The sequence below is a fragment of the Schistocerca cancellata genome, chromosome 6, assembly GCF_023864275.1.
Source record: "Schistocerca cancellata isolate TAMUIC-IGC-003103 chromosome 6, iqSchCanc2.1, whole genome shotgun sequence".
NCBI classification, from domain to species: Eukaryota; Metazoa; Arthropoda; class Insecta; order Orthoptera; family Acrididae; genus Schistocerca; species Schistocerca cancellata.
This window is the reverse complement of record NC_064631.1, coordinates 402,006,169-402,067,116: the sequence shown is the minus strand read 5'-3', so window position 1 is coordinate 402,067,116 and position 60,948 is coordinate 402,006,169. Positions and strand designations below refer to the sequence as shown.

The 60,948-nt window shown below is 41.2% G+C and overlaps 1 protein-coding gene across 1 annotated transcript; it reads left to right on the top strand.

Moving 5' to 3' along the window:
• Window positions 1–1,433: 1,433 nt before the first annotated feature.
• Window positions 1,434–30,469, top strand: LOC126088350 (cytochrome P450 6k1-like). Its single transcript, XM_049906486.1, has 5 exons — window positions 1,434–1,607; window positions 11,341–12,241; window positions 21,425–21,661; window positions 26,162–26,413; window positions 30,068–30,469. The coding sequence occupies exons 1-5, from the start codon at window positions 1,434–1,436 to the stop codon at window positions 30,244–30,246; spliced, it is 1,743 nt and encodes a 580-aa protein (XP_049762443.1). The 3' UTR covers window positions 30,247–30,469.
• Window positions 30,470–60,948: the final 30,479 nt, after the last annotated feature.

The following is a 60,948-nucleotide window of genomic DNA, read 5'->3' as shown; positions in this document are numbered from 1 at the left end:
GCAGTATTATTCTGGTTGTATAGGTGTACGCAAGCACTGAGGAATAATGACTTAGCGATATTTGGTTGCGGTTTATTGCGTGACGTTGACGTGAGTGTCGCAATATAGTAAATTCCGGAAATCTCGTTGGATGCATTGAATCTGCAGTCTACATTAAAGTGAACGGTCGTCCTAGGCAATAGTTATTTATTGAGAAACAATGGGAAGGTTATTGAGAATTTGATAGCTTTTCATTTTGTTCCTAAACGACAAATCAAGAAGCATTTATTAGAGAACACGCTAATTCTCTCTAAAAGAGATCATCGAGTGCTGGGTTTTGAGTTTTAAGTATTAGTGGGTCGCAAAAGTCAATGACTGAAGTTGTTGAGTTTTGTTTGATTATTTAAAGTTCATATAGTTGAAAATTGACGGCAAAATTTAGGTTTTCCGTTTTGTCTTTTTTTTTAGTACATTTCCGCTTAGTGGGTTTGGAATAGAGCACCAACACTCATAAAGCAATACGCTGACTTGTACCTTTAAAAAATTAATTGCAGGAAATAAAAACATAACGATTTCAAACTGAAAAAACCAGTACCCAACTTGTCCTTTATCCACAAGCTATTACAAAAAAGGAGTCAAAGGTTTATTTCAAAGCAGACTATATTTTGAATATATCTTTTCGTAATAAAGTAAATATAAACGTCAATAAAGCAAAAGATTGAGTAGTGGTAAAAGCAAAGTTCAAATAAATTAAAGAGAAGGAATTGTGTTTTTCATGGATCCTGCATGGATGTGTGTGCTGTCCTTAGGTTAGTTAGGTTTAATTAGTTCTAAGTTCTAGGCGACTGATGACCTCAGAAGTTAAGTCGCATAGTGCTCAGAGCCATTTGAACCATTTGATCCATTTATTCTCAATTGGTATTCTCCATTTGACGCAATATCAGCTTATTTGATAATAATTGGCTGAATAAAATCACTCTTGTAGTGGAGAATTGTAATAGTAAAAAAAGAAAAAATAAGAAAAAGAACTGTTTTCAAAAGTTAATTTCCGGCTTTGACAAAGATTTTTTATTCGTTTCCTCTAGATGCCAGGCGAATGTCTGAATGCCCTCCTTCCAACAATTACCTCTTCTTCTAACGAAGTCCTACGAAAGCCCACTCGGGTCTTATGAGTAAGTCACAGTCTCGCTTTGCGATGGATACTAAGGAAAATCGAGCGAATTATGTGTGGCACCCAAGTTCTTTGTATTCTCGTGCTTCATCTACAAAGAGAAAAGGACAGGAGAAGATGGTGCTAGTAAACCATGTACCCTCCCAACAGCCCATACCGTAGCTTGAGGAGTTCAGATGTGGATGTGCGGGATCACAGGAGACATCCAAATGGACTTCGCAAAGCTGTTCAGTAACGTGTGTAACAGTGGCAAATCGGCGGCAGAGGTGTTTGCAGAGGAGTAATGCACACAACTGTGAGGCTTTTAAATGCTGCTGAGGACAGAGTATCTTCTATATCTCGTGCTTCGTCACGTGAGGCGAGTGACTTGCAAAACTTGATCCCTGAGCCGTATATAAAGAGCTGCGTGCAGAATCTACCTCACAGTGTTCCGCAACAGCAGCTGGGTCGGCAGAAGGTAAGTATTGGCCTACCCTGGCATCTCAGTTAGCGTCTTTTCTTCTGCGAGCCACCCGTTTGCACTCTCCCCAATTTACTTTCGCTTGTAATAAACACACGCATACATGTACTTCTATTACGATAACATCTAATTAGAATCGGCGCATGGCTTAAATTATATATTCGTATTGTCAGTTAGTGTGTAAGATTCGAAACTACAGTGTTCCATCATAAAAATACTGAAATTTCTCATAAAACGTCGTGTTTCATCAGATTCGGCAATGTTAATAGCATGTAAATATTTATCTTATCTGTTGGTGAGAATTGCCGCACTCATATTCACCGCTGAGATACTCCTAGTAATGGAAAGCCAATACACAGGAGGCAATTTAGTTCTGGTGGTATGGCGACATTTACGGCACGTATTCTGAAAGTTATTTTATTTTTATTAAAAATTTCGAAGTGTAGGTCCTGCTTAACACCATGTTTTTCTTCCACATAAAGAATGATTTTACGAATTGACAAGCTGCAAGAGTGATAGAAACTGTCATGTAATGTATTCCTGTGTTCACTGTACGGCTACCTAGTGGGTATAACATTTTACTCAAACTGGACACAAGACAATAGTTGCAGCTGGATGGAACTCCGAACCTATTGCCCGCTCTCTGCGTTTCCGTTTGTAGCTGATAGCCACCGTTGTACTTCAGAAACAACTCGAGAAATTTTGCGTTAGTGCTAGAACATTTCGTCATTGTGAAGATCGACAGTAAACTTTGCCCAGGGCTCATCTACTTGTTTTTCATCGGAGGGATGTATGCAAATTCGCTTACTGTGTAACCTCCCCTTAGAAAAATTTATGAATTACTGTGCTGATAAACCTCTTACGTTATTTGATTTTCAAACAGCTGAGCAGAACTGAACCTACTCAGACATTCCTCTCTTCACTTATTCTGTTCAACACTAAACTGACACACAATATCTTTAGCGCAATGCAATCTGACTTTCAATAATCCCTACAAAAGAATGGCCCTGACTGACAATAACCTATACCTTTCATGAATCACTTACCTCACAAAAATCTTTGTTACTCGAACTACTGCAATACTGCGAGTGCCAATACTGCCAGCTAAATAAAAGATTCTAACTACTTAAGACACTAACTACTGATAGGCACAGTTAGCAAATGAAAGATTTTGATAGAGAACAAACAATCTATTTCCTTTAATAATATTCAAAAGTCATCATATATATATATATATATATATATATATATATATATATATATATATATATATATATCAGTTCATGATACACAGTATTACAAATTTACTCTTTCTCATGGACACACGTCCAGATCGTCCGCTCTCAAAATTCTGCCATCTTTCTCCCCACATCCACCACTGCTGGCGGCTCACATCCAACTGCGCAATGCTACGCGCTGTTCACATTCTCAACTGCCCAGCACTACAATAGAAAAAATTCCAAGTAAGTCATTCCTATGCTGCCACAACCGCCACCATGTTACTGCTAGGAATATCGATTATTAATCGTGTGAGTGTGTTTGCAAATGAACGACGCCCGCGTGTTAGTCACTACGAGTTATTAATTCGCTTAATTTTTTCTGATTTATCTACTTACTTCAGTTTTTGCTGCACTAAAAATATCCGTCTACCACGTTCGATACGCAGTTGTTTACGTATTGTTCATCATCAGCTTTATAAATATGCGAAATAATTAGTGCTTATTCAGTTTTGAAAGTTGTATAACATATACGCTGGCAGAAAATTTATTCTGCAGGAATAAGCACCTAAATTGTTTTTCTTTTTACTGCTAATTCATCTATATCCAGCCGGGAATACTCTGCGATTATCAATACTCATATACACACCGTGAGCGCAATAAAGCAGTCGATTACACTTCTCTAGATACTTCTTGGATGGTTTGCGGTGCAGGTATTAAAACAACAGACGCAGTTCAAACTGGCCTAGTGCACGTTCTCAAGATTACGATCGTTATTTTTCATGTTACTTAATAAGTTGTAGTTAAATTCTCACGGCAAATGCTGTTGTTAATTGGTATCACGTGTCTGATTTGTAGAAACACACAACAAGCTAGTCAAAATTTGACTGAGGTGTCAGATGTGGTAACAGTGGGCTATAATTGCAATTCCTATAAATGTCGTATAAAATATCGCTACTGCTTTGCTCAGGATCGTAAACTGATGCTTGTATGTCTTCGAATTATATTTGTAGTAGAATAACTCCGTCACCACATAATCAATTAATTAAAAGGGGACATCATGAAACTGCAGTGCACTCTGCGTAAAGTCCATTGCCTAACTAGGGTAATATTTTTTAACAGCTACAGCTTTTCCTCTTATAGATTTATCTGTTTGTTTGTTGATAAATTCTACATTGCGAGTCACAGACTATATAAAGTTCAAGTTTTCATCCGTTTTATCACGTCAATCTGTTTAATTGCTTTGTTACAATTTTATTAGCACATTTTCACGTCAAATAGAGACAGCCAAATTGTCCCCCAAGTTAATATCCTCTGCAAAAACTCTCTCTCTCTCTCTCTCTCTCTCTCTCTCTCTCTCTCACACACACACACACACACACACACACACACATGCGGCAGTGAAGCAATATTCTCAGTGAAATAAATACGCAGTTGCGTATTTTGAGAGAATTTTCGGCTTATATTTACACACAAATGACTTGGAAAACTCATGTGATGCTGTCGTACTTTGCCGCGGCTCAAAAGACACTTGCAAAAGCTTGGCGCTTCCATCCCGCATATTTGTTCCCGTACGTGTCCAGGTTACCACAGCAGTACATACTCTGTTTGTCTTTGCGAGGAATGACACGATCATGAGCCACAGAACGCGTAACAAGCAGTTAGTACGAGCGTCACAAGCGTGTGATCGCTTCCATTAAACATCCGAATAGCAATCATGTGGGGCAGAACAGCGCTCACACTCTGTTTGTAAGAACATTTTTACTGGAATTAGAGGCAGCAGACTTTGATCAGATGTAAGGCTAGACACACAATTTTATATTCTTTTCGTGCCGCTAATTATCTTGTGGATTGTGTCCAGTTTTCTTACGAACATATATTTTGTGTTTTTACGGGGTTTCAGATCACTGTTTTGGCCCTTTTCTATAATTACAATTATAAATGTAGCGTTTAGGTCAAAATCATTGGGTCTTCGAACTTCAACTAGCTGAAAACAGAACCTTCAAGTATTACATATGTGTAGCCCCTTCTGTCTTCTCAAACACGATTTAACTGAAAGATTATTATGGAAAACCTGTACACCTATAAACTGTTATTAATCGTGACTCGTAAAAGGACAGGTGCAAAAGAATAATTGTTGCTTGGTTACTGCGTATTTTTCATCATTTTGGCGTCCTTTTTGCGAAAAAGACTTACAGAATATGTGTAGTAGATCTAATGAAGAGTGCCACGTTTCGTCATGTAAACGATTAGTAAACATGAAGTTGTTTAGCACATCCTCAACAATCTAATCTCCAGTGGCAGTCTCTACAAGAGACAACATACTACTCCTCATAACAGGGTGGTCCATTGATAGTGACTGGGCCAAATATCTCACGAAATAACCGTCAAACGAAAAAACTACAAAGAACGAAACTCGTCTAGCTTGAAGGGGGAAACCAGATGGCGCTATGGTTGGCCCGCTAGATGGCGCTGCCATAGATGGCGCTGTAATAGTCACAAACGTATAAGTACGTGGTATCACGGTAACATTCGGCCAGTGCGGACGGTATTTTCTTCGTGATACATTACAAATTGCGTAAAAGGTCGATATCGTGTTGATGTATGGCTATTGTGATCAAAATGCCCAACAAGCGTGTGCTATGTATACTGCTCGGTATCCTGGACATCATCCAAGTGTCCGAACCGTTCGCCGGATAGTTACGTTATTTAAGGAAACAGGAAGTGTTCAGCCACATGTGAAACTTCAACCATAACCTGCAACAACTGATGATACCCAAGTAGGTGTTTTAGCTGCTGTCGCGGCTAATCCGCATATCAGTAGTAGACAAACTGCGCGAGAATCGAGAATCTCAAAAACGTCGGTGTTGAGAATGCTACACCAACATCGATTGCTCCCGTACCATATTTCTATGCACCAGGAATTGCATGGCGACGACTTTGAACGTCGTGTACAGTTCTGCCACTGGGCACAAGAGAAATCACGGGACCATAGCAGATTTTTTGCACGCGTTCTATTTAGCGACGAAGCGTCATTCACCAACAGCGGTAACGTAAACCGGCATAATATGCGCTATTGGGCAACGGAAAACCCACGACGGCTGTGACAAGTGAAACATCAGCGACCTTGGTTAATGTATGTTGCGATATTATTGGAGGAAGGATAATTGGCCCCCATTTTATCGGTGGCAATGTAAATGGTGCAATGTATACTGATTTCTTACGTTATGTTCTACCGATGTTACTACAAGATGTTTCACTACATGACAGAATGGCGATGTACTTCCAACATGGTGGATGTTCGGCACATAGCTCGCGTGCGATCGAAGCGATATTGAATAGCATATTTCACGACAGGTGGATTGGTCGTCGAAGCACCATGGCCCGCACGTTCACCGGATCTGACGTCCACGGATTTCTTTCTGTGGGAAAAGTTGAAGGATATTTGCTATCGTGATCCACCGACAACGCCTGATAACATGCGTCAGCGCATTGTCATTGTATGTGCGAACATTACGGAAGGCGGACTACTCGCTGTTGAAAGGAATGCCGTTACACGTATTGCCAAATGCATTGAGGTTGACGGACATCATTTTCAGCATTTATTACATTAATGTGGTATTTACAGGTTATCACGCTGTAACAGCATGCGTTCTCAGAAATGATAAGTTCACAAAGGTACATGTATCACATTGGAACAACAGTAATAAAATGTTCAAAAGTACCTATGTTCTGTATTTTAATTTAAAAAACCTACCTGTTACCAACTGTTCGTCTAAAACTGTGAGCCATATGTTCGTGACTATTACAGCGCCATCTATCACAAAGCGAAAAATGTCGTCCAACTAAAACCTTCATATTTCTTTACGTACTACACGAATACGTAATAAAATATGGGGTTTCCTATTTTAAAAAAACACAGTTGATACCCGTTTGACCTATGGCAGCGCCATCTAGCGGTTCAACCATAGCGCCATCTGGTTCCCCCCTTCAAGCTAGACAAGTTCCGTTCTTCGTAGTTTTTTCGTTTGACACTTACTTCGTGAGATATTTGGCCCGGTCACGATCAATGGACCGCCCTGTATATCTCTCGCGTGATGGCTAAGACGAAAAAAGTCAGAACAATCAGAGCTGACACACAAGTTAACGACAGTCGATCTTTCTACTAACAAGAGGCAAGGAGTAAAATAACAGTGGTACTGGAGGCACCTTTCGCCACACACCGTAAGGTGTCTTGAGGAGCACAGATGTAGATGTAGACCTAGATGTAAACGTTCTCCACTGTCACGTGCTGTTTTGAATGGAGTTGGAGCAGCTCTCTTTGGCACTGACGTAGACGTTATCTCAGTCAACACTAAAAAGCGTACTCGAAGGTCTGAGAATATTTCAATTGCGATGTGAGGTGTAAACAGATAGTACGCCAGAAAAAGGAATGGCAGCAATAGCAATGGAATTAATGAGTAGATTAACGGATCAAGAGAAAAATAGTGCTACATTACTTTCTCACTGTAAACTTGAATACGTAATGTAAACGTAGTAACATTCGCAATAATAATTATAATAATAACAGTTTAATGGCCCTCAACAGAGCAATGTGCAATTTCCCTTTCAGCAGAAACAAAACGCAGGCATATATAAATACAGAGGTATAGGAAGTTAATGAAAAATTGTAATAGCAATCTATAACATATATGATAATACAGTTAACCATAACGCAAATAGAGTTTTTCTCTGGTGTTGTAACGCTGATGTTTGCGGCGTTTGTGAAGAAACTTGTAGCAAACAATGTATACGAAACTTGGAGTGATGTTAAGTCCCATAGTGCTCAGAGCCATTTGAGCCAAACTTGGAGTGTTTCCTGCAGGCAAAATTCTGAGAAGTTCTTACTTCGAAAAAGGTAATGGTACCAGGGGAACATATCCTACATTGCACTTCATAACTGAAAATGGAATGAAGAAATATAAAGGAACTTCTTAGTAACTGTCGAACTAGCAAAAGGCATCAGAGGATGTAATATCTGTTGAATTATAAGGAAAATTGTATGTAACGATAGATACATGAGAAAACGCTATGCTAAATAAATAAAAGATAATAGTGCAGGTAATAAATGAGGAATATCAACAAAGAGAAATTAAAAAATGGTTTAAATGGCTCTAAGCAAACCTAACTAACCTAAGGACATCACACACATCCATGCCCAAGGCTGGATTCGAACCTGCGACCGTAGTAGCAGTGCGTTTCCGGACTGAAGTGCTTAGAACAGCTCGGTCACAGCGGCCGGCAAAGACAAGTTAGTTGAAGAAATGGTTTAGGAACTAAAAGTAATATTTCAGCCCAGGAGTGCAAGTTAAAACATTGCCAATGCTAAAGTTCACTAATGACGTAAGCCTTGTGGTAAGAAAATGGATGATTCACAACGTTTTAATAGAATGGGTGGACTACATTGGATGGAATAACAGATCCAGGGGGAAACGCTGTGATAAATAGAGGATCGAAATGAATATTAAAAGAGGGATATCAACAAAGACAATTTAGTTGAAGAAGTAGTTGAGAAATTAGAAGCAATATTTCAGTTCGAAAATAACGCTGCATGGTAAAAAACTTCCAATGTGTATGTTCACAAGTTACATAAACCTTGTTGAAATAAAAAGGATAACTCAGTACGTTTTAACAGAATGGTCTGACTATATGGCACAGAATAGTGTAAAGGAGTTAAAAAAAAGTATCATAAGAAAAAAGTTCACTCGATGAAAACAATAATTAGTGAAAGAAAATCCGCAGAGTTGAAAGAAATATCCTGAATAGGAAACTTGTTGTGTAAAATGGCCGAGGCAAAGAAAATCTTTGAAACAGAGTGGTGCAAGTGTATGTGACTCTCTGCAAGAAGAAGAGAACAGTACTGGACTGGAACTCCGAAACTGCGTCGACAGAAGGACTAGTAACATTTATTTAATCTTACCACTTCTGTAACTTTCTGTCTTAGACATGTTAACGTGCGCCTTATTTGTGACTAATTTCGAACGAATAAGTTCATTTCCAGGCTATTTCTACTGTGGTTAAGGTTCTACTGTGATTAATCAAATAATTTCATAGGATTATATACACACACACATATATATATATATATAAATGTGTGTGTGTGTGTGTGTGTATGTGTGTGTGTGTGCTATATGAATGTAGGAAACTAAACTGTTCTATCACTCACTGAATGACAAGAAGCTATATACGAGGTGTAGCAGTATTATGCCCATCGATTGTCCAAGAAGAGATGCAGATCCACTGTATTATTCTCGGTTTTCATAGTCGCAATGGATTTTTAGGACAATGTGAGGGAATCCAACATGGATGTACCTACAGTGATTTTTTCGGCAAAGCTGCTATGTCTTACTTAAGTGGTTGTCTTTTATTTTGTTCAACTAAATCTTTAGATAATACTATCATTAATTCATGTTTCATCACTACGTATTTTTGCTACAGACTACAAATTCTACATGAAACTCTGCTTTCTGTCATCCATTAAATGGTAACAGCTTTTTCTATCCAGCCACTAGAAACAAATTTCGTTTACATAAATTACTATAGTTAGTCGTTGCTAAGAGCTATTTCCTTACTAATTTTCAGTCTTAGTTACGTTCACATTTGAGTTAATGGTGATTAGTTTCTAACACAGTTGTTCATTTACAAACGCTTACTAGAGAAATTCTCATGTGATTAATGAAATAATTTCATAGTATTGCATTTACACATTTCTATTAGTTTTCTTTTCACAAAAACGCCTGGTGCGAAAGAGGAGAGAAATTCGAGGGTATGAGTTCCAAACCTGTCTTTCATGATTGTTACAGAATATCTGTACCGTAATCAAAAATAATTTACAGCTCTAAAACAGATAGCAATTTGCGAGAGAGACACCCAACATTTGTTATTCGTTTTGTTAGTATTTTGTTTCTCATGTTGTGCTGTTGCATACAAAACTGAGCGTCACAAATAATACTGAAAGGCTCAGTTTAAAAAGATAATCATTCCGGAAGTTTACCAAGTAAACAATACACTAAAGTAGCCACAAGTGATATACATTTTTAATTACTAGCTAGGTGTACCTGGCTACGCTTTGCTATGGCTCAGTCTGCTTAAACGGAAAAGAACGGAAAGAGAAAGCACACGTTTCTAAACTTCATGAGAATTGGTTATATAGATCCTAATTCCCTTCTCTCCCATGTCTCTTTTCTTTCTCCATCTCCTCCACCTTCTCCAGCTCGCTGTCCATCATCTCCTCCCCCAAACTCTGTCAATTTTCTTTTCATCCTCCTTCTCTCTCCATCTCCTCCTGCCTCCTCTTTCTACCCCTCTCTCAGTAGATCACCTCCTCCTCTCTTCTCTATGAATCTTCTCCTCCCTCTTACTCTCCATCTGCTCTCACCCCTCTCTCTGTCCATCTCCTCCTTCCCATTTTCTATGTTCGTTTTCTACCACCCCTCTCTCCACATCCACTTTGCACCTCTCTCGAACCGTGTTTATTGTAACTGCAAATTCAGATTCTGTAGTAGCATTGTAATCATAAACCAGCAAACCATAAATAAAGCTTTTCTGTTTGCTAACAACATATCACTATTACATACAGTATATTAAAAGGCATTTTTTATTACAGTAACATGTAGAAATTTGAAGTATGTCGGAAAAGTACATTTTGAGATTTTTGGTAACAGTGTTTTCCCTTTACATATTACATGTATATTTTTTTGTATTATATGTGTCAGTAATACTCAGACTTTAAAGAATTAGTTATCTAAAAATCGCTTGTATTAGAATTCAACTTAGAGTTCCAATTTCAGAACTATCGACCAGCAACTACAGGAGATGATTCTGAACAAACCAACATCAATATCTTTATAACATTTTCCCTTTTATTACGTGTATACCAAATGACATTCCAGTAGTAATATAAAAACACTTGAATATTCAAATGCAACGTTATGTCAATATTGCAAGGCAAGTACTTTAGGACATTTAAGATTTTGCAGAAACGAACATCTACGTTTGTACTTATATAGAGAATGTAGATGTTTCTAATCGCAAATTTCGGAAAGTTTTTGACAAATTGCTTTGAAATTTAGAACAACCTTTGATTGGAATAATTCGTGTTTTTTATTTATCTATTTTATGTATTACCCTTAATACATAAGTGTACATAAATTTCATAATAGGGAAACACTGTCACAAAAAAATATCAGAAACACTTCTGTATTCAAATGCAACATTGTGTCAAGATGTCAAAGCTGTCGGTCAAGAACTTTCGGTGAGAGACGATTCTGAACAAACAAACGTTACATTTTTATTTATATAGGTAATACATAGTATTAAAGTCACTGAAATAGAGTTAAAAGTCATCTTTACTATTTTACTTAGTTGTGCCGCTCATTTGCTTGACTATACAGCATGTCATGTAAATAGTAATATGTTATGATGCATATAATCCAGTTATACTAATGTTCTAATCCTTGTTTTTGTTTCCACAGGAACCAAAAATGGCTATCTTCTTCGATTCTTGGGTGACTGAAATGTTGGCTCTACTGTCAACAATTTTCGCGATACTGTACGTCACATTTAAAATCAATTACACCTACTGGAAGAGGAGGGGTCTGCCATACTTGGAGCCGTCTTTCCCATTGGGAAATGGCTGGAACACAGCGCTAATGAGGAAATGTCCGGGTGAAGATATGAAAGACGTTTATTTTGAAGCAGAAGGCAAAGACGTCGTGGGTATTTACTCATTAAACAACCCTCTTCTCGTTGTGCGGGATCCAGAGCTGATCAAAACGATCATAGTGAAGGATTTCAACTACTTTCCCGACCGGGGCATCTATGTAGACGAGGAGACAGATCACCTGACGGCGAACCTCTTCTTCCTCGGAGGAACCAAGTGGCGCTCTCTGCGCCAAAAGCTGACGCCCACGTTCACGTCGGGAAAAATGCGGGCCATGTTCGGCATAGCGCGCGACTGTGCGCGGATTCTGACTGACGTCACACCTGCTGGTAGCGTTGTGGAAGTCCGCGAGCTGATTGCCCGCTACTCCACTGACGTCATCGCTTCCTGCGCCTTCGGCATCGACGTTGACAGCCAGCACAACCCCGAGGCGGAGTTCCGTCAGTGGGGACGGCGCATATTTAAGCCATCTATCCGTTCTTTCCTGACTCAGGGTCTGGGATTCTCTAATCCCAAACTGCGCAACCTGCTGCCAGTAGCCTTCACACCAAAGGACATCACAGAGTACTTTACACGCGTCGTTAATGACACAATCAAACATCGAGAGAAGACTGGCGTCATTAGGAAGGACTTCATGCAGTTGATGATTCAGTTGAAGAACAATGGATATGTTGATGACAGCTTCTCAATCACTGGGCAGAAGAGTGCTGAACGTAAGTCCATCTCTAAGTACCTTCTTCTTCTCTTCGTCTTCCCATCAAGGATCAGAACTTCGTGACATGTTCTGGTTATGTTGGATTTATTCTCGTTTTTTTTTTTTTGGGGGGGGGGGGGACTTCCCATGCCTCTTTTTCCAACTGGCCTATAGCTACTTTCACTCATATGATGTAGCTGATCTTCCCACTTTTTATGTAGCTGTATTTTTCCATTTAGGCTATATATTTGTAAAAATTCTCTGATCTGTTTATTACAAAATCATTGTCGTTTAGAACATCATTTTACAGATCTTTGAAATTTGATTTCCACTCTCTCTGTCTCTCTCATTATCCATGAACCACTACATTAAGCAGCATAGGACAGTCATTACATCATTTAATTTGAGATGGGTGTCCTTGATAGTTTTGTTTTCTTTCATGTTCTTCCTGTGGTTCTGCATATTTTTGGGAAATGATTTAATTTAATTTCTATGTGTCTGTCGTCGTCAAATGATACAAATGATATATTTTAGTCACAGTGGAAAAAGTCAGAGACTCGTTCAATTAGCTATTTATTTATTCTTTATTTTCGCTTTTAAGGGGTTCCTTAGAGTGTAAGACATCACCTGTGTTTTGTTTATGGAAATATACAGATCATACTCAGTTCAGCGCAGGTTCAACTTATGTAATCCATCTTCTCTTTTATCCATAAGGGACAGGTCGTCATCGGATAGCAGCTTACGAGTAGTAATCAGTTTGGTTTGTGATGAAACTTTACTTTGGCACAAACGATTGGCGCCACACAAATAATATGTATTAAACAGTGTATAACACTACTGGATACACTAAATTGATAATAAGAGGGTAATGCTACTGCTATGAAAGTAAATTGAACTGATAATGACTGTGAAATGGAAAGGTATTGGACTGTTTTCGTTTCACGGAAGCTTACTATAGAAAGGAAGCAGAAGCAAAACAAACAGGGTTCAAACCAAGGTTCTATTAGCTATGAAGTAAACTGAAATTCGGTTGCCATCTTAATTAGGCAAAGTTGTACTAAGTACTTGCACTGTTCATAAAAAACGCCAACTATTGGGATTGACTTTACTTGATACTGGAATTGTGTATTGCAAACAGGACATAAACACTAGCACAACTTAGCAAGCATTTTAACAGTGATTCGACATGAACTATGCCGAAGGAATATTAAACGTTTTTGGAACAATTTGGGTCTTAATAACACTTATTCTCTGTACATTAAGTCTATAAGTTAACAAACTTGCATGCAATTGATAATTAATGTTACTAACTTCGACATAGGGATCTTATTTCAGTTTATTTATTAAGAAAAAAATACTGTGATTGAAATCTTTTCCAGAAAATCATATCACCTATTCTTACTGTTATTTCATTTCTTAGGCAACGTTTACTTCTTTATACAAGCTAGAACAAGTGAAACATGAGGTCCCTCAATCTGCTATAGATCGAACAGTGCAGCCAGTTACTTATTCTATCACACAAATGTTATAAAAATCATAAATGCACTTCATTAGCACTACAAAACTAACTCAACAACTAGCATGGAAACCCAGGAACTATTCTGTCAGGGACTCAGACTAAAGCTGAGCACTTTCTTTAAGCCACAGTATGAAAAACACTTTTAACTGCAGTTACGTGAAAGTATAAATACTATTACAAACTCGTACAATAATTTTCATTCTGTTGGCCTCTCCAGTTTACTAGCCGTTAACTACTCTGAAGAATCAAAGTTTTATGCAAATAACTTTGAAACTGTACTAAGGCAACAATAAGAATTACATCCAAACAAAACTTTAGATCTTTCCTTTGTCATTATACTTCGGTAAAACTTCAACTATCCTTCCACAAAAAGCACGCAGAGTACTTCAGAAAAACAATCACCGAATGTCAAAGAAATTTACTACTCTGTAAGAATTATTCAACGTTTTTAAAGAAAGCAATTACTTTTCAGTTAAGTAGGATACTTGGAAATGTTGCAGCTCTTGGAAAACAGCCCCGCCTAGGTAAATGACTAAGGATAAAACATAGGTCTCAAGACAAAGTTTGAACAGAACAGCATTATCATTTGGGTAAGAAACTAAATTACTGGTCCTTACAATTTTACAGCCCTCAACTGATTATTTGAGACGAAGTTGATGGCTATGGCGATCTTTTGTGGCAACTAGAAAAGGCAGCAAAGTCGGTAAGGCTCCTGTAGTTCAGAGCTAACCAACGTATGCCGTGAAGAATAAGACAAAATTCTTCCATATTTGAGGCAATATTTTCGTTAATCCTGCTGCTCTTCTTACCTCATTCAGCACACAGGGTGTAAACAGTTTGCATGCTAGCAACGAACTGACTTGTGCCACAAAGGAGCGTTATAGTTCGACCGCCAAATCTACTTTTTCCGTTCCCACCAAGCCATTTTATTTGTATGGGGACCTCTCTCCACGTTTTACATGTTTGCAAACACACTTTCTGTAAGCAAGAATCAGTTCTACAACAATAGTTTTAACATTCCAGTACTTTTGCAGAACATTGCTTCTGAAATTACTTACATGTATTAACTATAGCGACTTAAATTGTTAACAAAACATTTTCATATATGTTACATGGAAGAAATGGCGACAGAGAGATTAAACGTACGCAGACAAAGAATTTATATGAGACAAATATACATGAAATCAATAATAGTGCTACAAGTATCAGAGAAGGGCTACAATCTAATCTTACTTCTTAATTTATAACTAATACCTGATGCTCTCTTCCTAACTGCAGAACTATCGTTGTGTTCAACTACAGGTTCTTTAGTCCTGATGTAAGATGTACAATATCCATGTCTTTGTAAAATTCCCCATTGTATATTCCTATCTACCTTGTCAAAAACCTTTTTAAAATATATGATTGAGATATATATTTCAGAAGGTTATATTCTCTACGCTTCTTCACTACTGTATTCGTTGTTTGTAAATTATCTGAGCAAATCTTTCTTTCCTCAACTCATACTGAATTTCAAATAACTTGGCCTCTGCTATAGGTTGCGAGCACTAAGTATCTTAGCGTATATTTTGTATCCTGTGTTCAAGATACTTATTCCTCCATAATTTTTTGTGCCAGATGTAACTCCTGTCTTGAAGACTGATACTAGATATGTTACCCTTCACTGCTCCAGTATCCTGTTTCCAACTGAGCACATATTTATCAATTGCAAAAATCGATATTTCAGTAGTATTTCTGGAATGGGATCAAGCCTTTTGGTTCCATAATCCACTCTTCTTCCATTAACTGATTATCATTGATCCATAGATTTTTATAGTTTTTCAATGAATCCTGAATTTCTATTACATCCATCTTCACAGTATCTGTCTCCATCTTATTCAGATTTCTCAACAACAGTTTATAAGAGAAGTCAATACACGCACATACATAATTTTCTGTTTATATGACAAACCTACTCCAGCATTCCTTATCACTTCTTTTGCTTTGTTTCGTTGTTATCTGTTTTTTTCTCTTGATTCTTCTGTGTCATTTTCTATTAAATTCATAAATGCGCTCTGTTTTTCTCTTAATGCCTCTATTATTTCTGTATTCCATATCGTTCAAAATGGTTCAAATTGCTCGGAGCACTATTGGACTTAACTTCCAAGGTCATCAGTCCCCTAGAACTTAGAACTACTTAAACCTAACTAACCTAAGGACATCACACACATCCATGCCCGAGGTAGGATTCGAATCTGCTACCGTAGCGGTCGCGCGGTTCCAGACTGTAGAGCCTAGAACCGCTCGGTCACCTCGGCCGGCATTCCATATCGTTTCACCTTTCTTATTTTTATGTATTCTACTTTTCCCCCTACATCCTTAGCTATTCTTATAATGCATTGTTTGATGATATTCCGTTCAATACATATGTCTTCTGCTCTTGGTATTTCTAACATATATTTAGTCAGTCGTCTTTGATAAGATCTCTTACACTAAAATTCTTTAGTAGTCCTATCTTAAACTTATGATTATCTTTCGAATATTTCTCCTGTGTACTACTTCTCAGATATGTCGCTTCCCCTGTAGATTAGTACGTCTTGTATCACTCCCTTTTTTTTCTATGACTAATACATAGTATATTAGTGATATCAGTCCTTTGGCAGTTCAAGTATTTTTATGTATTTCTTTTTCTGAAAAAAATTGTTGATGATTTTTATGTTGTTATAGCTACTGAAATCTCTAAATCTTATATGATTTTTTTAATGTGTGCTTATCCATATTTTTCTACCATGTTTTCCAGTTCCATATTCCCCACACTTACATTTAAATCTCCTGCCAGAATTATATAATCTGCTTTATTTGTTTGGTCTATTTCTGCCTGCAGTGTGTGATAGAACTTCTCTGTGTCTTCTACCCTTCCTTCGCATGGTGAGATATTCTCTTTCAGTGTTATTATAGAGTAATAATTACTATCTCATTTACATATCTCTAGGATGTGAGGCTCATTTTCCACTTCTTGTCTTTTGACGTTTCAATTCCAGCACGTGTTCTGTTTTACTGTTCTATCCCATTATTTGTCAGTGTGTACTCAAGCCACATCTTGGTGCCCTTTAATTTTTTTCTTAGTTTCACTAACCATTGCCATATTTATGTTTCTTTGTTTTTACTTTCTTTACAACACAAGCTACTTCACGTTGAGGCTTCTTACATTCCATGCATCAGTCTTCAACGTATCTGTACTGCCAAACAGTTGCCTTTTTCCTTGGCTTGATTGTTTCCAACGGATCCATCACACTTCTTTCTACGAAACTTACGAGCGTTTCAATGCTTCATATGGATGAGGCACCAGCCCATCGTACAACCCCCAGCCTGAAGGACAAGATGTTTTTATTTTAGGGTCTCATCCCTTAGGCAGATTGCCTTCACGTGGCGTTTAACGTCTGTCTACCCACGCAGTAAGCCTTCTGATTCAGACTTTAGGTGCAACTGTTAGCCACAATTTGACTCCTCCATTACTGCATTAGATCCTTATCCGATACTGACAGATATCTTATATTTCGCAGTTTCAGCTTAAAAAATTATGGATTATGATACTGTACTGTCATTCTGCATTCATTCATATCAGAGGCAACAAAGATCTCATTTAATGAAATGGAATTTAATGTTGTTGATTACAAATACATCATTACATACAGCACTTTTCTACTAAATATGTAATAATTAGCGCTTCTACTTTAGAGGTTGTCAAACGGATTAGTCACGTATCACGCTCTGAGAAGTGGTGAAAGTTATGGAGAATAACTCTATCTAAAATCTAATTGAACAACAGTAATTGATACTTTAAGAATGATATTAACACCATTAAATCTCATAATGTCAGATCCATCATCCCTATAGGTTTCAGTAGGAATATGTAGTTGGACAAAAGAAATCCCCTTTGATAACCTCCTCACAGGATCTTTCCTCACTAACAGCCACACTTCATTTCAGTGATGCGTAAATGGCATCTTATTTCCCCAGGGGTGTGTGTCTGTATAAATATTTATCACCTCACCATAAATTGTGTGTCTTGCTCTGATTCCTTCCCATACTGTGGGGAGCTTCTGATGTGTGACCCAGGATACTGGAACATGGTAATACTATGATGTGGTCTCTTGCGCTGAATTAACAGTAATGGGTATTTGTGCCATTACTAGCACTCAACCAGCTCTGTCAAGGTTAAAAGCCGACATAGGTATGATACCTTGGAGATTTAAGTAGGTAGTTTGCGTTTACTTCGGGTAGGTAGTTTATGTCTTTTGCATTACGCTATGATATTCCCAAGAGGTAATCCAAACAGTGCGCATGGTAGTGCATCAAGATCAGAAGTCGTGAAGTCATGCTATGGCTCATATAGCAATCATTTCCATTCCTTTCTGTGGCCCAAGCTGTGGATCAAGCCCAGATAGTTCACGACAGTTCAGCGGCCTTGGCATCAAATCCTTAAGAATAATTATGTTAGTGAACATGACAGTTATGCTAGTATGGAACATGCACTTTTGGGTTTTTGTTAATAATGCCGATGAGAATGGAAGCAGTGAACCCAGCGTGTTGAGTGTATAGTATAATCACCCAATCTTGAATTGACACTCGACATGTTTACTAGCTTGAATATCAAGAGCTCAGATGGAAACCCAGTTCTAAGCAAAGAAGGGAAAGCAGAAAGGTGGAAGGAGTATATAGAGGCTCTATACAAGGGCGATGTACTTGAGGACAATATTATGGAAATGGAAGAGGATGTAGATGAAGAAGAAATGGGTGATATGATACTGCGTGAAGAGTTTGACAGAGCACTGAAAGACCTGAGTCGAAACAAGGCCCCGGGAATAGACAACATTCCATTAGAACTACTGACGACCTTGGGAGAGCCAGTCCTGACAAAACTCTACCATCTGGTGAGCAAGATGTAGGAGACAGGCGAAATAACCTCAGACTTGAGAAGAATATAATAATTCCAATCACAAAGAAAGCAGGTGTTGACAGATGTGAAAATTACCGATCTATCAGTTTAATAAGCCACAGATCCAAATACTAACGCGAATTCTTTACAGACGAATGGAAAAACTGGTAGAAGCCGACCTCAGGGAAGATCAGTTTGGATTCCGTAGAAATGTTGGAACACGTGAGGCAATACTGACCTTACGACTTATCTTACAAAATAGATTAAGGAAAGGCAAACCTACGTTTCTAGCATTTGTAGACTTAGAGAAAGCTTTCGACGATGTTGACTGGAATACTCTCTTTCAAATTCTAAAGATGGCAGGGGTAAAATACAGGGAGCAAAAGGCTATTTACAATTTGTACAGAAACCAGATGGCAGTTATAAGAGTTGAGGGGCATGAAAGGGAAGCAGTGGTTAGGAAGGGAGTGAGACAGGGTTGTAGCCTGTCCCCAATGTTATTCAATCTGTATATTGAGCAAGCAGTAAAGGAAACAAAAGAAAAATTCGGAGTAGGTATTAAAGTCCATGGAGAAGAAATAAAAACGATGAGGTTCGCCGATGACATTGTAATTCTGTCAGAGACAGCAAAGGACTTGGAAGAGCAGTTGAACGGAATGGACACTGTCTTGAAAGGAGCGTATAAGATGAACATCAACAAAAGCAAAACGAGGATAATGGAATGTAGTCGAATTAAGTTGGGTGATGCTGAAGGAGTGAGATTAGGAAATGAGACACTTAAAGTGGTAAAGGAGTTTTGCTATTTGGGGAGCAAAATAACTGATGATGGTCGAAGTAGAGAGGATATAAAATGTAGAATGGCAATGGCAAGGAAAGCGTTTCTGAAGAAGAGAAATTTGTTAACATCGAGTATAGATTTAAGTGTCAGGAAGTCGTTTATGAAAGTATTTGTATGGAGTGTAGCCATGTATGGAAGTGAAATATGGACGATAAATAGTTTGGACAAGAAGAGAATAGAAGCTTTTGAAATGTGGTGCTACAGAAGAACGCTGAAGATTAGATGGGTAGATCACATAACTAATGAGGAGGTATTGAATAGAATTGGGGAGGAGTTTGTGGCACAATTTGACAAGAAGAAGGGACCGGTTAGCAGGACATGTTCTGAGGCATCAAGGGATCACCAATTTAGCACTGGAGGGCAGCGTCGAGGGTAAAAATCGTAGAGGGAGACCAAGAGATGAATACACTAAGGAGATTCAGAAGGATGTAGTTTGCAGTAAGCACTGGGAGATGAAGAGGCTTGCACAGGATAGAGTAGCATGGAGAGATGCATCAAACCAGTCTCAGGACTGTTTACTAGGTACTCTTACCCACCTTTCAGCTCACCTATCCAAATGTTCACGTTCTTTTGAGAACACATCTTAAAGCCGTCGTATTTTGTCACATGAACAGCATGCAATCCTTTCTAAGATATGCTCGTTGTCGATTGGCGAAGTGATCGTATAGCCAGCTGATTCCGTTTGGTATTATTCGCATGTTTGGTGCAAGTCTTTCTATTTGACGCCCCTTCATCGACTTGCGCTTCGATGAAGATGAGATGAAATTATTAATATAAGTGATTAAAGCCTGGTGAATGGGAGGTCCTTACTACTGGACCTCCGCAATTTAAACATTTCTTTAACGTACTGTACTACTCCCACACGTTGTCTTCTGCAAGGGAAACGTTCTTCAGTAGCATGCGTAATTTATCGTCCAAAAAACCGGTGGCAAACAGCACTTGTTAATTACTCTCTTAATATGCGTGGTCTCATGAACCCAGTCACTTACGCTACACACCCAAACACTGGTGCTTAGTCGAACCACATCATTTGATTTCACGATCAGTCGAGTATTTAAACCTGACCACATGTAGTTATTATGTTAATTTATTAATTAATTGTATGTCAAACTCACCATATCTGTAAATACAGTTCTGTCTACTAAATGCACGTCTTCAGTAGTCGGTCATTGTCAGACTCTGGCCGTTAAACTGACATTAGCATCACAGTGATGATGATGTTTGGCTAGTGAGGCAGTCAACGGCGCAGTCGTCAGCGCCCGTACAACGTCCCAATTTATTCACAGTCCAATTTAGCCTCTGTCACGAATGTTGAGGATGATGACGAAGACAAGACAAATACCCAGTTCCCAGGCAAAGAAAATCCCCAACCCGGCCGGGAATCGAACCCATGACCCCGTGATCCAGAGGTAGCAACGCTAGCCACTAGGCCACGTGCTGCGGACTAGCATCATATTGGGAGAAGTACAAAGGCAATGAGCTTTTGAAATAAGAAATGAACATCTTTCTTGAATCAATTAAAAAGTCCCATATCTTAACGTAAGTACATTTGTTTCCGGACATACGTTTACACTGCTTTGTTTTAGTTTACACCTGTACTGCCTCCTAAGCTTATGGGACCAACTGCTTCAAACATCCTGTATAAATTGTTATGTATCATGTTTAAGATTGCGGACTATTTTCTCCATATTACGAATTCAGCAGTATAAAGGATTAGAGGTATGGTTTCTGCTATTACTGTTGCTGTTACAGTTCGTTATAATATAAGAACATTTTGAAAGCACGCCTTTCCTTTACTTACTCTCACAGGGTGAAAATTTTCAGAAACTAGTATCCTATGATTCAATGTAAGAAGATGGTTAGTATCTTTGATGTTAGTTGTGATTTGTTTTATGACACAAGTAACAGTCTGTTTACGAACTGACAGAGAAAAGTAAGACGCTGACGACCAAGGAGGTGGCAGCACAGGCGTGGGTGTTCTTCCTCGCTGGGTTCGAAACATCCTCCACCACCGTAAGCTTCTGCCTGTATGAGCTCGCCAGACAGCCCGATATCCAGAAGAAGGTGCAAGAAGAAATTGACGACGTACTGAAAAAGAACAACGGTGATGTGACGTACGACATTATAATGACCCAGATGCCATACTTGGAAAAGGTGGTGAATGGTACGTTGTGTGTTTTTCATTACCCTGATCATACATTATTATAATTAAAGTAGGATTCTGAACACATTAATGGCCATTAGCGGAGAAGAGCCTAATTATTGTAAGTGGTAGGACCAAAGTTACAATTATCACATCGAAAAAATTAAACTACGGAATTTTTTATTTGTTTTTGTATGCAGGTATATCTCTGCAGGTACACAATGGAATCCCACGTCGCAGTGTCGTAGGAATCCGCTGTTGGTCCCAAACCAGAGTGACGCAGCCCATCTCTGTTTGACAGTGGCTGCGTCATTTTCTTTCGGCTCCGCTAGTGGTCTTCTGCTGTAGGCTGGGGATTTCAGTGTGAACCTGTACTGAGACATGCAGACTCAAAGAAACAGGAAATTAATTACGTTATTTCAAATCTTTGGAATAATAGTTAAAACATTATGTCTACCCCTGTGAACATCAGTCCAAACAAACGACATAATTACACACTAGCTGCATACAATCCGTGTTCATGTATTATGACACAGTTCACTACTACAAAATGATCACTCACTGGCGTCCATACACAACAGTATTGCTCTGAATGTATATGCTCATATCTTTACAGTATAGGCCAATCACTGATGTACGAGGAGTGTTGAGTAAGTAATGCAACGAATTTTTTTTTTTTTTTTTTTTTTTTTTTTTTTTTTTTGCAGAACGCAGTTTGGTTTCATTTAGTATTCCGATATACTTTATTATTGCTCTCTCTTTTGGCTACTAATCCCATTTTTCAACATAATCCCCGTTTAATGCGATGGCCTTACACCGCCATACTGCGAGGACCTGTATGCCCGCGTGGTACTACTCTTACTGGCTGACATCGGAACCAAAGTCTTGCTGCGTCAAAAACCTCCCAGTCTTCCATGTAGTACTTCCTTCGAAGAGCAACCTCCATTGGGCCAGACAAATAGAAATCAGAAGATGCGAGATGCTGACTGTAGGGCGGATGACAGAAAACAGTCCAGTAAAGTTTTGTGAGCTCCTCTCGGATGCGTAGCCTTGAGTGAGGCCTTGCGTTGGCATGTTTGCCATGGAGAAGGAGAAGTTCGTTTGCATTTTTGTGGCGAAGAAAACGCTGACGCCGTCTCTTTAGATTCCTGAAAAAAAAAACTTAACTCCGTCCGAACAGGCCTTGAAAGGCCCAATGGTACCCACCAGCCGCTGAGTCATCCTCAGCCCACAGGCGTCACTGGATGCGGCTATGGAGGGGCACGTGGTCAGCACACCGCTGTCCCAGCCCTATGTCAGTTTACGAGACCAGAGCCGCTACTTCTCAATCAAGTAGCTCCTCAGTTTGCCTCACAACGGCTGACTGCACCCGTCTTGCCAACAGCGCTCGGCAGACCGAATGGTCACCCATCCAAGTGCTAGCCAAGCCTGACAGCACTTAACTTCGGTAATCTGACGGGTACCAGTGCTACTACTGCAGCAAGGCCGATGGCTTCAATTTCCTGAGGGTAGCACAATACACTTCAGAGGTGAACACTTACGATGAGGGAGGATATCAGACAGAATAGTCTCTTCATAGTCGCGGAAGACTTTCGCTATGATTTTACTGGCTGAGGCTGTGGCTTTGTCTTTTTCTTCACATGAGAGGTGATTTGGCCCCACTCTATGGATTTCCGTTTTGTTTTCGGTTCGAAGTGATGAACCCATGTGTCACTGCCTGTGACGATGTTCGACCAAGTATTGCCAAGGTCAGCCACGTAACTCTCAAGCCATCCCGCAGATGGTCCTTTGTGGCCCTTTATGGCCCTCTGTTAGGCGGCGAGGTACACTGCAGGCACACACCTGTGAGTACCCCAGCTGCTGAACAGGTGTGTCAGCACTACCAACAGACACACCCAGTTGTGCTGCGAGTTTTTGATTGGGATCCGTCGATCACCTCGAACAAGAGTGTCCACACGTTCCAACATTGCAGGAGTCACGGCTGGATGCGGCCGGCAGGCACGCCGGACATGGGACAGGTTTGCGCGACGTTGTTACGACGATGGCAGACGCCTCACCCAGCGACACCCTTGCTTTTGTGCCAGGTGTCCGTAGACATTCCACAAGCGCCTATGCAAAATTTGCAGTGCTCTGGTTTTCATTCAAAGGATACTCAATGACAGCTCTCTGCTTGCAACATACCTCCATTACAGAAGCCATTTTGAAGGCTATGCAGAAAACCACCCCTTATCCGAAATTCATGAAACTATTCCACGACATCAAACAACAAATACCGAATTTTTTGAACCGAAATTGGCCGATAAAATATATATGTTGCATGACTTACTGAACGCCAGTTGTTGATCGCTGGAAGCAAAAATCACTCATTTTTCAAGTGAAATAAGACCATTACATTAAATGAAAGCATGAACAGAATGAACAGTCCACGAACCGTTAATTTTGCCACCATCCTGTCCCGACCTTAGAAGTTGCCTATGTGTCCAAGAAGACTCCCGCTTTATCGCTACCTACCATTACCCGATTTTGTTATTTGTCATTTAGCTAGGAGAGAATGCTGTACCATAAGGATAGTGTACTAAGAAATATACGATGTTTCTTGGTCGATGTTTCAATCTAATGACAAATTTTAGAATCACTAAAGAAAGCCATTAATAGTATAGTGCACTTTCTACTTGTTTCGTTCTTGTGAGACTTGAGGATGTGTTCTGTGCAGCGTTTGGAGCATTTTTAGTTCCAGACATTCAAGTGCTCCATAATATATTAATGCTAATTGACAGATTTTGTTAATTTTGCAGTTATACAATTTCATGATGAGCAAACTTCTGTGTAAGTGGATTATTAAACCATATTCCGTTCGCCGTGCACCGTCTAGTACCTCAAATAACGGGAAAATATCTTCTACAACGGAACATGTGATCTTTGCGAATGAACTGAGTTTCTGTAATGTCTAACAAACTTCACCCGTCTTTGAAATGGAAATCAGTGCTCGTTTTCAAATTCGAAACGTATCTAACAATCAACTGGTTTCCGATAATGCTTCCTCTTAGTCTGATTTCACTTAACGATTATTAGTGTACTAGAGTAACAAAGGAACACATATTCTGTTAAATGAAATACTGACAAAATTTTCCCATTTGGAACATTCCATATTTCAATAATAGAGTTTTTGTACGTAGTACATGACCAAGTCGTATCTTGGAACTTTTTTTCGCGTATGGTGAAACCTTATTTTTCCGAAGAAATTATTGTAGTTTCAGAAAAAGATTCACCACATTAAAAGCGAATCCCATCACTTTAAAACAGAATAATTAAATACACTGAACTTCTGTTACACCTTTGGCTAGAGGCGGAAGACTGAAAAGCGTTCTAAAAATGCACGGCACTTCTCCTACTCAGGGAGAGACAGTATTTACTGCCGTTATTATATATTCGTTATTCAGAAATGTACGCTATTAACTGTTTCCTACAAAGCACCCTCTGCACTTTTGTTATCAGCCACAGAGTGCAACACAGAACCTTAAACAGTTTTTTTTAGGATTTATTTATGGTTTTGGGCATCAGCCATACAGCAAGTCTCAGACCACAAAAAGAAACAATTACGGAAAATTTTGGACATTAGATACTCATATTTGTTACAATTCGTAGAAGATTTATGATACATTTGTATTTGAAGTTGTTGTCAACGGTCAAAGAGCAATCAATATTTACATTATATGACTGGAGTAGTCAAGTTTATATTAGTGTTTTGACCAACAATTTAAGCTGTATAATTGCAAGGGTGATACAAGGAGAATAAAAAAGGTTTTGAAAAGTTGTGGCTCCACTCCCAAGTTTAAGTGTTTCCACTTGAATATACGCTGACTGCTGTTAATGAATATCCTAAATTGCAGGAACCCTTACCTTCCATTCCCTCAATCTAATAGCATTAAGTCACCTAGAAGAATTAAACTTCAACCACCTTCACATACTTTATTAATTTTTTCTATAAGGTATTCTCTCTTTTTACTCCTATTGAACGTGCGACGTGCACATGAAAACCTGCACAATGAAGTTCAGTGCTGGCTTACTTTCACTTCTCCAAAGAATAATTCGGATAATGTGTCGCTAATACTATCCTCTCCTAATACCCATCTTGCTACTCTTAACATTGAAAATACCGGTTACACCAGAGTGCTGGTCATATACGACTATGACATGGTACGTAACTAATATACGAATTTTTATGTGTGACGGTGGTTATGACTAAACTGGTAGTGATGAAACAGCACATATTGATGCATTTCCTAAAATTCTAACTGGTTTCCAGTTACTTAAAAAATAGTTAATTCACCTAACGGTTTGCGAATTAATGACTGACAGATATTTTCTTTCTCTATTGTGACTAATACGCTCGTACCTTTTCCTTGACTTCTTTTCAGACAACAACTGAACTACAATCTCTAAGGGAGGCAAAACTCCACATCGAGGGCAACTGTGGAGTATTTATTAAAACACCTCCATTGTACTTTTTTTTATTTTCAGAAACCCTTCGTATGTATCCGCCCGCTCCAGTTTTGAATCGCGAGGTGGTGCAGGATTACAAGCTGCCTGGATACGACTGTGTCTTGGAGAAAGGAACTAAGGTGTTAATTCCAGTCCTGGGTCTCCATCATGATAGGAAATATTTTCGAAACCCCGAGAAATTCGATCCGGAGCACTTCTCTGAGGAGCAGAAGGCATCCAGGCATCCCTACTGCTACCTACCCTTTGGTGAAGGGCCACGCCTCTGCATTGGTGAGTCATTCCGTCTTTCATCTTTACTGTTTATTGTGCTTAGTATTCTGTTCTTCAGTCGGTAAAAATAGACTCGACATAGCATCGCACTATTGTCCTTCTCTCAGTCCGTCTGTTAAGACCCCTTTTCCTTAGGAACAGGTAGAGAAATCAAGCTCATGTTAATGTCAATAATTACAGGCTACAGTCCTGTAGTGGTGCAAAAAATTTCTAAGTCAATGGCATCAAAAGATGTTGCCATTTTATGTCACGTATTTAGATACTAGTAAACTCACTCGCTAAAACTAATAAGAGTAGATGAACTATCCATTTACGTAGCTAAGTTTGTACTGAACCCGCAAAGCTCAAGTCCCATTCGCACTTGCTCCGCTTTTTTACGTAACTCATGTGAAAATATCTTCACATCTAGTTCAGACGATTCAAAAGTGTCACAATAACTTCAATTACGAACATATGTGAGAGTTCGAAGGATAGCGACCTTGAATGCAGTTTCTAACCAACTCGCATCTGGTGCCAGTTACTATTATGCTAACAGATCGAGAAAAGTAAGTACCTTAGGAAAATATGTTTAGTTAATGTGAAAAACTAGAATCATAAATGATGCTGAATGTTCGATCATTACTGCTGCTGTTGTTGTGGTCGTGAGTCCACGGACTCGATCGATGCAGCTCTCTTCTTAGCTTATCATGTTCAAGTCTCTTCCTCTCTTGATAACTATTGCTACGCGCATCCATCATTTGAACCACAGCCTCCCTTTACAATTTTTACCCCGCCCTCCTCCACCCCCACCCCCCATACACACACACACTTCCATTACCAAACTGACGACGATTTGATGATTTGATACCGCAGAGCTGTGTATCAAACGATTCCTTGTGTTAGGCAGGCCGTACCACAAATCCCTATTTTCACCAGTTTGGTTCAGTAAGTACTCATTTGTTATTCGATCTACCAGTCTAATCTTCAGCATTCTATACTCCCTTCTCGCACGGAATGTTTATTATCCGTACGAGACTAAACTCCAACCAAATATCTTCAGGAAAGCATTTATGGGATTTAGATCTACATCTACATCTACGTCTACATTTATACTCCGCAAGCCACGCAACGGAGGGCACTTTAAGTGCCACTGTCATTACCTCCCTTTCCTGTTCCAGTCGCGTATGGTTCGCGGGAAGAACGACTGTCTGAAAGCCTCCGTGCGCGCTCGAATCTCTCTAATTTTACATTCGTGATCTCCTCGGGAGGTATAAGTAGGGGGAAGCAATATATTCGATACCTCATCCAGAAACGCACCCTCTCGGAACCTGGCGAGCAAGCTACACCGCGATGCAGAGCGCCTCTCTTGCAGAGTCTGCCACTTGAGTTTGCTAAACATCTCCGTAACGCTATCACGGTTACCAAATAACCCTGTGACGAAACGCGCCGCTCTTCTTTGGATCTTCTCTATCTCCTCCGTCAACTGGTACGGATCCCACACTGATGAGCAATACTCAAGTATAGGTCGAACGAGTGTTTTGTAAGCCACCTCCTTTGTTGATGGACTACATTTTCTAAGGACTCTCCCAATGAATCTCAACCTGGCACCCGCCTTACCAACAATTAATTTTATATGATCATTCCACTTCAAATCGTTCCGCATGCATACTCCCAGATATTTTACAGAAGTAACTGCTACCAGTGTTTGTTCCGCTATCATATAATCATACAATAAAGGATCCTTCTTTCTATGTATTAGCAATACATTACATTTGTCTATGTTAAGGGTCAGTTGCCATCCCTGTACCAAGTGCCTATCTGCTGCATATCTTCCTGCATTTCGCTACAATTGTCTAATGCTGCAACTTCTCTGTATACTACAGCATCATCCGCGAAAAGCCGCATGGAACTTCCGACACTATCTACGTATTCAATGTTAATAAATTTATTCCTTTCAGAAATGTTTTTGCGTAATATTTCCAGTAGTTATTTATTTTTCGGCCTAAATAGCAAAACTCAGCCTTCTATGTGTAGCGCCTCATTTCCTAATATAATTCCATCAGCATCGCGAGATTTAATTCTACTAGATAATCTTCCGGTTCCTGTACTTTGCTGCTTTCACAATTTTATACTCAATGAAAATATAAATCTGCTACTAGTTGTCTATCAAAAGCTCTCACAGTTAGTGCTATTTGGTGCACGAATCATTTCATCTAATTCACTTGTATTAACAAATAGCGAAGCGGCTGATTACGTAAATGATACTCACTGAAATAAAAAGGATGAAGTCGATAGTGATACAGTAGCTGAAATGGAATCACATGAATCGTGAACCTGTAAAGTAAGGAGTGTGTCTTGATAACTAAAACCTTGGTCAACTCAGTATATCCTGAAATATGGCTGCACATTTATTTCCGGAAAAGTGTAAGTCGTAGCATTGTTAATAGCATTTCTTCAGTTCACGGCACACTAGTTTTTATTTTTTGTTTGTTGAAAATTTATTTATTTCCTGACGTGTCTACGTTTGTATGTTTTGACCTTTAAACCTTCATATCAACATGAAACACGAAGCTCTTTCTGAAACTTGCATAACACTATATGGTCCAGACTCAGTCTGAGACCACATTGCAGCGTGTTGATGTGAAGATAATTATGTGACATGCTTGAATCTGGATATGTAAGGATATAAACGTGATTCTGTAAGCAAGAAGACTAAATATTTTCCTTGTTTCCTGTTTTCAACACTCCACAGTCTTCATCTCCACGTTGCCATTTAATTTCTCATGCTATGTTATTATTTTTTTAAGTTTATGTTGGGCTTGGGAGACTTCTGTATTTAAAAGTGTTCCTATCCGTAGTTTCTGATAACTTAATGTTTCACTGAGTGAACGGCGGAAATGCAGTAAGCGTTAAACATTTTACATTTCATCATTTTATAGGGATTGTCAGCGATTGTTGCCTGACAATAAGGTATATGTGTATCAAGTTGGCAGCAATCAGTCCTGAGTTTTAGGAAAAGATATGAAAGATACACACACGAACATATATTATGTATATATATATATATATATATATATATATATATATATATATATATATCCATTTTTATGCCGGCTGAATTGGCCAAGCGGTTCTAGGCGCTTGAGTCTGGAACCACGCGACTGCTACGGTCGCAGGTTCGAATCCTGCCTCGGGCATGGTTTGTGTGTGACGTTCTAAGCAGTTCTAAGTCCTAGGGGACTGATCACCTCAGATGTTAAGACCCATAATGCTCAGAGACATTTTGCCATTTTGCTACATTTTTATAATGTGTGTGTGGATTTAATAGTAGTTGTCTTATCTCCAGTTTTGGTAACTAGCTAGAGTCGTACTGTTTCACTGTCCCAAATCCAACGAATGTGATCAAGATATTTGTGAGGGAAAGAATAGCATCTCACAGTAGTTTTAGTATTGGAATAACGCTAGAAAGGAATGTGGTGATGTGCTGTGCAGTTTTACTATTGGATTTTTTCGTTTTTGTGCACTTAATTCCTCTCTGTGATTGGTATGAATCAACTCTATTTCTGTACAACGAATTATTCCGAAATTCATTGCAGTCTTACTTCAAGAGTGGAAAAAAAAGTAACACCTTCAGTCACACTACAACGAAGTGATGGTACTTTTCTTTTGTTGCAGGGATGCGTTTTGGACTGATGCAGGTGAAGTTGGCGCTGGTTCATCTACTGTCAAAATTTGACTTTCTGCCAGTTGGAGACAACCAGTCGAAACTACGTATGGCTCCAAACAACTTCGTGCTGACACCAGTCGGGGGAATCGAGTTGAGGGTAGAGCATCGACGAATTTCTGTGAGGTGAAAGCTAGGCTGAAACTGAAGCTGAAGCTAAGCTGAATAGCTTTGCTCACTTCCTTGAGAACCGGGCCCAACAAATAACTCTTTGTCGTGATGGAAAATTAATGTCATTTTATTCCTTACAGTGAGATATTATAATTCGTCAACTGACATTTTTGCTCTCCCAACAAGCGTAGTTTTTTTTCTGTGTTACGTAGAGTGTTCAATAAGACTTATATTACTGTAAAGTTGTACAGTTTTTTATTACTTTTTACCAAACCGTAAAGATGCATGTATTGCAATGTCTCCTACTTCCTTTTTGTTGTCTCTGGACGTTATTTAGAGGTGTCGAAATCTTATCCTCACTTTCATCCTAGTGTAGTCACTTCCATGCCATCTCTACACACTACTGTCTGAAACAGAACCATGTACATTAAGTCTCCAGAATGAGATTTTCACTCTGCAGCGGAGTGTGCGCACACTCCCCTGCAGAGTGAAAATCTCATTCTGGAAACATCCCCCAGGCTGTGGCTAAGCCATGTCTCCGCAGTATCCTTTCTTTCAGATCCTTTCTTTTAGGAGTGCTAGTTCTGCAAGGTTCGCAGGAGAGCTTCTGTAAAGTTTGGAAGGTAGGAGACGAGATACTGGCAGAAGTAAAGCTGTGAGTACCGGGTGTGAGTCGTGCTCCGGTGGCTCAGATGGTAGAGCACTTGCCCGCGAAAGGCAAAGGTCTCAAGTTCGAGTCTCGGTCGGGCACACAGTTTTAATCTGCCAGGAAGTTTTACATTAAGTCTGTTGCTAGTCTAGCGTTGTGAATATTTGTAGGATATGAGGACTGCAGCATTTACGTTTCAGACAAGTAAGCGAGGACTGACGTTGGTCAGAGACGTAATTTACAAGAATGATTGCAAAAAGTCTCCTTCTTTATATAAAAAAAATAATATGTATAATCCATTACAGCAAATTTTGTTTCCCATCCTTTTTTCATTTGCTTAGAATGATCAATAAAATGGCTATCTAATTCTGTTTTCGATTTAGACATTCCTCCAGTACTTACATTCCCTACCTTTTTCAGCTCGGTTTTTAAAGAGGACATTACAGATTCCACTATTAAATTTACATCGGATTTTACAGATTCAGCATTGGGGTTTACATCTGCAGTGTTATTATTTACACCTGTAATCTGAATCCACGGAGAATTGACAGAAGCTGGTTATTCCCCTCTCCAAGAAGTATTTTTTCTCAAAAATTAAGCGGAATGGCTCTTCCAGAATTCGAATACGTTTAGTCGTAAAATGACCTGAATCATCTATTGCCCACTCCTCTATGTCTTCCTAAATTTTAACCGTAGGATCAACTTCATACACAGTAGTCATTTCATTATTTGCCACATTCTTTACACTGTGAGCAATTGGCACCAGTTTCATCTGAATACACAGGCCAACAATGGAAATAATTTTGCAGAAAATACCTTATTCTTATGTTTTTTAGGGTGGGAAATCCAAAAATGATACTTAAAAACTGTATCACCCACCTTTTCTTCACATTTTACAGTTAAATTTATAAATTAAGCGATTTTTTAAAGAGTTTGACAGCTTTTGTATTGTTCAAATTAAAAAGGACGTGTAACGAATGTGGATGACGTTGTTAGCACTGCTGAAAAACATATGCTCGCAAAAAAGATCGGTTCTATTTTTGTGTTAACAGAAACGTCACTTTCCCATTTCCTGTACATGTGTTCAGTACAATGTCTAGTCGTGGTTGTAAAAACTCTGCTTACAGTTTTTGGTATAGTTGTGGTGAAATTGTGATTAAAAAACACCAAAGACACATTACAGACTTTGTGAAAACGGTTTATCTATCATACTTTGGATCTAAACTTGGTGATCAAGATAAATCTTGGGCACCACATAAGGTATGTTATGTGTGTGTTGAAGATCTGAGAAAGTTGTCCAAAAAGGAGAAAAAACTTTTAGATTTGCTGTTCCTATGATATTGAAGCAGCCAAGAAATCATTCTGATGATTGCTACTTTTCTAGTGTTGATATTACTGGTCATAATTTGCAAAACAAGAAGGTAATAAGCAATCCTAACGTTCCGTCCGCCATCTGACCAGTGGAGCATGGTGTAGATTTGCCGGTTCCTGAACAACCAGATGATTTAAATTCTACTCCAACAGAAGTATTTTCTGATGTACAGTGTGATTTAGATGAATCAGATGATGATGAATTCCATTGTAATACAGAAAGTCTAGAGCCCAAATTGTTTACTAAGTCCGAGCTTTAGGCTTTACTAAGATGGCTGCCAGTGATGTTGTTCAATCATGTGAAATGTGCAAAAAAGTTATTAAAACGACAGATATAGGGCTAGTTTGTGGATTATGGTGTAATAAATCCTTTCACAACGAGTGTGTAGGCGTTAATAACAGTGAAGCTCGTACAATAGCGTGTTCTAAAGACCGAATTAAGTTTCACTGTGTGTCCTGCGAAAAGAGGTTAAGTAGCGAAAATTTACATGAACCTGAAGTGCAGAAACACGAAAGTGATATTGAAGTGAACAGTGACGTAAAATTATTAGAATACTTCCAAAATACAATAAAGTTACTGGCAGAAGTAAAGCTGTGAGTACCGGGCGTGAGTCGTGCTTCGGTAGCTCAGTTGGTATAGCACTTGCCCGCGAAAGGCAAAGGTCCCGAGTTCGAGTCTCGGTCGGGCACACAGTTTTAATCTGCCAGGAAGTTTACAATAAAGCTAACAAATAAAATATCGGAAGATAACCTATCAACGAATAAAAAGCTGGATACAATTATCAGTGATGATTCTAAGATTGAAGAATTGCAGTCTCCAAAATATAACGTAAACACATGTGAAAAACCACTTGTAAACGGTGCTGACTCCATAGATAGTGGTTATAGCAAAGTAAGTGAATTCGTGCAGGAAAACATTGGAACTACAAATGGTAAACAAACGGATTTGGCGGCAGATAAACATAAACACCATATTGTGGTTAATGTGCCGTGCAACCCGACTCACACATCCAAAACAACTGTCGGTGATCGAGAAAACCGCGCTGATGAATGCTGTAATAAGGTAAGTAGTGACAGAAACTGTTCAAATTCCTTTCTACAACAAGGAAAACAGATCATTCCAGACAAAAACTCCAACCATAAATTGTAATCAAACTGATATCATGGAATCAGACGAGTGTATTGATGTTAACAATGTATCGGTCAACAAAACAGGATCTGGCGTTAATAAAGACGAAAATAGTCTCTACAACTCTGCAGATTCCTCAGAAAATAAACTCTCACCCAATACAGAGTGGCGTGTAGTATGTTCTAGGAAAACAAGTGTTCACCATAGGGAAAAGAAAACCCCAACAACTTCTGCAGAACAACGAACAAATAACACAGCGCTAAATACAGCTATACCATGCAAACTGCCACAGACAGTGACTATGAGATCAACTCCTCCAACCAATGCCATCTCAGTAGTTGGAAATTCAAGTATTAGTGACAGGAAAAATATAATAATAGGCACTGGTGATGACCAAGGAATGCTGTATGAGGAAAAGAGAGCATGGTTTCATTTAGGAAAGGTGAAAAGTTAAACGACAGCAGAAAACGTAATTAACTTTTTGAAGAAAATCCTACCAGGTTGTAGCAACTTTCACGTAGAAAAATTGGAATCTAAGGGTGTAAATAGTAGTTTTAAGATTGGCGTAGACTTTCATCTAAAAGACAAGCTAATGGACACCGTTGTATGGCCCAAAAATGTTGTAATTAAGCGTTTTTTGGCCCAGAGACCAACCATTATGCCAATAAAGTAGATTCATCATCATCATCATTTAAGACTGATTATTCCTTTCAGCGTTCAGTCTGGAGCATAGCCCCCTTATAAAATTCCTCCACGATCCCCTATTCAGTGCTAACATTGGTGCCTCTTCTGATGTTAAACCTATTATTTCAAAATCATTCTTAACCGGATCCAGGTACCTTCTCCTTGGTCTGCCCCGACTCCTCCTACCCTCTACTGCTGAACCCATGAGAGTTGGGTAACCTTGCTTCTCCCATGCGTGTAACATGACCCCACCATCTAAGCCTGTTCGCCCTGACTGCTACATCTATAGAGTTCATTCCCAGTTTTTCTTTGATTTCCTCATTGTGGACACCCTCCCATCTACTAGTACCTGCAATCATCCTAGCTACTTTCATATCCGTAACCTCAACCTTGTTGATAAGGTAACCTGAATCCCCCCAGCTTTCGCTCCCATACAACAAAGTTGGTCGAAAGATTGAATGGTGCACAGATAACTTAGGCTTGGTACTGACTTCCTTCTTGCAGAAGAGAGTAGATCGTAGCTGAGCGCTCACTGCATTAGCTTTGCTACACCGCGCTTCGAGTTCTTTCACTATGTTGCCATCCTGTGAGAATATGCATCCTAAGTACTTGAAACCGTCTACCTGTTCTAACTTTGTTTCTCCTATTTGGCACTCAATCCGTTTATATTTCTTTCCCACTGACATTACTTTCGTTTTGGAGATGCTAATCTTCATACCATAGTCCTTATATTTCTGATCTAGCTCTGAAATATTACTTTGCAAACTTTCAATCGAATCTGCCATCACAACTAAGTCATCCGCATATGCAAGACTGCTTATTTTGTGTTCACACATCTTAATCTCACCCAGCCAGTCTATTGTTTTCAACATATGATCCATAAATAATATGAACAACAGTGGAGACAGGTTGCAACCTTGTCTTGCCTGAAACTACTCTGAACCATGAACTCAATTTACCGTCAACTCTAACTGCTGCCTGACTGTCCATGTAAAGACCTTTAATTGCCTGCAAAAGTTTGCCTCCTATTCCATAATCTCGTAGAACAGACAATAACTTCCTCCTGGGAACCCCGTCATATGCCTTTTCTAGATCTATAAAGCATAGATACAATTCCCTGTTCCACTCATAACACTTCTCCATTATTTGCCGTAAGCTAAATATCTGGTCCTGACAACCTCTAAGAAGCCTAAACCTACACTGATGTTCATCCAATTGGTCGTCAACTAATGCCCGCACTTTCCTTTCAACAATACCTGATAAGATTTTACCCACAATGCTGATTAAAGAGATACCTCTATGGTTGTTACAATCTTTTCTGTTTCCATGTTTAAAGATTGGTGTGATTACTGCTTTTGTCCAGTCTGATGGAACCTGTCCCGACTCCCAGGCCATTTCAATTATCCTGTGTAGCCATATAAGACCTGACATTCCACTGTATTTGATGAGTTCCGACTTAATTTCATCCACCCCAGCTGCCTTTATTGCACTGCAATCTATTGACCATTTTCTCCACTTCCTCAAATGTGATCCTATTTCCATCATCTTTCCTATCCCATTCTACCTCGAAATATGAAACATTACTGATCGTATTTTCACCTATATTGAGCAACTCTTCAAAATATTCCCTCCATCTGCCCAAGGCATCCACAGGACTCACTAGCAGTTTTCCTGACCTGTCCAAAATACTTGTCATTTCCTTCTTACCTCCCTTTTGGAGACTGCTAATTACACTCCAGAATGGTTTTCCAGCAGCTTGACCCATAGTCTCCAACCTGTTTCCAAAGTCTTCCTAAGATTTCTTCTTGGATGCTGCAATTATCTGTTTGGCTTTGTTTCTTTCTTCAACATAACTTTCTCTGTCTACCTGAGTTCTAGTATGTAGCCATTTTTGATACGCCTTCTTTTTCCTTTTACAGGCTGCCTTGACTGTGTCATTCCACCAAGCTGTTTGCTTCATCCTACTTTTACACACTACTGTTCCAAGACATTCTTTAGCCACTTCTAGTACTTTGTCCCTGTACCTTGTCCATTCCTTTTCCAATGACTGTAATGGACTACATTCAACTAACTGGTACCTTTCTGAGATCGCTGTTATGTGCTTGTGCCTGATTTCCTTATCCTGAAGTTTCTCCACTCTTATCCTCCTACATATGGACCTGACCACCTGCACTTTCGGCCTCACAATCCCAATTTCGCTGCAGATTAAATAATGATCAGTGTCATCAAAGAATCTCCTGAATACAAGTGTGTCCCTCACAGCCTTCCTGAATTCCTGACCTGTTATTATATAGTCAATGACAGATCCGGTTCCCCTGCCTTCCCAAGTATACCGATGAATGTTCTCATGTTTAAAAAAGGAGTTTGTGATTACTAAGCCCATACTGGCACAGAAATCCAAGAGTTGTTTCCCGTTCCTGTTGGCCTCCATATCCTCTCCAAATTTACCCATAACCTTTTCATACCCTTCTGTTCGATTTCCAATCCTGGCGTTAAAATCACCCATGAGCAGAACACTGTCCTTGACCTTTACTCTAACAACTACATCACTGAGTGCCTCATAAAAGCTATCCATCTTATCTTGATCTGTCCCTTCACAATGCGAATATACTGACACAATCCTAATTTTCTTGCTAGACACTGTCAAATCTATCCACATCAGTCGTTCATTTACATACGTTATTGCAACTACGCTGGGTTCCATTTCTTTCCTGATGTAAAGCCCTACACCCCATTGTGCTATTCCTGCTTTGACTCCTGACAGGTAGACCTTGTATTCTCCCACTTCCTCTTCTTTCTCACCCCTTACCCGAATGTCACTAACAGCTAAAACGTCCAGCCCCATCTTACTTGCAGCCTCTGCCAGCTCTACCTTCTTCCCATTGATATTAATAGCTCCCCATCTCATTACCATTTGTTTGCCAAGTCGTATCTTAGGAGTCCCTGGTTTGTCAGTTAGAGGTGGGACTCCGTCACCTCCAAAGGTCCGAGGCATTTTGCTCTGATTGTTGCCAGCATCATATTTAAAGTACCAGGGAAGCAGGTTGCTAGCCTTACTTGCCCCAAGTCCCATTGGGTTTTACCCCTAACGGTTGAGGGACTAACCGGTGGATTTGGTAGTCTTTGCCGTATGAGCACAAAGGTGACCACGACTCAGAATATGTCCGAGATGCCCAGCCTTATTCCAAAATAACTGGTATCCCGACTGTAGGGACCACTTACTTGGCCACTCATACATTGCCCGTGGTTCATGAACTAGGACATGACTACAGGAACCCACACCATGAACCACGTACAAAAATAGATTATGAAGTTAAAAACAAGGATCAAGGATCACTGTACAAGAATGTTGCTAGTACTGAAAACAATACGCCTATAACCATTGCAAGTGTAAATGTGCAGTACATAAGAACCAAAATGGATCTCCTATCATTTTTATAGAAGAAATTAAACCAGATGTTTTATGTATTTGTGAACACTGGATAGCTGAAGCAGAAGGTGATTTCTATAAATCTGTTGAATACTTGTACATGGCCAGTGCTTGGTTTCGAAGAACTGCAACCCACGGTGGGGTCTCTGTGTATGCCAACAGAGGTCATAGCATCAAGGAAATTGATTTAAGCAGTTTTTGTGTGGACTTTGATCTTGAATTAGCTGCACTGTTATTAACAAATACTGATTTAGTTGTTGTTGCTGTATACCATTCATCAGATGGTAGCTTTGAGAACTTTATTGGACATATGGAGAACTGTTTGTGTTACCTAACACGCCTAAAGTCAAAAATCGCACTGTGTGGAGATTTCAACATACACATAGGTGATGGAGATGCCAGAGAGAGGGTCTTTATGAGATTAATTACCAGCTATGGGTTGTTTATTACAAATAAGCTCCCAACAAGGGGTGATGCATGCCTGGACACCATAATTACCAACCTCTACATCTGGGATTATAAACTCAGTGTAGTTGAACCTATAATAGCAGATCACTGTGCGCTAGTAATGGAAACCAGTATGAGGAGCAAACTGCAGATAAGCACATTCAAAAGAAGATTTGTTAAAGAAGAGAGACTAAATGATCTCAAAGCAGCTCTGTCTTGTGTAAACTGGCAGCAGAAAATTGCAGAGATAGTAGGCAGTGATTCTTTCTTACGCCTGTTCCAAAGCTTAAAAGTAATATTTGATGACATGTTTTCGGTAAGACCAGTGACGTCTGGAGCTGGTCATGAACGCCTGTGTCCGATATATCTGTGACATTCGACTTTTTGATCACATTTCACCAGCATATGCAAAATTGTCCTGGCTGCGTGCAGACAAACGCAGAGATTTCCATACTCTCTGTTTCATCTACTGCCTTATAAATGTACACTGTCCCTCATATCTCTCCTCGTCCTTAACGCTTATGTCTGAACGACATGACAGAAACACACGTTCCCATCATAATAAAATCCTCTCTGTTCCACTGCATCGCTCAGTCGCCTTCTCCAAGTCCTTTACAGTAGCGGGAACCCGACTCTGGAATAACCTCCCTCGGTATGTTAGAGAACTTAAAAACATGTCCAGCTTCAAAAAACAGTTAATGACGTATCTACTTAAGCAACAGTAATGCTTTCCTTTGTACACAAATGCACTGCATCTCATTACTTCCCTCTTTCCCCCTCCTTAAGTCTCCCTCCCCAAAAACTCGCTATACTAGTAAACATCTACCTTACACACCAAGATATTAATGTACATCTGCACAAATCTTCATTACTATTGCCAATTTTGCTCATGTTTATCATTATTATTTAACTTTTTTTTACTGTTACTATTATTAGTTTTATCATAATTTGTATGTATAGCACCTGTCGTAAAAATACTGCCAGTACTTACTTTATTAGGTCTTAGTCATTATTCTTTATTCATATTGTGACTAGAGTAATCTAATTTTCTTATTTAAAGTATTGTCATGATGTAACTCTGATGTGTGAAATGCTGCATGTGTGAAACACTGGTCCGATGTAAGAGAGGGCCTGATGGCCCTAATCTGATCAGGTTAAATAAATAAATAAATAAATAAATAAGAATCCTGTGGACAAATCACAAGGCAGGCAGAAAGTTATCAATGTGAAACAATGGTACACACCCATGCTCAATAAATTGAAGTGTATTGTAACAATGTGCAAGGACCTAATGAAATCAGCTTTAGATATTCCAGCTAAAGAATTACATCACCACAACTACCTAAAAGCCAAAATAGCTTATAGGAAGGCAGTAGGGGAAGCTAAAAAGAAATATAATGATACATACATTAAAGAGGCCCAAAATTCTTGTAAAGCTGCCTGGAATCTTGTAAATGAGAACAGAAATTTCTCACCAAGTGCAGTGCAATGGTTTCGCTCATACATGACGTCTCGTCAGCAACGCGTCCTGTCCGGGAATATAAAATCACAATGGTGGCAGGTAGTGTCAGGCATTCCCCAAGGCTCAGTACTAGGTCCCATACTCTTCTCTCTGTATGTCAATGATGTGTCATCGGTTCTGACTTATTGCAAATATCATATGTATGCTGATGACCTTCAGTTGTATCTAAGTGCGGAACCAAACAATCTGCAGAAAGCTATTGAAAACTTCAATACTGATCTCGAGGCATTATCAAAATGGGCACAGGACATAGGACTAAAACTAAACCCATCTAAAACCCAAGCGGTACTTGTTGGTCACTCTAAGCTCATTAGCCCAAAACATCGGGAATCCGTACCATCTCTTATAATAAATGGAACAAATATTAACTTCTCTCCCTCAGCAAAGAGTTTGGGAGTAATAATAGATGAAAATCTAAATTGGACAGAGCACGTAACTGCAGTGTGCAAAAAAGCATCAGCATCCCTTCATGTCCTACATAAATATAAAAAACTCTTCCCTTTCGATCTGAAAAAGAAATTAGTACAAACGCTTATATTCCCAATCATTGATTACAGCGATATTATCCTACAAGGCCTCTCTCAGGAAAACTCGCGACGTCTGGAACTGGTGATGAACGCCTGTGTCCGATATATCTGTGACATTCGACTTTTTGATCACATTTCACCAGCATATGCAAAATTGTCCTGGCTGCGTGCAGACAAACGCAGAGATTTCCATACTCTCTGTCTCATCTACTGCCTTATAAATGTACACTGTCCCTCATATCTCTCCTCGTCCTTAACGCTTATGTCTGAACAACATGACAGAAACACACGTTCCCATCATAATAAAATCCTCTCTGTTCCACTGCATCGCTCAGTCGCCTTCTCCAAGTCCTTTACAGTAGCGGGAACCCGACTCTGGAATAACCTCCCTCGGTATGTTAGAGAACTTAAAAACATGTCCAGCTTCAAAAAACAGTTAATGACGTATCTACTTAAGCAACAGTAATGCTTTCCTTTGTACACAAATGCACTTCATCTCATTACTTCCCTCTTTCCCCCTCCTTAAGTCTCCCTCCCCAAAAACTCGCTATACTAGTAAACATCTACCTTACACACCAAGATATTAATGTACATCTGCACAAATCTTCATTACTATTGCCAATTTTTCTCATGTTTATCATTATTATTTAATTTTTTTTACTGTTACTATTATTAGTTTTATCATAATTTGTATGTATAGCACCTGTCGTAAAAATACTGCCAGTACTTACTTTATTAGGTCTTAGTCATTATTCTTTATTCATATTGTGACTAGAGTAATCTAATTTTCTTATTTAAAGTATTGTCATGATGTAACTCTGATGTGTGAAATGCTGCATGTGTGAAACACTGGTCCGATGTAAGAGAGGGCCTGATGGCCCTAATCTGATCAGGTTAAATAAATAAATAAATAAGAAAGAAGACTACCTCCTGCTTAAATTCATGTATCCCTGATGAATCAAATGAATATTTTGTCAGAATAGTGGAAAAGACAGTGAGTGAAATTCCACACTCTGACCTAGATCCGACTGCAAATATAAGAAATGCAGACAGTTGCAGTATTCAAAACTGGAAGGAAGTAGACCATGAAGACATGATAAAATTGTGAACTCCTACAAACACTCAGAAAGTGTAGACATCTATGGCATGTCCTGCACACTACTAAAGAAAATTATTGCATAATTAGCTCAGCCACCAGCCATACTAATAAACAAATGTCTATCTTCTGGTGTCTTCCCAGACTTCCTTAAACTGGCGCACACAGTACCAATATATAAGAAGGGGGATCCATGTGAGGTATCCAGCTTCAGACCAATCTCAGTGGTACCAGTACTAGCCAAAGTTACTGAGTCTGTGATGCACTGCCAGGTACTGAATTACTTTGAGGAAAACAACTTATTCCAAAACACACAATACGAATTCCGCAAAGGGACATCAACAGTGACAGCCACACTGGACTTATTAAAACCGATTCGACAGAGTTTTGAAGAGAGAGAGAGTGTGGCACTGACACTCTGTGACCTCAGAAAAGCCTTTGACTGCATCTCATACACAAACCGAAAACAGGTAGTATCAGTGCACGGAGCAACTTCTCTTGAAGAAAAACTGGAACATGGATTGCCCCAAGGATCAGTCTTAGGACCTCTCCTATTCCTTATATATGTCAATGATACGAGTTGTAATAGTCAAATGTTGCAGTTTGCAGATGACACTACCCTTATTGCCAAAGGACATACAGCTGCAGAAGCTCTTGGTGCATCAAATTTGATGTTTGAAGAAATAAAAGAATGGTTCATCATAAATAAAATTAAGATCAATGAAGAAAAAACCCAACATTTGATATGCAGTCGAACCAACATTGAAGAGCAATAAAACACGGAGACTGTCAGACTACTGGGCTTCAAGATTGACAGAAAACTCTTCATGAATGATCACACTGCATATGTATGCACCAAACTTTCTCCTGTGATATACCTCCTGAGGAAGCTGAAGAGGGTAATAACTGACCAGTTTCTCACAATAGTCTACCATGCACTCTTCCACAGCCACATTAGCTATGGACTGTTGTTGTGGGGACACTAACCAGGCTGCAAAGATGTGTTGCTATTACAGAAAAAAGCCATCAAGATCATATCCTCTAGCAAAAGACTGAACCAGTGTAAGCCTATTTTCACCAGGCTAGGCATAATGACTGTTTTTAGCCAGTATGTGTTTTTCTACCTCATTTATATAAAAGAAAATCAAAGGAATTTTAGCATAAGACAAGAAATACATAATCATGACACCCGCTGTAAGAGGAACATTGAAGTGCCAAGGTGTCGCCTATCAGGTACACAAGACAGCTTTCCAACAGTCGCACTAAAAATGTACAATCAACTGCCTGCAGAAGTGAAATCCCTGCCACCTGAATTATTTCGGAAAAAAATTGGTCAGGACTTGAAACAACATCCACTATATTCCTTGGAAGAGTTTTTCAACAGTGGTTCTAGTGAATGGACAAAATAATAAATATTGTTATGTTTTATATATAATTTTGTCTAAATTTAATCTTCTTTTTATGTTCTCAGTTATCTGCACATTTAATTTTGTGTTTTACTTAAAGTACATATTTTGCCAAAACGAAACTTGTGTGATCTACATGGTTTTGTAAACATTTTGCTTTATGGTATTTTCATTTGCTGCTATGAAGTTTTACTTTCCTGTTTAGTTATATTTCATTTTGTCTATGTTTTATGTGTTTTTATGCACTGCATAAATATTTTCTTTTATTTGTAATATAAATTTTGTATATGGTGTTGTATAAATGTTAGTTGATAAACACTATATTTGTGTCGCAGACTGTCCAGCCATGGCTGGTAAACGACAGAGATATAGTAATAAAGTAATAAATTGGTTAGAGATCTGGGCCTAACGAAAGAAAAAGCTGAACTGCTTGGCTCTAGATTAAAAGAATAGAACTTATTGCAGTTGGAACCAGCATATACATGTATAGAAAGAGAGAGCAGCAATTTTCCAAGTTTTTCCAACAAGAAGGTGATTTAGTGTACTGCTCAGGCATTCATGGTCTGATGGATGAATTTGGTATTGAATACAAAACAGAAGACTAGAGGCTGTTTGTTGATTCATCCAAAACTAGTTTAAAGGCTGTTTTATTACACAATGGTAACATGTATGCATCTACGAGCGTAATCCCAAAACTAAGGTCTCCTATTTTTTTATACGTACATAGACCTGTTTATTTCTACAATGCTTTACATCAGTTTACAGATTGAACATTTAGTTATTTTTCGACATAATCACCATTTCTGTCGATGCATTTTTGTAGATACTGTGTCAATTTTTGTATGCCCATGTCATACCAGCTCTTTGCCATGCTGTTCAGAACGTTATAAACCTCTTCTTTCACCTCGTCGTCGGAGCTGAAATGCTTTTCGGCCAACTGTTCTTTTAAGGGGACCACACCCTGCCTATCTAACCCATGTTAATTTAGGCAAGTATTTGACCCATTTCTGAAAAAACTATTTGATGCAGGACCTTAATATTTTAACCGTATGTTAAATGATGCCAATAGAGTCAATTGTACTAAAATCTACTTTATCCATTTTATAGTTTTTAAGAAATACTTTTTTAAATTTATTAACAAAAATATTAAGGTTTTTCTGCAGAAAATATTTTTTTGTGAACTTCCTAATGGGGGAATATTAAGGAATTTAGTACCAGAGGTGGTTTTTTATGTTATACAGAGTCTCTTAAAAATTTCATTTATTTATCTATGATAGCTTCTGGTATAATGGGGCATATGTACTGAAAGTTTTAGTTTGTGGGAAATTGACTTTAAAGAAAAACCTTTTGAAATTTGTTACTTACAGTTAATTAAAACTGTCCTGCTGCATACGGTGGCCCTTCTTTGGCCTCTAGCAGGTCTTCCAGCATCTTTTTTACCTTCCTGGGTGTTTGTCTTGCTTTCTTGGCCATATCTGATGCAGACCTGTCTGCATCGGCTATCCTCATTTTATCGTAATGTTGCAGCCCAGTGATCATATTTTCACCAGGATTAATTCCCAGCTTTTTCAGTACCCAGCACTTTCCAATATTGCCACAATTGAATGTAATAACAGCATCATGAACTCCTAGTTTCATTGTATGAATGCCTACAAATACAGTTTAAGGAAGGCAGTTCCAAATTATGCTTTTGAAACATTCATTTAGGTTCTGTGTCTGCCCATGCAGACGTTCCCTTAGAAGGTCAGGATGAGCGAAGTCTCTGAAAATAGATTTAATTCCTGTAATAACAGCAGCAGGAAGAGAATGCTGGTGAGAATAAGAGTCTTCAGTTGCCTGAGCCCTATTGTATTTTACCACGAATTTTCTTCCGATGGACACAATCCATGACATGGACTTGTTTCCTCTAAATTGTCGTTTCCTGAAAATGCCTTTACGTTTAATCTCCAATAAACACAACAAAACACACGTAAACAAGTACTGCAGATGTAAGTATAACAACTACTCGCAATCGCACTTGAAAAAACTAACCGTGTGTTTGAAAGCGTGTTGTTCACAAGCAGCAGAAACAAAAGAATACCGACCGTTGTACGAGGGCTATCCACAAAGTACATTACGCTTTCGTTTGTGTCCGTTATGGGCGGGGCTAGCGCGGCCATCTTGGTGTCATGGCATTCCGCCGCTCAGTCGGCATCCTGCCGTACTGTACTCCGTTGAGTTACTGTGACAGTTTGAAATGTCAGCGTTAATTGAAAATGCCGCGAAGTGTGAAGTGCGTGCTGTAATAATGTTTCTGACTGCAAAAAACTGTACACCGATAGAAATCTATCGGCAGCTTTGTGAAGTGTATGGGGACAACATAATCACTGAAGGTGGAATGCGTCAATGGGTCATAAAATTTAAAAATGGCCGAACTAACGTTCACGACGAAGAGCAAAGTGGAAGACCCAGCATAGTGACTGCCGAACTTGTCGAAAAAGTCGATGCCGCGGTCCGTGAAAACCGTAATTTCACAATTACGGAACTCTCTATGAGTTTTCCACAAATTTCACGAAGTTTGTTGCACGAAATCATTACCGAAAAGCTTGGTTACCACAAGTTTTGTGCAAGATGGATACCAAAAATCTTGACAGAAATTCACAAAAATCAGCGAATGCCTGCAGCGTTAACGTTTTTGGACGCTTACGAGAAAGATGGCAACTCATTACTCGATCGCATCGTTACTGGTGACGAAACATGGGTTAAGCATGTGAACTGCGAGACAAAATAGCAGTCAATGCAGTGGGGGCACATAAATTCCCCCCAAAAACCCAAGAAATGCATGCAGACAATGTCGGCAAGGAAGGTGATGGCGACTGTCTTTTGGGACAGAAAAGGTGTGATTTTTTGTGGATCTCCTGGAAAGAGGCACTACAATAAACTCTCAAAGGTATTGCCAAACTCTGCACAACCTCAGAAGAGCAATACAAAACAAGCGCAGGGGAAAGTTGGGCTCAAAGATCTTGCTGATTCACGACAACGCCCGGGCCCACACGGCAAATGCCACTCGTGAAGTTCTCGAATCTTTTAAGTGGGAGTTGTTTCCTCATCCGCCGTACAGTCCCGACCTGGCAGAGAGCGACTTCCACTTATTCCCAGCAATGAAGAAGTGGTTGGCTATGCAGCGTTTTGATGACGACGCACAGCTTCAGGAAGAGGTGACCACGTGGTTGAAGGCGCAGGCGGCCGAATTTTACGACGAAGGAATTTCCAAGCTCGTCCATCGCTACGATAAGTGCCTTAATTTAAATGGCAACAATGTAGAAAAGTAGTATTTAAGTGTGGCTTTCATCTGTATATAATTAAAAAAATTTCCAATACTTTATTTATTTTTAATTCCAAAACGTAACGTACTTTGTGGATAGCCTTCGTATTTCAAGGATAGCCAACACACTCGGGAGTAAAGAAAAGTCCCTAACTTGCAATGTGGGGGATATAAACATCTAAAATATATGCAGAAAAGTGGGTGACAGAAAATTGGGCGTGGCACATAAACACACGTGGTAGGAAGATGCTCTTTAAATGCTAGAAAAAAAATTTTTCAGCAAAATCTTTTTCAGAGTACTTAAATAAAACCTTAATCTAACGAAATATGATGAAAACCGAAAATCGATTTTTTTCGACCTGAACCACGGTGTGGTCCCCTTAACCTAGGGAACAGGTCTCTGGGCGCCAAGTCAGGACTTTAGGGTGGGTGGGTGATTATGTTCCACTGAAACTGTTGCAGGAGAGCGACGGTTTGCCTAGCGATGTTTGGACCAGCGTTGTCATGGAGAATTTGTACGCCCTTGCTCAACATTCCTCTTCTCCGGTTCTGAATTACCCGGTTGAGTTTTAAGTCTCAGCGTTAATTGTGGTCTCAGTGATTCAGCTCCAACGACGAAGTGAAAGAAGAGGTTCACAACTTCCTGAACAGCATGGCGGCGAGTTGGTATGACATGGGCATACAAAATCTGCCACAGCATCTACAAAAATGCATCGACAGAAATTGTGATTATGTCGAAAAATAGCTAAATGTTCAAGCTGTAAACTGATGTAAACCACTGTAGAAATAAACAGGTCTATATACTTATAAAAAAATACTTTTGGGATTACCCTGGTATACCTATCGGATATTCTGTACATATGAAAGAAAGCTATGAAAACCTAGAACTAGTGCTAAATAAAATAGGTTATTCTGCTCATGGTTGGATGATATGTGGCAATCTAAAACTAAAACGCATTCTCCTTGGTCAGCAAGGTGGCTTTCCTAAATTTCCATGTTTCTTGTGTGAATAGCACAGTAGGGTTAGGGATCAACACTGGTGCAGAAGGAACTGGCGTATGAGGGAGTCTTTAAAACCTCGTGAGAAGAACATTCTACGGAAAAACCTTTTAGATCCAAAAGTCGTACTCCTACCACCTCTACATATAAAGTTAGGCCTAATCAAACAGTTTGTAAAGGATTTGACTAAAGATGGACCATGTTTTATGTATCTCTGGCAAAAGTTTCCACACCTCTCAGAAGCTAAACTAAAAGAAGGTGTCTTTGTCGGACCTGACATTAGAAAATTGATGTTTGATGTTAACTTTGAATCCACACCGACCTTAAATGAGAAAGAAGCGAAAGTATCATTCTAGCAAGTCGTTAGAAAGCTCTTAGGACATGAAAAAGACCCAGAATATGTTTCTATTATAGCTACAATGTTAAAGAATTTTAAAAGTTTAGGATGTTTAATGAACCTGACAGTTCACTTTTTGAACAGTCACCTTGATTACTTCCCACACAATATGGGAGATGTTAGTGAGGAGCAAGGAGAGCGTTTTCACCAGAACATTAAAGTGATGGAAAAACGAAAACGCTACCAAGGCCGCTGGAACACCAACATATAGGGGATTAGTGTTGGTCATTTCACCGAGAAGTTCAGCAAGCGACTCATCGTAGAAAAAGCTACTCAAGAAGCTTCAGTGAAAATAGAGAAAGAAAGTACAAACCAATTCTAGCTGACAAGTGAAACCTCTATTTTAAGCAGCTTACTGTAAATACAAACCATGCTTATGTCGTAACAAAGCGTTACATTAATTTCCGCTATTACCATATAGCATAGGACTTTTACACGATATAATAAAAAGCATATTGCTCCAAAACTACGGGTGATACAAAGAAAGTAAGGCTAGATTTCGATTCAGCACATACAAATCTATGAAGACCAGATTTACTTTGGTAAAAAAAGTTCTTCAGAAAAAGTTTTTCGTTGGTCTGGTTTCACCTAGATCGTCAGGAGATAACAACCTATCCTTGTCTACTTGCTCAGCCATTTTCTTACTCATGGCTGAAGTAACTTTCAGCAAACAGATTATGTGACTGTAGGCTTTCCCGGCGTAAACTATTGATGAGGGTTTCTCGGGTCTCCAGCCGGGTGGTAGCGTTGATATCTCGCGATGTTTCGGGAAGTGTCATACTACCCATCTTCTGGCGAAGTGTCGAGATTCGGCAGACGGCAGACGGCAGACGCACAAGACTGAGGGATTGTACCCTCTGCAGTTGGTGAAGTTCTAGCGTAACTAAGACGCTTCTCCTTCTTACTTGAAGTTTGGTGTGGGATGTCATGGCGTTTGGATGTTTGCTTGACTTTTGTGTTGCTTTTTTTTTTTAAGATGAAAGGATAGTTAGAGTGATAGTGGAAGAAATTGGAAAACGAATGGCCCAATTGACTGGCCAGCGATTTTTTTTAAGAAGACAGGACAGTAGAAGGGACAGTAGAAGTGTGTGGAAGACGAATGGCCCATTGGCTAGCCGAGAATTATATCTAAGTGATAGAGTAAAGGATAGGAGGAGGAACAGCATAAGTTGAGAGAAAACGAAGGGCCATTTTCCTGGCCTCTTCTTCTTCTTGGCGGCATCTTTTGATGGTGGTGGCAGACAGTCTTGAGGTGGTGAGGTGGGGTGGGAAGAAAGAGAAAGAAGTGTGAGAGTGACAGATAAAGAAGTGAAAAAGGAGAGCCTGTCATGATTAGGCCGGTAGTGGGGAGGGTGTGGGGCTGATGAGGGTGGCATTCTGTTGAGGGTGGATGACATGACTAGGGGAGATGAATCGATGGTATGAGAGATGGTAGTCTACATGAATTGTGGTGACTAGTGTGTGCGAGGTCATGTGGGGCGGAATAAAAGGTCAGGCCATCGAGTGGTGGCTAGACGATGGACACGGGTGCCCAAGGAAAGGATTAAGGGATTAGGAGAGTGACGGGTTTGTTGGTAAAAGGAATTGGCTGCGGAGAGGATACAGGTACGAAGGAGCGGCACCTCGGCCTAGATGTGGAGCTCTTGGGTTGGGAAGTCGAAAGGGAGGTGGAGGGCACGCTGGAGAGCCCGGTTCTGGACGGTTTGGAGTCGGCGGAGGTGGGTGGGGGCAGCATTGCCCCACACCACTACCGCGTATTCAAATATGGGGCGAACAAGGGAGGTGTACAAACTAACAGCAAGGTGGGAGGGGAAGGAAGAGGTTGGATTGATGAGAGGGTAGAGCAGGCATAGCCACCCCATTGCTTTACGACGCACGTCATCTATGTGGGGGCGCCAGGTAAGGCGTTGGTCCAGGGTAACACCCAAGTACTTCGCAGTACGAGTCCAGTGGACTGGTGTACCAAGGACCATCACCTGAGGGAGCCGAATGGGAATATCGCGTCGGCAGATGATAAGGGCTTGGGTTTTGGAGGGATTAAATGCCAGACGCCAGGTCCTAGCCCAATCGGTTAGGGAATCTGTAGCCCCCTGGAGCCGCTGTTGAAGACCTGCCGCACTCCGAGAACGAGAGAAGAGTGCAGTATCATCTGCGTAGAGAGCTAAATGTACCCTCGGCACAGAGGGCAGATCAGCTGTGAAGAGGGAGTAGAGTAGCGGTCCAAGTACGCTGCCTTGTGGTACTCCCACCCTGATGCGACGTCGTGTAGATTTCCTGTCAGGGATCCTAACATGGAAGGTGCGACCTTCCAGATATGTGGCTATTAGCCGTACATGGGATACTGGAAAGCCAAGGGAAAATAATTTGTAGAGCAGCCCTTCGTGCCAGACCGAGTCAAACGCTCTGGACACGTCGAGGAGTATGGCCCCAAAGTACTCCCTACGTTCTATGGCGTCCAGTGCCTCTTCTACAAGGTGCAGGAGTTGGTGAGTGGTTGCATGTCCCTGCCTGAAGCCAAACTGCTCATCAGGGAGGACTCGTTCTCGGGCAGTGTGGATGAGCAGTCGTTTAAGGTACAGTCTCTCGAACACCTTGGAGATGGCGGGCAAGAGGCTGATGTGGCGGTAGTTAGCAGGGGAACGAAGATCCTTCCCAGCCTTGGGTATGGCGACCACTTCAGCATGTTTCCAGGCAGTGGGATATTGCCTGGTTCTGACGATGTTGTTGAAGGTGGCCGTCAGGATGGGAATAGAAGCTGGGGGTAGCTGCTTGAGGAGGGCATTTGTCAGCTTATCAGGGCCACCAGCTTTCTTGGATTTGAGGTACCGCAATTGCAGTTCAACTTCCTCTTCATTGATGGGGGTGATTTCATCCTCGGGGTCCTGGACGGCAAGGAGTCGTGGGAGGCGTGCCGTTACCAGGCGGATATGGTTGGGGTCAATGGGGTCATTGACTGGGGTGAAGTTGTGCGCGAAGACATCAGCCAAGGCATTAGCCTTGGCGTCTGGCTCGGACACAAAGTCATTGCCGACCTGGAGGGGGGGGGGGGGGGTTCCGTTGCTCTCGTCTCAGAAGGCTTTTTGTGAGCCACCAAGCAGACGGATCACTCACTCAGGTCAATGGCAGAGATTTTGTTCTCCTATGCCTGATTGCGATGGTCTTGCACCGCAGCCTTGATTTGGCGCTGTAGTCTATTGATGAAGTGCTTGGTTGCCGGGTTCCGAGTGAGCTGCCATTCTTGGGTGGTCCAGTTTTTTTCTGTGATGAGAGCAAGGATGTGGGGGAGGGGGGCAGTGGACGCAGATAGTCTGGGGGCCGGTGTGGACGGTGAGGGGCCGCTGCTGTTGCAGCATCTAGGGCAATGGTGGTGAGGTGTATGAGGGTACGATCTGCGTCCGTTTGATCGGCAGCAGGGATTGTGGGTAGGGCTGCTTCGACCCGTCTCTGGTAGGACTGCCAGTCAATACCACGGATGTTCAGGCCTTCACTCGGCGCGGTCGTGGTTCCAACGAGATCGATGGAACAGATGACTGACAGGTGGTCAGAGGCTAGAGCGATGCGGGTGGCTGCAGTGATGGGGTGGGGTAGACCTTTCACCACTGCGATGTCTAGGACATCAGGGGGACGTCCTCCAGTGGGGTATATTGTGGGGTCGTGTGGGCCGATGGTATGGACATGATGCCGCTCAGCGACCCGGAGGAGTCGACGACCAGATGTGTTTGTTAATCTACTGTTCCAGGCAGCATGTTTGGCATTGAAGTCGCCGCCAACAAAGACGTCGTTGCCGAGCGACAGCAATGCCTCATAGTCCAGTGTTTCAAGAAGGCCTCGTGGTGGTCTATAGAGAGCCACGAAAGTGATGGGACCTCTCACTGTGTGAACAACAACGCCAGTGGCTTCCACAGTGTTAAGTGGGGGGAGGGGAATGGGGTGGTGGCGGAGGGAATTTCGCACGTACACCGCTGTGCCACCGAAGGCGGTGGGCCTGTCTGTCCTGTAGCAGGAGTAGTTTGCTACATGGACAAAAACACCAGGTTTGAGGTGCGTCTCAGCGACAAGGCAAATGTCAACCCTCTCATCAAGGAGAAACTGATGGAACTCACCCTGCTGTTTGTGGAGACCGTTGGCATTCCAGATCATGGCTGTCAATCCGTGATGTCTAACAGCCATGACTGGTTGGAATAGGGGTGGTGGTGGGGGACATGGATTGGGAGAGGGCAGAGGCAAGTTGGAGTGGGATGGTTTGGAGGAACGAGCTGAAAGTGGAGGAAATTGCAGAGGTCGAGGCCTCAACATTGTTGATGAGGTCACCAAAGGGGGTGGGAATGGGGGACTGGATGGGGAGAGAGAGTTGCTGAGTTTGTACCAGGGTGGGGGTGGGGGCAGCAGAGCTTAACGCCTGTTGCTGGGGTGGGTGAGGAACAGCGGAGCATGACGCCCGCTGTGGGGAGGGGGGGCAGTGCATGACGCCTGCTGGGAAGGGAGGGGAGGGAATGCTGCTGGGGGAGGAGGGATAGGGATGGAGAGGAGTGGGGGTGGGTAGGAACCCGGAGGGGCAGGATGGGAGCGAGACGCTTGGAGGGGCTAAGTCCACGACGCCGACCCACCCAGGGCACCAGCATAACTAGTGCCCGGACAGGCCGCCGCTGAGGGCCCTGAAAATCGTTTTTCGTTCCGATATGCCCTAAATGACTGGATTTTTGGGCAGCCCATGTAGCTGCCCGGATGATTCCCACCACAGCAGGCGCAAGTGGGGGGAGTGTCCCAGGGTTTGGAGCACTCCGAGGAGGCATGACCACCGGCACACTTCACGCATCGCACTTCGCGGGTGCAGTCACCTGCAAAGTGCGCCAATCCTTGGCAGCGAAGGCATACCAGGGTCATCCTCCTGGAGCGGGGCTTCTCCATCGTCACTTTGACGTGGTCAAGGAGGGTGAGGGTGTGAAGGAGGCGGTTCTCCGGCGTGTCAGGAGCGGAAACGAAGAAGAGTGGGGTGGGGCGGCGGGTGTGGGGGGAAATGATCTTGGAGATGACTGAGGGGGTGATGCCTAATGAATTTAGGGCCATCCTCAGGTCATCGCCAGAGTACTTCATAGGAAGCCCCCTGACGACGACCCGCAGGCGGCAGGACTTGGAGGCGTAGGAGAAGTATGGGATGTTGGAAGTGCGGAGTGTGTGGAGAACTTTACAGAGATCCTCTGGGGACTGAAGAGAAAGCCGATACTGGTCATTGGGATTTGATTTGATCTGGTAGCGGGAGGTGGTGACGGTGTTTAGAATATCTAGAAGTTCTTTGAGAGGTCGACTGTAATCAATGATAATGGGTGGGGGGGAGGGTGGGGTGAATTTGGGGGGGGAGGAGGGGGAGGGGCAGCGTCTGCAGCACCATCAATGGCTGCAAATTGGTTATGCATGGGCACATCTGTTGCCATCGCTGCGGATTGACGGCGAGTTGCCGTTTTGCGCGGTACTTGGAATCCTTCCGCGTCGACTATGGCCTTTTTCTTCTTAGACTGCCCGCGTTCAGCAGGCTGTGTGGCCGCCGAATCGGAGGAAGAGGCTAACTGCCGCTTCCGACGCTCAGTGACTGGGCGCCGATGGTCGTCATCGAACTCCATCACGCTCCCGTCATCGCTGTCGTCGGCCGCGGCAGTCATGTTCGGGTAGAAGAGGGCCTGAAGCCGAACAGGGTCGACCTGCTGGCCCCCCTCCTCTGCAGCGTCGCGGAGGGCAATCAGTTGCTCTTGCAGTCCCTCCCGTATGTCTGCGTCTGACATCAGTGACGACGCAATGTCTTCGTCAGGTGCCGGAAGCGGTTGTGGGACGCATACAGCGTCCTGTATGTCCGGCATGTCGAGTGGCGGTCTGGTGTGGGGGGGGGGGGGAGAGGGGAGCGGGATCTAGAACGCAGCGCACGCGGGCTTGTCCCACATGAAGGGGGCCCTGATGCGCAGATTTCCCTAATCGCCCTAGGTGCAGTTTCATTGATGGCTGCATCAATGAAGCTGCGACCGGGAGTGGCAGGAGAGGGGCAGATGACTGTGGATGTGATGGTTGTGGTGGTGATGGTGGAGGTGCAGATGGTGGCGGTCATAGGCAGCGCAATAACGCTGCCGGCTGCGGCTGTCTTAGTCCTTTTCGTAGGCCCAATCGTCACCGTTGTCGTGTGCGTGGTCGTTGTAGGTGGGGGGCCGGATGGGGCCGCCGACGGAGCAAGCTCCGCCGGACAGCGATCCGCCACACCCGTCGCATCAGAACGCACGTCTGTCTCCCAGCTCGAAAAGTGGGGGCTGTCGAGATTCGCGGAGAGCGGGCTATTTATATGCGCGGTCACCCCCCTCCACTAGACCTCGGGTGGCTGCGGTGGACCAGCGGCGTGCGCGCGGTGTTGGGGATGGCGTTCGGTTCTCGGTGTATGCATTCTGTCTGTGTCCGCGGAGGAGGACGTTGACGGGCGCACTCCCGACGGATTGCCGCTATTGCAGGGTTCCATGATGCGCTGGGTTGGTATCCCTCATCTCTGTCGACCAGATTCTCGTGAATCCTTATTTCTATGGATTCTTTGATAACGCTTTCCCAAAAGCCAGATGCTCGGCTCAGTATCTTCGTGTTTTCGAAGTTGAAGGTGTGTTCTTCATTGATGCTGTGTTCTGCTATGGCTGATTTTTCTGTATGGCCTAGTCGCACTCATCTGATATGTTCTTTGCAGCGTTTAGATATGCAGCGCTGTGTTTGCCCAATGTATTGCTTTCCGCATTCGCATAGTATACTGTATACTCCTGGTGTGTTAAGGTTCAGCGTGTCTTTGGCAGAACCTAGGAGCTCCATCGTCTTCGGTGGTGGTCGGAGAATCGTTTTGATCTTGTATTTTCCCAGAAGTAGTGCAATTTTGGCCGAGAGCGGATCCACGTACGGAAGGAACGCGAGTCGTTTATCTTCTTCTTCTCCTTCATTATTTTCTTCTGGGGTTCTCACTGCTTCCTTCTTCCTTTTAAGCGCCCTGTTGATCTGCGTTTTACTGTAGCCATTTTGTTGGAAGACTTCCCTCAGGTGTTGCAGCTCGGATGGTAGGCTGTCATTGTCGCAGACGATGCGCGCCCTATGTACCAGGGTGGTCAGTACTGTTTGTCTTTGTGCTGGATGGTGGCAGCTTGTTGCATGAAGGTATAGATCTGTGTGTGTCTTCTTCCTACGTACTGCATGGCCTAGTAATCCATCTGCCTTCCTCTTAATTAAAATATCAAGGAAGGGGAGGCATCCGTTTTCCTCGATTTGACAGAGCACTGAAAGATCTGAGCCGAAAGACAGCCCCGGGAGTAGAAAACATTCCATTAGAACTACCGATGGCCTTGGGAGAGCCAGTCCTGACAAAACTCTACCATCTGATGAGCAAGATGCATGAGACAGGCGGAATACCCTCAGACTTCAAGAAGAATATAATAATGACAATCCCAAAGAAAGCACATGCTGACAGATGTGAAAATTACCGAACTATCAGTTTAATAAGTCACAGCTGCAAAATACTAACACGAATTCCTTACAGGCGAAGAGAAAAACTGGTAGAAACTGACCTCGGGGAAGATCAGTTTGGATTTCGTAGAAATGTTGAAACACGTGAGGCAATACTGACCTTACGACTTATCTTAGAAGAAAGATTAAGGGAGGCAAACCTATTTTTCTAGCATTTCTAGACTTAGAGAAAGCTTTTGACAATGTTGACTGGAATACTCTCCTTCAAATTCTAAAGGTGGAAGGGGTAAAACACAGGGAGCGAAAGGCTATTTACAATTTGTACAGAAACCAGATGGCAGTTATAGGAGTCGAGAGGTATGAAAGGGAAGCAGTGGTTGGGATGGGAGTGAGACAGGGTTGTAGCCTCTCCTCGGTGTTATTCAATCTGTATATTGAGCAAGCAGTGAAGGAAACAAAAGAAAAATTCGGAGTATGCATTAAAATCCATGGAGAAGAAATAAAAACTTTGAGGTTCGCCGATGACATTGTAATTCTGTCAGAGACAGTAAAGGACTTGGAAGAGCAGCTGAACGGAATGGACAGTGTCTTGAAAGGAGGATATAAGATGAATATCAACAAAAGCAAAACGAGGATAATGGAATGTAGTCGAATTAAGTCCGGTGATGCTGAGGGAATTAGATTAGGAAATGAGACACTTAAAGAAGTAAAGGAGTTTTGCTATTTGGGGAGCAAAATAACTGATGATGGTCGAAGTAGAGAGGATATAAAATGTAGACTGGCAATGGCAAGGAAAGCGTTTCTGAAGAAGAGAAATTTGTTAACATCGAGTATAGATTTAAGTGTCAGGAAGTCGTTTCTGAAAGTATTTGTATGGAGTGTACCCATGTATGGAAGTGAAACATGGACGATAAATAGATTGGACAAGAAGAGAATAGAAGCTTTCGAAATCTGGTGCTACAGAAGAATGCTGAAGATTAGATGGGTAGATCACATAACTAATGAGGAGGTATTGAATAGAATTGGGGGGAGTTTGTGGCACAATTTGACAAGAAGAAGGGACCGGTTAGTAGGACATCTTCTGAGGCATCAAGGGATCACAAATTTAGCATTGGAGGGCAGCGTGGAGGGTCAAAATCGTAGAGGGAGACCAAGAGATGAATACACTAAGGAGATTCAGAAGGATGTAGGTTGCAGTAAGTACTGGGAGATGAAGAAGCTTGCACAGGATAGAGTAGCATGGAGATCTGCATCAAACCAGTCTCAGAACTGAAGACCACAACAACAACAGTTTTGGAAATGAGAAAGTTCGTTGTAAATAAGAAAGCGGATCTACCGTGATACTGAAATCTATTTGAGAGGCGCATTGTCCGCTAAGAAAGCGCATATTACATCTGCAAGGGATTTGCTGTTACAGTAGCACCTATTTCTGAATCCGATGGCATACGAATGACTATCAGCCTAACACCTTCCCTTCAGCTCCATATGATGACACGTCCACCATTCATGTTCGCATTATTCTTCGCTATGAGTATGGATCTACTAATTACATAAATTTGATATACGTTAGTCACTTCTACAACAATATGTCTATACTGGAATCACATAGAATTTGGATATCGGTTTCAATCGGTTCAATGCAGTACTACACAGGTCATTTAATAACGAAACTACAATTCCACTCACTCACCTACACATTCAAGCATGAATCAATGAATTGGGTATCTGTTATACGCACTTGACGAACCGGCCATCTTACGTGCTGTAGTTTTGAAGACATAGCGGAAGTTCACACCAGCACCAAGCCACGCATAAAATCACTTACCAATGGCGATGAGACAGCGTCTTGAAAGTGGTACGTGGTTCTATCGTTGTTCTAAAGTATGTCGCACACTTTGTGCCACACAATCAGTCACTTCCTCGCGCACACGTTTAGTGATGTGTAATAATAGTCGAATAATCTGTCGCTCAGTTGCTGTTCCAGATACTCGGAGCAGTGTCCAGAAAGCTTTTGCACTTGGAAAAGTAATTAATGACAGCGTAAAATGAACATTTTAGCGGAGTGGTGAAATATGGGTCTGTTCTCAGTGACGGCCCAAAAGTGACTCTATAATCGAGCGCCCCAACCCCTAATTTGACTCCACTCTACTGTATCTATACCTCCGCACAAATGAGTTATCAGGTAGTCACTCAATTTAGAAACTAAAGGAAAGAATACGAAATGTAAGAGAGGAAATTGTTTTCTCAAGCACTGTCTCAATTACCTTCTTAGACAATCATTAAATTATATTTTTCTTAGCTGAGGGACTAAGAATGATTGGGACCATTTTGTATCGATGGCGATAACTTTCAGTATCGTACATCAAAGTCGTACAGGTCTTCCTCGCAGAAATTTCACTCTCTTACACTACAGAAAAGGTATTCCTAGGCATAATTTGTTCTAGAAGCTAGAAGAAGCTTTTTACTTTCGTAGGCACATGGCGCCTAAAATGTTGCCAGGATTTTCTCAAAGTAAGGATCAGATTTTGTTGAAGAGGACCTTAAAAAGGCTCATATTTTTGTTCTATTCTCAAAACAAATTTGTTTATTTATTAATTTTATGTACATAATTCGGTTTTGAGAAATCTTCACTCAAGTAGTATTTGGTCTATAAAATTAAACATGAAAAGCTCCTCTTAAGAAAAGTATATTATATACCCAAATGCGCAATTACATATTTCTTTCATAAAATAAAGAACAACCGTCTTCATTCACAATCGTGTTTTTATTTCAGTGTACGACTTATTTCGAGCCCTAGGTACTGATCTTCAGGCGATTTAACAGTCTACATCATTTTTTTTTCTTGTGTCAGATTTTGGTTAATTCTGGTCCTGATAAGATTATAATGGTATGTTATAAGTTGTGAATACAAGTACTAAAGTGACACACAATATTTTTAAGCGCAACGCAATCTGACTTTCAGAAATCCCTACAAAGGAATGGCCCTGACTAACATTAACCTGTACCTTTCACAAATCACTTACCTCACAAAAATCTTCGTTACTCAAGCTACTGCAATACAGCGAGCGCCACTACTGCCAGCTAAATAAAAAATTCAAACTACAGAAGCACTAACTACTGATAGGCATAGTTAGCAATTGAAAGATGTTAATAGAGAACAAACAATGTATTTACCTTAACAGTCATAATATATATAGTAGTTCATGACATCCAGTGTTACAAATTTCAAAACTCCGCCATCTCTCTCCCCACATCCACCACTGCTGGCGGCTCACCTCCAACTGCCCAACACTACAATGCAGACAACAATGCAAACTGGCCACAGACTGCACACAGCACAGCCAGTGATTTTCATACAGAGCGCTACGTAACGTTGCCAATAAGAAAACATAAACAGCCTACTTACATAGCCTACTTACACTAGTAATGGATAAATTGCTTTGAAGCACAGTGTGAGTAAATACACTCCTGGAAATTGAAATAAGAACACCGTGAATTCATTGTTCCAGGAAGGGGAAACTTTATTGACACATTCCTGGGGTCAGATACATCACAGAACCACAGGCACATAGACACAGGCAACAGAGCATGCACAATGTCGGCACTAGTACAGTGTATATCCACCTTTCGCAGCAATGCAGGCTGCTATTCTCCCATGGAGACGATCGTAGAGATGCTCGATGTAGTCCTGTGGAACGGCTTGCCACCTGGCGCCTCAGTTGGACCAGCGTTCGTGCTGGACGTGAAGACCGCGTGAGACGACGCTTCATCCAGTCCCAAACATGCTCAATGGGGGACAGATCCGGAGATCTTGCTGGCCAGGGTAGTTGACTTACACCTTCTAGAGCACGTTGGGTGGCACGGGATACATGCGGACGTGCATTGTCCTGTTGGAACAGCAAGTTCCCTTGCCGGTCTAGGAATGGTAGAACGATGGGTTCGATGACGGTTTGGATGTACCGTGCACTATTCAGTGTCCCCTCGACGATCACCAGTGGTGTACGGCCAGTGTAGGAGATCGCTCCCCACACTATGATGCCGGGTGTTGGCCCTGTGTGCCTCGGTCGTATGCAGTCCTGATTGTGACGCTCACCTGCACGGCGCCAAACACGCATACGACCATCATTGGCACCAAGGCAGAAGCGACTCTCATCGCTGAAGACGACACGTCTCCATTCGTCCCTCCATTCACGCCTGTCGCGACACCACTGGAGGCGGGCTGCACGATGTTGGGGCGTGAGCGGAAGACGGCCTAACGGTGTGCGGGACCGTAGCCCAGCTTCATGGAGACGGTTGCGAATGGTCCTCGCCGATACCCCAGGAGCAACAGTGTCCCTAATTTGCTGGGAAGTGGCGGTACGGTCCCCTACGGCACTGCGTAGGATCCTACGGTCTTGGCGTGCATCCGTGCGTCGCTGCGGTCCGGTCCCAGGTCGACGGGCACGTGCACCTTCCGCCGACCACTGGCGACAACATCGATGTACTGTGGAGACCTCACGCCCCACGTGTTGAGCAATTCGGCGGTACGTCCACCCGTCCTCCCGCATGCCCACTATACGCCCTCGCTCAAAGTCCGTCAACTGCACATACGGTTCACGTCCACGCTGTCGCGGCATGCTACCAGTGTTAAAGACTGCGACGGAGCTCCGTATGCCACGGCAAACTGGCTGACACTGACGGCGGCGGTACACAAATGCTGCGCAGCTAGCGCCATTCGACGGCCAACACCGCGGTTCCTGGTGTGTCCGCTGTGCCGTGCGTGTGATCATTGCTTGTACAGCCCTCTCGCAGTGTCCGGAGCAAGTATGGTGGATCTGACACACCGGTGTCAATGTGTTCTTTTTTCCATTTCCAGGAGTATATGTTTATGTGCGTGTATACATTTACGCATATACTCATATGTGACTGTGAGTTAATACATCGTTCTGAGTAAACATATTAATGTGCATATATAAACGAATATACATTACTGTATAAATTCACACGAACGTCTTTACTCATACCGTGCTTCACAAACATGTTTCCAATGCTGAAAACAGTAAGTAATTTTTTCGATTTGTCTTAAATTTGTAAACATATATTACCAGTGTGCCACTTTTTAATATACAGTTGTAATCTCACCAGGATCAGAATTATCTAAATATCAGAAAAGAAAAAATATTTAACGTAGACTGTTAAAGTACATGAAGATGAGTTCCCAGGGCTCGAAATGCAACGTGCATTGGAATAAAATTGCGATTGTGAATGAAGTTGGTTGTTCTTTATGTTACGAAAGTAATACAGTCACGGAGGAAACACTGAAAAATATGGATAAAATTGAATAAAATATTTATTTATTTGGTAATACGATAAATTCTCTCTATTGCCAAACGAATCAAAATTCGAATGTATTGTACCGCCTCATTGGTAACAAAACACAGCTTCTAAAATGTTGTTCAATACGGCAGAGCAGAAGAATCTTAATACTGGGTTGAATAACTTTTAAAGTTAAAGGGGTTCACATCTTTTTAGTAACAGCTATCTTCTCCCACAGCTTTATATTTAAATTTAAGACTTATGTGAAACCAACTCAGAATTTCTTCAGTATATCAAAGCATCCCAAATTCCTTAATTCAGTCTCTAATTTTATTATGATATCTTTCATTTGATTAAAATTATTAAATTTCTTTAAGTGATGAACTTTTTTTTAAATTTACAATGTCAACAGTCAATTTAGCAACCAAATTTATCTATAAAACAAAACAGAATGCAGAGATACTATGCGCTACAGTTTTGAGATCTTAATTTTGATTCACATATTAATTTCAACTCGACTTCTAATGTGTACGACCTCATAAAAGAATTTGCATTTATCGGTGGTTATACGGTAGTATAGCCTTTGATGCTAATAAGTTCCTCTACGACGTACAACATACATTTTAGCTTATATGACGTTTATATACAAACAGAAATTTAACCTCTGGATACATTGCTCCAAGGATATTACGAATAAGACATTTCACAATGGAGCATCTTTCTTGTAATAAAACATGAAAACATGGTATAGCGCCGTTCCACAAGTGAGCCATCTTTATGCACAGAAACATAATACAAAATGACGATCGCTAGCCGCCTTCCAATGTAAATGTGCATTTTAGTATCATGAATCTCCGAAGAGATAGATGTTCGTCTTGCCGTCGAGTGCAGCTCTTCTCATTTAAGGTAATTGAGCTGTGACAGTAAAAAAAAAAAAAAAAAAATCCGGCAGGAATTGGCTGTGGCCTCTAGCAAGGGACCAATCCCGGCTTTTA

What these genes read in the sequence shown, in the direction of transcription:
- LOC126088350 (XM_049906486.1), top strand. Translation starts at nt 1,434, where the DNA reads ATGCACACAACTGTGAGGCTTTTAAATGCTGCTGAGGACAGAGTATCT. An exon ending in AGCAGCTGGGTCGGCAGAAG is followed by an intron (nt 1,608 to 11,340) that starts GTAAGTATTGGC and finishes TTGTTTCCACAG; the next exon opens with GAACCAAAAATGGCTATCTT. An exon ending in CTTGGAAAAGGTGGTGAATG is followed by an intron (nt 21,662 to 26,161) that starts GTACGTTGTGTG and finishes TTTTATTTTCAG; the next exon opens with AAACCCTTCGTATGTATCCG.